The 68,860-nt window shown below is 46.0% G+C and overlaps 7 protein-coding genes across 8 annotated transcripts; all 7 read right to left on the reverse strand.

Annotated features, from left to right (window-relative positions):
* Positions 1–4,674: 4,674 nt before the first annotated feature.
* On the reverse strand, positions 4,675–6,537 carry LOC117191561 (protein ORD-like). The gene is made up of 5 exons (XM_033396390.1): positions 6,515–6,537; positions 6,203–6,452; positions 5,971–6,147; positions 5,825–5,902; positions 4,675–5,761 (listed from the first exon to the last, which is right to left on the reverse strand). Exons 1-5 carry the CDS (start codon positions 6,535–6,537, stop codon positions 5,501–5,503), a joined length of 789 nt encoding a protein of 262 aa, XP_033252281.1. The 3' UTR covers positions 4,675–5,500.
* LOC117191806 (protein ORD-like) lies at positions 6,360–7,301 on the reverse strand. Its single transcript, XM_033396568.1, has 3 exons — positions 7,204–7,301; positions 6,519–7,138; positions 6,360–6,452 (listed from the first exon to the last, which is right to left on the reverse strand). Exons 1-2 carry the CDS (start codon positions 7,243–7,245, stop codon positions 6,593–6,595), a joined length of 588 nt encoding a protein of 195 aa, XP_033252459.1. The 5' UTR covers positions 7,246–7,301; the 3' UTR covers positions 6,360–6,452; positions 6,519–6,592.
* A 2,550-nt stretch (positions 7,302–9,851) lies between these two features.
* LOC117191802 (protein ORD-like) lies at positions 9,852–11,410 on the reverse strand. The gene is made up of 5 exons (XM_033396563.1): positions 11,232–11,410; positions 10,547–11,166; positions 10,231–10,480; positions 9,998–10,175; positions 9,852–9,929 (listed from the first exon to the last, which is right to left on the reverse strand). The coding sequence occupies exons 1-4, from the start codon at positions 11,271–11,273 to the stop codon at positions 9,999–10,001; spliced, it is 1,089 nt and encodes a 362-aa protein (XP_033252454.1). The 5' UTR covers positions 11,274–11,410; the 3' UTR covers positions 9,852–9,929; position 9,998.
* A 2,141-nt stretch (positions 11,411–13,551) lies between these two features.
* On the reverse strand, positions 13,552–19,330 carry LOC117191562 (protein ORD-like). Its single transcript, XM_033396391.1, has 7 exons — positions 19,289–19,330; positions 19,080–19,223; positions 14,674–15,149; positions 14,358–14,607; positions 14,126–14,302; positions 13,980–14,057; positions 13,552–13,916 (listed from the first exon to the last, which is right to left on the reverse strand). The coding sequence occupies exons 1-7, from the start codon at positions 19,328–19,330 to the stop codon at positions 13,656–13,658; spliced, it is 1,428 nt and encodes a 475-aa protein (XP_033252282.1). The 3' UTR covers positions 13,552–13,655.
* Positions 19,331–21,035: 1,705 nt separating this feature from the next.
* LOC117191799 (protein ORD-like) lies at positions 21,036–44,838 on the reverse strand. 2 transcript variants are annotated; one of them, XM_033396560.1, is made up of 7 exons: positions 44,732–44,838; positions 40,547–40,642; positions 22,659–23,182; positions 22,343–22,592; positions 22,111–22,287; positions 21,964–22,041; positions 21,036–21,900 (listed from the first exon to the last, which is right to left on the reverse strand). In XM_033396560.1, exons 1-7 carry the CDS (start codon positions 44,771–44,773, stop codon positions 21,748–21,750), a joined length of 1,320 nt encoding a protein of 439 aa, XP_033252451.1. In that variant the 5' UTR covers positions 44,774–44,838; the 3' UTR covers positions 21,036–21,747. The 2 variants fall into 2 exon arrangements, with proteins under 2 accessions (XP_033252451.1, XP_033252450.1); XM_033396559.1 differs by lacking the exon at positions 44,732–44,838 and adding an exon at positions 40,708–40,865.
* A 2,679-nt stretch (positions 44,839–47,517) lies between these two features.
* LOC117191801 (protein ORD-like) lies at positions 47,518–54,642 on the reverse strand. The gene is made up of 5 exons (XM_033396562.1): positions 54,114–54,642; positions 53,429–54,048; positions 53,113–53,362; positions 52,881–53,057; positions 47,518–47,568 (listed from the first exon to the last, which is right to left on the reverse strand). The coding sequence occupies exons 1-5, from the start codon at positions 54,153–54,155 to the stop codon at positions 47,548–47,550; spliced, it is 1,110 nt and encodes a 369-aa protein (XP_033252453.1). The 5' UTR covers positions 54,156–54,642; the 3' UTR covers positions 47,518–47,547.
* A 3,451-nt stretch (positions 54,643–58,093) lies between these two features.
* LOC117191800 (protein ORD-like) lies at positions 58,094–59,570 on the reverse strand. The gene is made up of 4 exons (XM_033396561.1): positions 59,455–59,570; positions 58,770–59,389; positions 58,454–58,703; positions 58,094–58,398 (listed from the first exon to the last, which is right to left on the reverse strand). The coding sequence occupies exons 1-4, from the start codon at positions 59,494–59,496 to the stop codon at positions 58,150–58,152; spliced, it is 1,161 nt and encodes a 386-aa protein (XP_033252452.1). The 5' UTR covers positions 59,497–59,570; the 3' UTR covers positions 58,094–58,149.
* Between the last annotated feature and the right edge of the window lie 9,290 nt (positions 59,571–68,860).

Below are 68,860 nucleotides of genomic sequence, written 5' to 3' on the forward strand. Positions count from 1 at the left end.
AAGTTTTCGCACGTAGGCAAACCTACGGGTCAACACGGACCCGTGCCTTCTTCCAACGCCGGATAAAATACCTGGGTCACATGATCAGCAAAGAAGGTATCCACACGGACCCCGATAAAATCGCAGCCGTAAAGGATCTGAGGCCACCGACCAACCTGAAGGAGCTACGACAATGCGTAGGCATGGCCGGGTGGTACCGCAGATTTGTCCCAAACTTTGCCACCGTAGTCCCACCAATGTCACTGCTGCTAAAGAAAGGGAAAGCATGGACATGGGGTCAAGAACAGCAAGACGCCTTCGACGAGCAGAAAACACTGCTCACCCGGTGGTACTCGCCTGCCCAGACTTTAACGTCAAATTTTCCCTGCAGACGGACGCAAGCAACCTTGGAGTAGGCGCGGTCCTCACCCAAGAGATCGAAGGGAAAGAGCGGGTCATTGCATACGTCAGTCGACGCCTCAACAAGGCAGAAGAAAACTACACGGCCACCGACAAGGAATGCCTCGCCGTCATCTGGGCGATCGGAAAAATGCGATGCTATCTCGAAGGCTACCGATTCGACGTCATAACCGATCATCTCGCACTAAAGTGGCTGAATACCCTCGAGAGCCCTTACGGTAGAGTAGCAAGATGGGCTCGAACTACAGCAATACCAATACGACGTGCACTATCGGGCCGGCAACCAGAACGTAGTCGCAGACGCACTGTCAAGTCAAGATACCGCTATCTAGGACACGGAGCCGACGACGACGACCACAAACCGTGGAAACTATGCGTGCCCAAAAACGGCCGGACGAGAGTACTCCGCGAAGGCCATGACGAACCAACGGTAGGACACCTCGGCGTCCGGAAAACCATCCTGAGGACAACACATCGATACTACTGGCCAGGACTACACCGAGACGTGCGACGGTACGTGCAGGGCTGCGCAAGCTGTCAGAAGTTCAAAGCCACGCAGCGCAAGGCCGTGGGCAGGATGCTCACACGTAAAGCCGAAGAACCCTTCGCCACCTTGTGTGCCGACTTCGTCTGACCATTACCGCGGTCCAAGCACGGGAACACCATCTTACTGGTATTCTTCGACACTTTCTCCAAGTGGGTCGAACTGGTACCCCTCAAGAAAGCGACAACGGCGAACCTCGAACGAGCCTTCAGAGAACGAATACTGAGCAGCTTCGGCGTGCCGAAACTATTCGACTGCGACAACGGAACCCAGTCCACCAGCCGATCGTTCAGAACATTCATGCGAAGCGCAGGCGTGGAGCTGCAACACACAGGCCCGTATTGCCCCCAAGAAAACCCGACGAAGAGACCCAATCGGACTGTGAAAACGATGATCGCCCAGTTCGTCGACGACCACCAGAATACATGGGACGAGCTCCTACCCGAGATGACATTGGCGATCAACTCCAGCGTCTCCGAGACGACCGGATTCAGCCCGCCGTCCTCCTGCAAGGCAGAGAGCCCCGACTCCCCGGCGATCTCTACGACGAAGTCACGCCCGGGACAGGCAGTACGCCAGAGACGGCCACCAGCAAAGCGACGAGGCTGAAAGAAGTATTCGCCATCGTCCGGAACAACATCCAGAGAGCCAGTCAAGAACAAGGGAGACATTACAACCTCCGCCGGCGACTATGGCGCCCCGCCGTCGGATCACTGGTACTACTACGCCAACACCACCTCTCAAACGCCGCCGAGGGCTTTGCGGCAAAGATAGCCCCGAAGTTCGACGGCCCCTACCGGGCCAAGACTTTTCCATCGCCAAACATCGCCAAATTACAACACTGCAACAAAGACATCAGGTCATGCGAACTTGCCCACTCCGGGCCAAGCCATCGGCCGAGTGCGGTCTTCCGGGTTCATCGACGGAGGAAAGTCGACGCCGTGAAAATCTGCGACGATCACCAAGAACGGCAAAGTGCACCCCGACGCGGAAGTGCATTTGTCAAACCCGCAGACCCAGCAATACGGGCCTATAAAAAGACGGCGACGAGAACCAAAGAGCAACTTACGCAGAGACCCGGTCCGGAGTACAGACGCGGTACCCGGAACTCACAAGAAGACATCGGCGACCAATTAAAATAAGTTCATTTAAACCGCTAAGAATTACAATAAAGTGTCGAATTATCAAAGTAAAAACTCCCGATTGCGTAAGTTCACCCCAATTAGTCGAGGCACCGACGCCACCCCACCCCGAGTCTACGCAGCCGTTTCGTATACACGACGAGCGACGCCCATTCTAGCCCCGATCCACCTCTCTACGACAGGCCGCCCCCTGACGCCGCCCTTAAGGTTCCATCCAACTTCTACAAATTTCTTGTGGATTGACCCCTGGACGGGCCTGAGCTTACCTCAGCCTGAAATAGGTACATCACAGTGTGTGTGTGTGTGTGTGTATCCATAGATACCCGCAGAACCACAATGACAACAACAAATTGCAAGAGCTGCCAGGACGCAGGACAGGCGGGAGCCTGAATCCAGGCGGGGCTTCATAATTAGTTCAAATTTAAATTTCCTTTTGGAAGCACATTTTTGCACGCGCCATTTTACAAAACCAGCGAACAAGAGGCGCGTTTTGGGGCACCAGTGCGGGTGCAGCATGCCACGCCCACATGTGTGTCCCTGTTTGTGTGTGTGGCAGGAACCCCAACCCCCCCAACGCTGTAGAGGTGGTTCCAGCATAATAAACTGTTTAAATATTTAGTTGAAACGAGTTTTAAATACTCGTTGTGTTTTTGTTGTTGTTGTTGCGCTTTTAACAGGCGGAGTGTTAAGGGGAGGGGAGATAAGGTCAAAGGTACCTACATACAAAGATGGCCCAATACGTCCGCTGCAGCAGGTGTCCTGGAGCGCCAATTAATTTATAATTTACTCCATTAAACACTTTCCCCCTTCTTCGGGTTGCTTATCAAAGGAAACTGCACAATCAACATTAAATATTACAAAAATTAAGAGTCTTTATACTTGATGGAGTCTTTTAGCTTTTTCCTGCCTTTGACTGTTCCATCAAAAGATAATTCACGACACAAACCAACTTTCAGTTGATGAAAAATATTATATTCTCTACTCAATATATTACCCTCCATTAAGCTCTTCCATTAGAGACTACCCAAAATAATATTCACAACATTTACACGTACATATTTCATTGCGCAATTAACAGATGACAGGGTCATTTGCCTGAGTGCCGTGGCAAGCAATCTCCTGGCCGGGGTGCGAAATGTGGCACGCATCGTGTGGCTGAAACCTGTCTAGACGGCCTCGGTGTCGCCCCAAGGCTAATGCATTTTCCACACATATTTACTCGTATGATCATCCGCGTAGACGAACAGCTGCCCGATTGACCCTGCGGCCTCAGTTTCCCCACTAATAAATTGCATAAACTGCATGAGCCGTGGAGCCGCTGGCTAAAGAGAAACTAATTTCTCTATCAAAAGGTATCCATCTATCCTTTTCCAAACAAAATGTAGCTTCAAATCAGCTAAATTGATTTGTAAATTGTATCTCTTAAGATAATCATGTGTTAAATATGTTAAATTAAAACTAACTAAAAATTAACTTACTTTTCCGTTAGCATAACATTTGAGAGACGTCTTGCAAGAACAAGAGACCCACCCAGTCGACCTGCCCAACAGAATGATCTAAGAGGACCTCTACCCTAGAAACCTGATCAGATAATTGAACCAAATAATATCCCTCTCCAAATTCTTCAAACTTAATAACACGCTTTTTTTTTTTTTTTTTTTTAGTTCATCATAATTTTTCCTGATTGTTGTATAAGTTGTTCCAAAAGTAATAGCAAACAACGATATGTATTAATAAAAATAGACCTATCCCTAAAGTATAAAAAAAAAAATTAAAAAAACACATTTGAGAGTCGAATTATTTAATGGTTATTTAATCATACGCTTTATTCTTGCATACATTTTTTTTAAATCAAATTTATATTGATATACAACAAAAATTTTAAAAGAATTTTTTCTAATAATCTCGCATTCATTCTTTATTCAATTAATTATAAGTAGATTTGTGTTCAGTAATCAATTTTTTATCAAATACAAAAAAAAAATTATGTATAAAGAATTGTTTCTCATAATCTCACATTATTTCATTCTTCTTGTTGTTCTCTGGTATTTATTTTTCTCGTGTTTTCTTTGTGGAATAAATTCTTAGAACATTGATTTGACTTGAGTTTCGAATTTTGAAATGATTATTTGTTTCATTCGCTTTATTTTTCAATTAATTATAAGTGAATTTTCTCTCAGATATTTTTCCATCATTTTTGTGGATCAATTTTAATTGGTTAAATAAAAAAAATAAAAATTAATATAGAGAGACTTGTTTCCCATAATCTCACATTCATTCATTCTTCTTGTTGTTGTTCTTTGATATTATTTGTGGTTATTATTATTTTTCTTTGTGGATTAAACTCTTGGCACATTGATTTAATTTTAGACTCGAATTTTTAAAGATTATTTGTTTCACTCGCTTTATTTTTCAGTTACTTAACAGTGCATTTTCTTTCTGATATTTTTCCATAATTTTTGTGGATCAATTTTATTTGGATATAAACAAAAAAATGTATTTGTAAAGAAAGAATTTTTTCCAATTTTATTTTTTTTGTTTTCCTTGTGAAATAAATTCTTGGCACATTTTTTTTGATTTCAGATTCTTTTTTTTTAATGATTATTTCCTTCGCTCGCTTTATTTTGTTATCAATTCAATAGTGTATTTTTTTTCCATTTTTTATCAATTCATCTTGATACAATAAAAAAAAATGTGTGTATTTTTTCCAAATAAATGGGATCCATCTCTTGTTGTTCTCTGATATTATTTTTGAATGAATGGAATATGTTATATATGTAAGTTTTGGCCCCACCAAGGCACTTATTGAATGCCAAATCTTGAATATCTTTAATTCTACAAAAAAAAAGTGTTCTGTTTCCTTCGGCTTCGTCTGAAATGTTAACTATTTTATGAAAATATCTTCTGTAGCACATTCGGATATGTTCTTGCGTCGAAAAGTTGCCCCAACAACCGCCAATCAGTCAAGTCAGCCAGACAGACAGTCGCTCCTTCCAAATGCATCTCCAGGCCGTGGTGCCTGTCTTCTAACTGGGTCGATAGCGGTGGGCGTTGGGGTTTAGCTTAAAATGCTTTTAGGTTTACGTAAAATGCATTTCGCCAGCAAATGACGCGTGCCTTTGACTGACAGCCATTGTAGTTGTAGTTGCAGTTGCTGCTGCTGTTGCGGTGGCAGGGATATGGATGAGGATGAGAATGGTGATGGTGATGGCGATGGCTTGCTGGCTGTGTGGCATTCAAACCTACAGCCGGCAAAACCCTAATTGAAATGGAGCTGAAGAATGGTGCTCCTGTTGTTGTTCCGTGAGCGGCAGCGGCGGCGGCGGCTGCGTAATTACAAAACGAGCAATGGAACAATGGAGGAGCAAAGGAAATATTTGTAAAACTAAAATTGGATGAGCGCTTGATAGATGCCTTATTCTTGAGGGGTGGCGGGCGCGACACTGCCTAGCTCCAAATTTATGGCATTCTTAAGGATTTCCAAGCGGGACTCGGACGATTCGGCGGACGCAACTTTAAAGTCCCAGGATTCTTTGTCCGGCTGCTTCTCACACTTGATCACATGCCGCTCGTCGGAGAGAATGCTCAGGAAGCTGGGATACTCGATGAGGACAATGATGCAGTTGGCCTGGGCCATTTCGACGATGCGTTGCAAGTAGCGCATGCAAACCCATTTCTGGAACAGCATCTACATTAAAGGAAACCAAAGTCGGGAATGGGCAACTGCTGGGGATCTTACCGAATCTGTGGGTCCACGGGCATAGATGTCGTTCATGTAGGAAGCCGTGATAAACTGCCAGGTCACGAAATCAGCTATCTATAAGATACAGGACGGGTGGAGGGGGGATCAAGAGAAACGTAGACTCAAATGCACACAGTGCAAACCTTATCCAAATGGCTGATAATCAGCACCGATTGCTTGGCAATGCTGCTCAGGGCCAACTGGAAGGAGACCATCAGCAAGTTCTGGACATTGTGATCGGACTGGCTCCAGAAGATGTTCCTGTTGTCGCCAGCAATACGGATGGAAGTGCGCACAGTACGCAAATCGAAGTCGAGATCCTGCCGGAGGAAAACGCAATGAAAAACATGTGGAAAACAGAGAGGTCGCATATACCTCTTCGGTCAGACTTTGAGGGCCCTGGGCGCCGGGCACCAGGAACCACACCGTATACTGCTTCATGGTGATGTACTCGAATATGCCGCGCACATGGTTGAACACCTGCATCACGAACTGACGCTCCGAGCGGAGTACGGCCTCGTTGACGGTAATACAGGATTCGGCCAATTTGCACACCAAATCCTCCTCATCCAGCTCCTTGCGAACGAAGAGCTTGGCAAAGATCTCAAAAGGATTGCCCGGGGTCCTGTAATGAATCGCGAAATGTAGCAAACCCCTAAAAACAAATGACTTTAGCCGATGCGAGACCCACTGAAAGTTTTTGTAGCCATTGCCGTCCGCCCGGATGATCTGCAGCCAATTGCCGGCGCACTTGTGCTGCAGATCTCACAGATGGATGGACGAGTACTGGGGATCCTCGAAGAACTGAGCGTGGAACTCGTCCAGCTGCCATTTGAGGATCTCGCCACCGTTCACCGTAAAGGTGACCCAGTCCAGACACTGGGGATCGTCGAATCGCCGCTCGACCATCACCTCCTTTTCGACTACGAAGATTTTCTTGCGATTACGTGCCGCCTCGTGGCGTTTCTTCCGCTCCTCGAGTCGCACTCTTGCCTGCGCCGATGTGGACGGCTCCAGGTCCAAGTCGCTGTCGCTGTCCTCCTCCGAGGGTGCGGGCTGCAACACCTGAAAGCGCATGGAAACGCTGCCGCGTCCCACCTCCAGCAGCGGCAGACGCTCCAAGCTCTCGGCGTCCGGAAAGGTCCGAGTGCACAGCAGCTGTATGGCCTGTGCCACAGGCGTCACGGCCACATTGACGGTGTCGCGGGCCTGCTCCTGCCCCATCGGCTTGTACAGCAGCACGTGCACGCTGTTCGATTGGGGGAACGACACCCTCACATCGCTGCAGCCGAGGCAGTCTTTGATGTTCAGCTTCGGGGGCGGCACAGTTGTTAGATTCTATTGATGCTCGAGGGCATACGCCTTTTCCCACTTACCGATAGAAAGCGCATATTTTTATCTCCCTTAGCCTCGTCCATGTTTTTTTTTTTTTGCCGAAATCGAACAATTTTCACCAGAAAAACTTTTTCAGAGAGCTTCACACTCACAGTGTTGCTAATCACCCGCTGGACACCGGCTGGGCAGCGTGTATCGATAGTGCATCGATACTTTCGATACTATCGATCCTGATTTTTAGTGTGGGAAAGCTGAAATTATGCAAGGTGGCCCGCAAATCTCTCTTTTCTGGGCTTATGTTACGCTCAGCACTAGGGAGAGCGCTTTGAGGCCATGTTTAATGAGAGAGAGCTCAAAACAAGACCCGAAAAGAGCGCGAAAAGAGATACTTTCGATACCTTCGACACTGGATTTTAGTGTGGAAAGCGCGGCCCGCAACGAGCTCTCTTTTCGGGGCTTTTTAACGCTTATTACAACAGCACACATCGTTCTTCTCTCTCTCTCTCATAAAATATGAAAGTAGTGCTGAGTAAAATAAGAACCGAAAAGAGAGTTTGTGGACCACCTTGTAAAATTTCAACATGGCCAGCACTACGACTCCCCTTCTCGACTACTTCTGCATCTCATTCTACTTCTACATCTACTACTACTTCTCTTTCTTCTTCTACTTCTCTTTCTACTACTCATCGTTCTCATTTTTCCTTCTGCTTCTGGTTCCGCGTCTATCCTAAAATTTATGAATCAGATCAACATTCGGCCTGATTCAGTTCCGAATTATTTAATGGTTATTTAATCATACGCTTTATTTTTGCATACATTTTTTTTAAATCAAATTTATATTGATATACAAAAAAAATTTTAAAAGAATTTTTTCTAATAATCTCGCATTTATTCTTTATTCTATTAATTATAAGTAGATTTGTGTTCAGTAATCAATTTTTTATCAAATACAAAAAAAAAATTAGGTATAAAGAATTGTTTCTCATAATCTCACATTATTTCATTCTTCTTGTTGTTCTCTGGTATTTATTTTTCTCGTGTTTTCTTTGTGGAATAAATTCTTAGAACATTGATTTGACTTGAGTTTCGAATTTTGAAATGATTATTTGTTTCATTCGCTTTATTTTTCGATTAATTCTAAGTGAATTTTCTCTCAGATATTTTTCCATCATTTTTGTGGATCAATTTTAATTGGTTAAATAAAAAAAATAAAAATTAATATAGAGAGACTTGTTTCCCATAATCTCACATTCATTCATTCTTCTTGTTGTTGTTCTTTGATATTATTTGTGGTTATTATTATTTTTCTTTGTGGATTAAACTCTTGGCACATTGATTTAATTTTAGACTCGAATTTTTATAGATTATTTGTTTCACTCGCTTTATTTTTCAGTTACTTAACAGTGCATTTTCTTTCTGATATTTTTCCATAATTTTTGTGGATCAATTTTATTTGGATATAAACAAAAAAATGTATTTGTAAAGAAAGAATTTTTTCCAATTTTATTTTTTTTTTTTCCTTGTGAAATAAATTCTTGGCACTTTTTTTTGATTTCAGATTCTTATTTTTTAATGATTATTTCCTTCGCTCGCTTTATTTTGTTATCAATTCAATAGTGTATTTTTTTTCCATTTTTTATCAATTCATCTTGATACAATAAAAAAAAAATGTGTGTATTTTTTCCAAATAAATGGGATCCATCTCTTGTTGTTCTCTGATATTATTTTTGAATGAATGGAATATGTTATATATGTAAGTTTTATTAAGGCACTTATTGAATGCCAAATCTTGAATATCTTTAATTCTACAAAAAAAAAAAATGTTCTGTTTCCTTCGGCTTCGTCTGAAATGTTAACTATTTTATGAAAATATCTTCTGTAGCACAAAAGTTGCCCCAACAACCGGTAATCAGTCAAGTCAGCCAGACAGACAGTCGCTCCTTCCAAATGCATCTCCAGGCCGTGGTGCCTGTCTTCTAACTGGGTCGATAGCGGTGGGCGTTGGGGTTTAGCTTAAAATGCTTTTAGGTTTACGTAAAATGCATTTCGCCAGCAAATGACGCGTGCCTTTGACTGACAGCCATTGTAGTTGTAGTTGCAGTTGCTGCTGCTGTTGCGGTGGCAGGGATATGGATGAGGATGAGAATGGTGATGGTGATGGCGATGGCTTGCTGGCTGTGTGGCATTCAAACTGACAGCCGGCAAAACCCTAATTGAAATGGAGCTGAAGAATGGTGCTCCTGTTGTTGTTCCGTGAGAGGCAGCGGCGGCGGCGGCTGCGTAATTACAAAACGAGCAATGGAACAATGGAGGAGCAAAGGAAATATTTGTAAAACTAAAATTGGATGAGCGCTTGATAGATGCCTTATCCTTGAGGGGTGGCGGGCGCGACCCTGCCTAGCTCCAAATTTATGGCATTCTTAAGGATTTCCAAGCGGGACTCGGACGATTCGGCGGACGCAACTTTAACGTCCCAGGATTCTTTGTCCGGCTGCTTCTCACACTTGATCACATGCCGCTCGTCGGAGAGAATGCTCAGGAAGCTGGGATACTCGATGAGGACAATGATGCAGTTGGCCTGGGCCATTTCGACGATGCGTTGCAAGTAGCGCATGCAAACCCATTTCTGGAACAGCATCTACATTAAAGGAAACCAAAGTCGGGAATGGGCAACTGCTGGGGATCTTACCGAATCTGTGGGTCCACGGGCATAGATGTCGTTCATGTAGGAAGCCGTGATAAACTGCCAGGTCACGAAATCAGCTATCTATAAGATACAGGACGGGTGGAGGGGGGATCAAGAGAAACGTAGACTCAAAGGCACACAGTGCAAACCTTATCCAAATGGCTGATAATCAGCACCGATTGCTTGGCAATGCTGCTCAGGGCCAACTGGAAGGAGACCATCAGCAAGTTCTGGACATTGTGATCGGATATGGCTCCAGAAGATGTTCCTGTTGTCGCCAGCAATACGGATGGAAGTGTGCACAGTACGCAAATCGAAGTCGAGATCCTGCCGGAGGAAAACGCAATGAAAAACATGTGGAAAACAGAGAGGTCGCATATACCTCTTCTGTCAGACTTTGAGGGCCCTGGGCGCCGGGCACCAGGAACCACACCGTATACTGCTTCATGGTGATGTACTCGAATATGACGCGCACATGGTTGAACACCTGCATCACGAACTGACGCTCCGAGCGGAGTACGGCCTCGTTGACGGTAATACAGGATTCGGCCAATTTGCACACCAAATCCTCCTCATCCAGCTCCTTGCGAACGAAGAGCTTGGCAAAGATCTCAAAAGGATTGCCCGGGGTCCTGTAATGAATCGCGAAATGTAGCAAACCCCTAAAAACAAATGATTTTAGCCGATGCGAGACCCACTGAAAGTTTTTGTAGCCATTGCCGTCCGCCCGGATGATCTGCAGCCAATTGCCGGCGCACTTGTGCTGCAGATCCCACAGATGGATGGACGAGTACTGGGGATCTTCGAAGAACTGAGCGTGGAACTCGTCCAGCTGCCATTTGAGGATCTCGCCACCGTTCACCGTAAAGGTGACCCAGTCCAGGCTCTGGGGATCGTCGAATCGCCGCTCGACCATCACCTCCTTTTCGACTACGAAGATTTTCTTGCGATTACGTGCCGCCTCGTGGCGTTTCTTCCGCTCCTCGAGACGCACTCTTGCCTGCGCCGATGTGGACGGCTCCAGGTCCAAGTCGCTGTCGCTGTCCTCCTTCGAGGGTGCGGGCTGCAACACCTGAAAGCGCAGGGAAACGCTGCCGCGTCCCACCTCCAGCAGCGGCAGCCGCTCCAAGCTCTCGGCGTCCGGAAAGGTCCGAGTGCACAGCAGCTGTATTGCCTGTGCCACAGGCGTCACGGCCACATTGACGGTGTCGCGGGCCTGCTCCTGCCCCATCGGCTTGTACAGCAGCACGTGCACGCTGTTCGATTGGGGGAACGACACGCTCACATCGCTGCAGCCGAGGCAGTCTTTGATGTTCAGCTTCGGGGGCGGCACAGTTGTTAGATTCTATTCATGCTCGAGGGCATACGCCTTTTCCCACTTACCGATAGAAAGCGCATATTTTTATCTCCCTTAGCCTCGTCCATGTTTTTTTTTTTTGCCGAAATCGAACAATTTTCACCAGAAAAACTTTTTCAGAGAGCTTCACATTCACAGTGTTGCTAATCACCCGCTGGACACCGGCTGGGCAGCGTGTATCGATAGTGCATCGATACTTTCGATACTATCGATCCTGATTTTTAGTGTGGGAAAGCTGAAATTATGCAAGGTGGCCCGCAAATCTCTCTTTTCTGGGCTTATGTTACGCTCAGCACTAGGGAGAGCGCTTTGAGGCCATGTTTAATGAGAGAGAGCTCAAAACAAGACCCGAAAAGAGCGCGAAAAGAGATACTTTCGATACCTTCGACACTGGATTTTAGTGTGGAAAGCGCGGCCCGCAACGAGCTCTCTTTTCGGGGCTTTTTAACGCTTATTACAACAGCACACATCGTTCTTCTCTCTCTCTCTCATAAAATATGAAAGTAGTGCTGAGTAAAATAAGAACCGAAAAGAGAGTTTGTGGACCACCTTGTAAAATTTCAACATGGCCAGCACTACGACTCCCCTTCTCGACTACTTCTGCATCTCATTCTACTTCTACATCTACTACTTTCTCTTTCTTCTTCTACTTCTCTTTCTACTACTCATCGTTCTCATTTTTCCTTCTGCTTCTGGTTCCGCGTCTATCCTAAAATTTATGAATCAGATCAACATTCGGCCTGATTCAGTTCCGAATTATTTAATGGTTATTTAATCATACGCTTTATTTTTGCATTCATTTTTTTTAAATCAAATTTATATTGATATACAAAAAAAATTTTAAAAGAATTTTTTCTAATAATCTCGCATTCATTCTTTATTCAATTAATTATAAGTAGATTTGTGTTCAGTAATCAATTTTTTATCAAATACAAAAAAAAAAAAAATTATGTTTAAGGAATTGTTTCTCATAATCCCACATTATTTCATTCTTCTTGTTGTTCTCTGGTATTTATTTTTCTCGTGTTTTCTTTGTGGAATAAATTCTTAGAACATTGATTTGACTTGAGTTTCGAATTTTGAAATGATTATTTGTTTCATTCGCTTTATTATACCCGATACTCAAAATGAGTATTGGGGTATATTAGATTTGTGGTAAAAGTGGATGTGTGTAACGTCCAGAAGGAATCGTTTCCGACCCCATATCAGCATCAATAGCCGAGTCGATTGAGCCCTGTCTGTCTGTCCGTCTGTCCGTCCGTCCGTCCGTCCGTCCCCTTCAGCGCCTAGTGCTCAAAGACTATAAGAGCTAGAGCAACGATGTTTTGGATCCAGACTTCTGTGATATGTCACTGCTACAAAAATATTTCAAAACTTCGCCCCGCCCACTTCCGCCCCCACAAAGGACGAAAATCTGTGGCATCCACATTTTTAAAGATACGATAAAACCAAAAACGCAGAATCGGTGAGGATGACCATATCTTCTACAGTGCAAAATCTGAACCAGATAGTATTATGATTTTAGCCAGAATCAAGAAAACAATTTCATTTTTTCTCGCTCTGTCTCTCTCTAACACACAGGTTTCATGGTCGGCTTTGCCAATTGCAAAATATGAGTTCAAGGATCTCAGAACCTATAAGATCCAGAGCAACCAAATTTGGTATTCACACTCCTGTGATATCGGACCTTGACCGTTTCGTGTCCAAATTTCGCCACACCCCCTTCCGCCCCCGCAAAGGACGAAAATCTGGGGCATCCACAAATCTCAGAGACTATTAAGGCTAGAGTAACCAAATTTGGTATCCGCACTTCTGTTAGATCTCACTATAAAACGTTTATCTCAGAATTTCGCCCCACCCCCTTCCGCCCCCACAAAAGACGAAAATCTGTTGCATCCACTATATTGCACATTCGAGAAAACTAAAAACGCAGAATCATAGATAATGACCATATCTTTTAGATTGCTGAATCTGGATCAGATCGGATCATTTTTGTAGCCAAAAGCAAGATATCAAATTTCAGTGGCAACGCAGCGCCCGACGTCACGCTCAGACTGATTTTCTGTCTCTCTCGCACGCACTCTTTGTCGTGTGGTTCAATATTAGCGGCGTCTGCCGCAGGAGAGCCATACTGACTTAGTATCGGGTATAACTGTAGAGTTGCGGTGTCCGCAGCAACTCACAACGTTCCACCTCGTTTTTCATGATGAGAATGGTGATGGTGATGGCGATGGCTTGCTGGCTGTGTGGCATTCAAACTGACAGCCGGAAAAACCCTAATTGAAATGGAGCTGAAGAATGGTGCTCCTGTTGTTGTTCCGTGAGCGGCAGTAGCGGCGGCGGCGGCGGCGCCGGCGGCGGCTGCGTAATTACAAAACGAGCAATGGAACAATGGAGGAGCAAAGGAAATATTTGTAAAACTAAAATTGGATGAGCGCTTGATAGATGCCTTATCCTTGAGGGGTGGCGGGCGCGACACTGCCTAGCTCCAAATTTATGGCATTCTTAAGGATTTCCAAGCGGGACTCGGACGATTCGGCGGACGCAACTTTAACGTCCCAGGATTCTTTGTCCGGCTGTTTCTCACACTTGATCACATGCCGCTCGTCGGAGAGAATGCTCAGGAAGCTGGGATACTCGATGAGGACAATGATGCAGTTGGCCTGGGCCATTTCGACGATGCGTTGCAAGTAGCGCATGCAAACCCATTTCTGGAACAGCATCTACATTAAAGGAAACCAAAGTCGGGAATGGGCAACTGCTGGGGATCTTACCGAATCTGTGGGTCCACGGGCATAGATGTCGTTCATGTAGGAAGCCGTGATAAACTGCCAGGTCACGAAATCAGCTATCTATAAGATACAGGACGGGTGGAGGGGGGATCAAGAGAAACGTAGACTCAAAGGCACACAGTGCAAACCTTATCCAAATGGCTGATAATCAGCACCGATTGCTTGGCAATGCTGCTCAGGGCCAACTGGAAGGAGACCATCAGCAAGTTCCGGACATTGTGATTGGACTGGCTCCAGAAGATGTTCCTGTTGTCGCCAGCAATACGGATGGAAGTGCGCACAGTACGCAAATCGAAGTCGAGATCCTGCCGGAGGAAAACGCAATGAAAAACATGTGGAAAACAGAGAGGTCGCATATACCTCTTCGGTCAGACTTTGAGGGCCCTGGGCGCCGGGCACCAGGAACCACACCGTATACTGCTTCATGGTGATGTACTCGAATATGCCGCGCACATGGTTGAACACCTGCATCACGAACTGACGCTCCGAGCGGAGTACGGCCTCGTTGACGGTAATACAGGATTCGGCCAATTTGCACACCAAATCCTCCTCATCCAGCTCCTTGCGAACGAAGAGCTTGGCAAAGATCTCAAAAGGATTGCCCGGGGTCCTGTAATGAATCGCGAAATGTAGCAAACCCCTAAAAACAAATGATTTTAGCAGATGAGAGACCCACTGAAAGTTTTTGTAGCCATTGCCGTCCGCCCGGATGATCTGCAGCCAATTGCCGGCGCACTTGTGCTGCAGATCCCACAGATGGATGGACGAGTACTGGGGATCCTCGAAGAACTGAGCGTGGAACTCGTCCAGCTGCCATTTGAGGATCTCGCCACCGTTCACCGTAAAGGTGACCCAGTCCAGGCTCTGGGGATCGTCGAATCGCCGCTCGACCATCACCTCCTTTTCGACTACGAAGATTTTCTTGCGATTACGTGCCGCCTCGTGGCGTTTCTTCCGCTCCTCGAGACGCACTCTTGCCTGCGCCGATGTGGACGGCTCCAGGTCCAAGTCGCTGTCGCTGTCCTCCTCCGAGGGTGCGGGCTGCAACACCTGAAAGCGCAGGGAAACGCTGCCGCGTCCCACCTCCAGCAGCGGCAGCCGCTCCAAGCTCTCGGCGTCCGGAAAGGTCCGAGTGCACAGCAGCTGTATGGCCTGTGCCACAGGCGTCACGGCCACATTGACGGTGTCGCGGGCCTGCTCCTGTCCCATCGGCTTGTACAGCAGCACGTGCACGCTGTTCGATTGGGGAACGACACGCTCACATCGCTGCAGCCGAGGCAGTCTTTGATGTTCAGCTTCGGGGCGGCACAGTTGTTAGATTCTATTCATGCTCGAGGGCATACGCCTTTTCCCACTTACCGATAGAAAGCGCATATTTGTATCTCCCTTAGCCTCGTACATGTTTTTTGTTTTGCCGAAATCGAACAATTTTCACCAGAAAAACTTTTTCAGAGAGCTTCACATTCACAGTGTTGCTAATCACCCGCTGGACACCGGCTGGGCAGCGTGTATCGATAGTGCATCGATACTTTCGATACTATCGATACTGATTTTTAGTGTGGGAAAGCTGAAATTATGCAAGGTGGCCCGCAAATCTCTCTTTTCGGGGCTTATGTTACGCTCAGCACTAGGGAGAGCGCTTTGAGGACATGTTTAATGAGAGAGAGCTCAAAACAAGACCCGAAAAGAGCGCGAAAAGAGATACTTTCGATACCTTCGACACTGGATTTTAGTGTGGAAAGCGCGGCCCGCAACGAGCTCTCTTTTCGGGGCTTTTTAACGCTTATTACAACAGCACACATCGTTCTTCTCTCTCTCTCATAAAATATGAAAGTATTGCTGAGTAAAATAAGAACCGAAAAGAGAGTTTGTGGACCACCTTGTAAAATTTCAACATGGCCAGCACTACGACTCCCCTTCTCAACTACTTCTGCATCTCATTCTACTTCTACATCTACTACTACTTCTCTTTCTACTACTCATCGTTCTCATTTTTCCTTCTGCTTCTGGTTCCGCGTCTATCCTAAAATTTATGAATCAGATCAACATTCGGCCTGATTCAGTTCCGAATTATTTAATGGTTATTTAATCATACGCTTTATTTTTGCATACATTTTTTTTTAATCAAATTTATATTGATATACAAAAAAAATTTTAAAAGAATTTTTTCTAATAATCTCGCATTCATTCTTTATTCAATTAATTATAAGTAGATTTGTGTTCAGTAATCAATTTTTTATCAAATACAAAAAAAAAATTATGTATAAAGAATTGTTTCTCATAATCTCACATTATTTCATTCTTCTTGTTGTTCTCTGGTATTTATTTTTCTCGTGTTTTCTTTGTGGAATAAATTCTTAGAACATTGATTTGACTTGAGTTTCGAATTTTGAAATGATTATTTGTTTCATTCGCTTTATTTTTCAATTAATTATAAGTGAATTTTCTCTCAGATATTTTTCCATAATTTTTGTGGATCAATTTTAATTGGTTAAATAAAAAAAATAAAAATTAATATAGAGAGACTTGTTTCCCATAATCTCACATTCATTCATTCTTCTTGTTGTTGTTCTTTGATATTATTTGTGGTTATTATTATTTTTCTTTGTGGATTAAACTCTTGGCACATTGATTTAATTTTAGACTCGAATTTTTAAAGATTATTTGTTTCACTCGCTTTATTTTTCAGTTACTTAACAGTGCATTTTCTTTCTGATATTTTTCCATAATTTTTGTGGATCAATTTTATTTGGATATAAACAAAAAAATGTATTTGTAAAGAAAGAATTTGTTCCAATTTTATTTTTTTTTGTTTTCCTTGTGAAATAAATTCTTGGCACATTTTTTTTGATTTCAGATTCTTATTTTTTAATGATTATTTCCTTCGCTCGCATTATTTTGTTATGAATTCAATAGTGTATTTTTTTTCCATTTTTTATCAATTCATCTTGGTACAATAAAAAAAAAATGTGTGTATTTTTTCCAAATAAATGGGATCCATCTCTTGTTGTTCTCTGATATTATTTTTGAACGAATGGAATATGTTATATATGTAAGTTTTGGCCCCACCAAGGCACTTATTGAATCCCAAAGCTTAAATATCTTTAATTCTACAACAAAAAAAAAAGTGTTCTGTTTCCTTCGGCTTCGTCTGAAATGTTAACTATTTTATGCAAATATCTTCTGTAGCACATTCGGATATGTTCTTGCGTCGAAAAGTTGCCCCAACAACCGCCAATCAGTCAAGTCAGCCAGACAGACAGTCGCTCCTTCCAAATGCATCTCCAGGCCGTGGTGCCTGTCTTCTAACTGGGTCGATAGCGGTGGCCGTTGGGGTTTAGATTAAAATGCTTTTAGGTTTACGTAAAATGCATTTCGCCAGCAAATGACGCGTGCCTTTGACTGACAGCCATTGTAGTTGTAGTTGCAGTTGCTGCTGCTGTTGCGGTGGCAGGGATATGGATGAGGATGAGAATGGTGATGGTGATGGCGATGGCTTGCTGGCTGTGTGGCATTCAAACTGACAGCCGGCAAAACCCTAATTGAAATGGAGCTGAAGAATGGTGCTCCTGTTGTTGTTCCGTGAGCGGCAGCGGCGGCGGCGGCGGCGGCGGCTGCGTAATTACAAAACGAGCAATGGAACAATGGAGGAGCAAAGGAAATATTTGTAAAACTAAAATTGGATGAGCGCTTGATAGATGCCTTATTCTTGAGGGGTGGCGGGCGCGACACTGCCTAGCTCCAAATTTATGGCATTCTTAAGGATTTCCAAGCGGGACTCGGACGATTCGGCGGACGCAACTTTAACGTCCCAGGATTCTTTGCCCGGCTGCTTCTCACACTTGATCACATGCCGCTCGTCGGAGAGAATGCTCAGGAAGCTGGGATACTCGATGAGGACAATGATGCAGTTGGCCTGGGCCATTTCGACGATGCGTTGCAAGTAGCGCATGCAAACCCATTTCTGGAACAGCATCTACATTAAAGGAAACCAAAGTCGGGAATGGGCAACTGCTGGGGATCTTACCGAATCTGTGGGTCCACGGGCATAGATGTCGTTCATGTAGGAAGCCGTGATAAGCTGCCAGGTCACGAAATCAGCTATCTATAAGATACAGGACGGGTGGAGGGGGGATCAAGAGAAACGTAGACTCAAAGGCACACAGTGAAAACCTTATCCAAATGGCTGATAATCAGCACCGATTGCTTGGCAATGCTGCTCAGGGCCAACTGGAAGGAGACCATCAGCAAGTTCTGGACATTGTGATCGGACTGGCTCCAGAAGATGTTCCTGTTGTCGCCAGCAATACGGATGGAAGTGCGCACAGTACGCAAATCGAAGTCGAGATCCTGCCGGAGGAAAACGCAATGAAAAACATGTGAAAAACAGAGAGGTAGCATATACCTCTTCGGTCAGACTTTGAGGGCCCTGGGCGCCGGGCACCAGGAACCACACCGTATACTGCTTCATGGTGATGTACTCGAATATGCCGCGCACATGGTTGAACACCTGCATCACGAACTGACGCTCCGAGCGGAGTACGGCCTCGTTGACGGTAATACAGGATTCGGCCAATTTGCACACCAAATCCTCCTCATCCAGCTCCTTGCGAACGAAGAGCTTGGCAAAGATCTCAAAAGGATTGCCCGGGGTCCTGTAATGAATCGCGAAATGTAGCAAACCCCTAAAAACAAATGATTTATCCGATGCGAGACCCACTGAAAGTTTTGTAGCCATTGCCGTCCGCCCGGATGATCTGCAGCCAATTGCCGGCGCACTTGTGCTGCAGATCACACAGATGGATGGACGAGTACTGGGGATCCTCGAAGAACTGAGCGTGGAACTCGTCCAGCTGCCATTTGAGGATCTCGCCACCGTTCACCGTAAAGGTGACCCAGTCCAGACTCTGGGGATCGTCGAATCGCCGCTCGACCATCACCTCCTTTTCGACTACGAAGATTTTCTTGCGATTACGTGCCGCCTCGTGGCGTTTCTTCCGCTCCTCGAGACGCACTCTTGCCTGCGCCGATGTGGACGGCTCCAGGTCCAAGTCGCTGTCGCTGTCGCAGCAGCTGTATGGCCTGTGCCACAGGCGTCACGGCCACATTGACGGTGTCGCGGGCCTGCTCCTGCCCCATCGGCTTGTACAGCAGCACGTGCACGCTGTTCGATTGGGGGAACGACACGCTCACATCGCTGCAGCCGAGGCAGTCTTTGATGTTCGGCTTCGGGGGCGGCACAGTTGTTAGATTCTATTCATGCTCGAGGGCATACGCCTTTTCCCACTTACCGATAGAAAGCGCATATTTGTATCTCCCTTAGCCTCGTCCATGTTTTTTTTTTTTCCGAAATGGAACAATTTTCACCAGAAAAACTTTTTCAGAGAGCTTCACATTTACAGTGCTGCTAATCACCCGCTGGACACCGGCTGGGCAGCGTGTATCGATAGTGCATCGATACTTTCGATACTATCGATACTGATTTTTAGTGTGGGAAAGCTGAAATTATGCAAGGTGGCCCGCAAATCTTTCTTTTCGGGGCTAATGTTACGCTCAGCACTAGGGAGAGCGCTTTGAGGCCATGTTTAATGAGAGAGAGCTCAAAACAAGACCCGAAAAGAGCGCGAAAAGAGATACTTTCGATACCTTCGACACTGGACTTTAGTGTGGAAAGCGCGGCCCGCAACGAGCTCTCTTTTCGGGGCTTTTTAACGCTTATTACAACAGCACACATCGTTCTTCTCTCTCTCTCATAAAATATGAAAGTAGTGCTGAGTAAAATAAGAACAGAAAAGAGAGTTTGTGGACCACCTTGTAAAATTTCAACATGGCCAGCACTACGACTCCCCTTCTCGACTACTTCTGCATCTCATTCTACTTCTACATCTACTACTACTTCTCTTTCTTCTTCTACTTCTCTTTCTACTACTCATCGTTCTCATTTTTCCTTCTGCTTCTGGTTCCGCGTCTATCCTAAAATTTATGAATCAGATCAACATTCGGCCTGATTCAGTTCCGAATTATTTAATGGTTATTTAATCATACGCTTTATTTTTGCATACATTTTTTTTAAATCAAATTTATATTGATATACAAAAAAAATTTTTAAAGAATTTTTTCTAATAATCTCGCATTCATTCTTTATTCAATTAATTATAAGTAGATTTGTGTTCAATAATCAATTTTTTATCAAATACAAAAAAAAAAATTATGTATAAAGAATTGTTTCTCATAATCTCACATTATTTCATTCTTCTTGTTGTTCAATGGTATTTATTTTTCTCGTGTTTTCTTTGTGGAATAAATTCTTAGAACATTGATTTGACTTGAGTTTCGAATTTTGAAATGATTATTTGTTTCATTCGCTTTATTTTTCAATTAATTATAAGTGAATTTTCTCTCAGATATTTTTCCATAATTTTTGTGGATCAATTTTAATTGGTTAAATAAAAAAAATAAAAATTAATATAGAGAGACTTGTTTCCCATAATCTCACATTCATTCATTCTTCTTGTTGTTGTTCTTTGATATTATTTGTGGTTATTATTATTTTTCTTTGTGGATTAAACTCTTGGCACATTGATTTAATTTTAGACTCGAATTTTTAAAGATTATTTGTTTCACTCGCTTTATTTTTCAGTTACTTAACAGTGCATTTTCTTTCTGATATTTTTCCATAATTTTTGTGGATCAATTTTATTTGGATATAAACAAAAAAATGTATTTGTAAAGAAAGAATTTTTTCCAATTTTATTTTTTTTGTTTTCCTTGTGAAATAAATTCTTGGCACATTTTTTTTGATTTCAGATTCTTTTTTTTTAATGATTATTTCCTTCGCTCGCTTTATTTTGTTATCAATTCAATAGTGTATTTTTTTTCCATTTTTTATCAATTCATCTTGATACAATAAAAAAAAATGTGTGTATTTTTTCCAAATAAATGGGATCCATCTCTTGTTGTTCTCTGATATTATTTTTGAATGAATGGAATATGTTATATATGTAAGTTTTATTAAGGCACTTATTGAATGCCAAATCTTGAATATCTTTAATTCTACAAAAAAAAAGTGTTCTGTTTCCTTCGGCTTCGTCTGAAATGTTAACTATTTTATGAAAATATCTTCTGTAGCACATTCGGATATGTTCTTGCGTCGAAAAGTTGCCCCAACAACCGCCAATCAGTCAAGTCAGCCAGACAGACAGTCGCTCCTTCCAAATGCATCTCCAGGCCGTGGTGCCTGTCTTCTAACTGGGTCGATAGCGGTGGGCGTTGGGGTTTAGCTTAAAATGCTTTTAGGTTTACGTAAAATGCATTTCGCCAGCAAATGACGCGTGCCTTTGACTGACAGCCATTGTAGTTGTAGTTGCAGTTGCTGCTGCTGTTGCGGTGGCAGGGATATGGATGAGGATGAGAATGGTGATGGTGATGGCGATGGCTTGCTGGCTGTGTGGCATTCAAACTGACAGCCGGCAAAACTCTAATTGAAATGGAGCTGAAGAATGGTGCTCCTGTTGTTGTTCCGTGAGCGGCAGCGGCGGCGGCGGCGGCGGCGGCTGCGTAATTACAAAACGAGCAATGGAACAATGGAGGAGCAAAGGAAATATTTGTAAAACTAAAATTGGATGAGCGCTTGATAGATGCCTTATTCTTGAGGGGTGGCGGGCGCGACACTGCCTAGCTCCAAATTTATGGCATTCTTAAGGATTTCCAAGCGGGACTCGGACGATTCGGCGGACGCAACTTTAACGTCTCAGGATTCTTTGCCCGGCTGCTTCTCACACTTGATCACATGCCGCTCGTCGGAGAGAATGCTCAGGAAGCTGGGATACTCGATGAGGACAATGATGCAGTTGGCCTGGGCCATTTCGACGATGCGTTGCAAGTAGCGCATGCAAACCCATTTCTGGAACAGCATCTACATTAAAGGAAACCAAAGTCGGGAATGGGCAACTGCTGGGGATCTTACCGAATCTGTGGGTCCACGGGCATAGATGTCGTTCATGTAGGAAGCCGTGATAAACTGCCAGGTCACGAAATCAGCTATCTATAAGATACAGGACGGGTGGAGGGGGGGATCAAGAGAAACGTAGACTCAAAGGCACACAGTGCAAACCTTATCCAAATGGCTGATAATCAGCACCGATTGCTTGGCAATGCTGCTCAGGGCCAACTGGAAGGAGACCATCAGCAAGTTCTGGACATTGTGATCGGACTGGCTCCAGAAGATGTTCCTGTTGTCGCCAGCAATACGGATGGAAGTGCGCACAGTACGCAAATCGAAGTCGAGATCCTGCCGGAGGAAAACACAATGAAAAACATGTGGGAAACAGAGAGGTCGCATATACCTCTTCGGTCAGACTTTGAGGGCCCTGGGCGCCGGGCACCAGGAACCACACCGTATACTGCTTCATGGTGATGTACTCGAATATGCCGCGCACATGGTTGAACACCTGCATCACGAACTGACGCTCCGAGCGGAGTACGGCCTCGTTGACGGTAATACAGGATTCGGCCAATTTGCACACCAAATCCTCCTCATCCAGCTCCTTGCGAACGAAGAGCTTGGCAAAGATCTCAAAAGGATTGCCCGGGGTCCTGTAATGAATCGCGAAATGTAGCAAACCCCTAAAAACAAATGATTTTAGCCGATGCGAGACCCACTGAAAGTTTTTGTAGCCATTGCCGTCCGCCCGGATGATCTGCAGCCAATTGCCGGCGCACTTGTGCTGCAGATCCCACAGATGGATGGACGAGTACTGGGGATCCTCGAAGAACTGAGCGTGGAACTCGTCCAGCTGCCATTTGAGGATCTCGCCACCGTTCACCGTAAAGGTGACCCAGTCCAGACTCTGGGGATCGTCGAATCGCCGCTCGACCATCACCTGCTTTTCGACTACGAAGATTTTCTTGCGATTACGTGCCGCCTCGTGGCGTTTCTTCCGCTCCTCGAGACGCACTCTTGCCTGCGCCGATGTGGACGGCTCCAGGTCCAAGTCGCTGTCGCTGTCCTCCTCCGAGGGTGCGGGCTGCAACACCTGAAAGCGCAGGGAAACGCTGCCGCGTCCCACCTCCAGCAGCGGCAGCCGCTCCAAGCTCTCGGCGTCCGGAAAGGTCCGAGTGCACAGCAGCTGTATGGCCTGTGCCACAGGCGTCACGGCCACATTGACGGTGTCGCGGGCCTGCTCCTGCCCCATCGGCTTGTACAGCAGCACGTGCACGCTGTTCGATGGCCGAGGCAGTCTTTGATGTTCAGCTTCGGGGGCGGCACAGTTGTTAGATTCTATTCATGCTCGAGGGCATACGCCTTTTCCCACTTACCGATAGAAAGCGCATATTTTTATCTCCCTTAGCCTCGTCCATGTTTTTTTTTTTTTGCCGAAATCGAACAATTTTCACCAGAAAAACTTTTTCAGAGAGCTTCACATTCACAGTGTTGCTAATCACCCGCTGGACACCGGCTGGGCAGCGTGTATCGATAGTGCATCGATACTTTCGATACTATCGATACTGATTTTTAGTGTGGGAAAGCTGAAATTATGCAAGGTGGCCCGCAAATCTCTCTTTTCGGGGCTTATGTTACGCTCAGCACTAGGGAGAGCGCTTTGAAGCCATGTTTAATGAGAGAGAGCTCAAAACAAGACCCGAAAAGAGCGCGAAAAGAGATACTTTCGATACCTTCGACACTGGATTTTAGTGTGGAAAGCGCGGCCCGCAACGAGCTCTCTTTTCGGGGCTTTTTAACGCTTATTACAACAGCACACATCGTTCTTCTCTCTCTCTCATAAAATATGAAAGTAGTGCTGAGTAAAATAAGAACCGAAAAGAGAGTTTGTGGACCACCTTGTAAAATTTCAACATGGCCAGCACTACGACTCCCCTTCTCGACTACTTCTGCATCTCATTCTACTTCTACATCTACTACTACTTCTCTTTCTTCTTCTACTTCTCTTTCTACTACTCATCGTTCTCATTTTTCCTTCTGCTTCTGGTTCCGCGTCTATCCTAAAATTTATGAATCAGATCAACATTCGGCCTGATTCAGTTCCGAATTATTTAATGGTTATTTAATCATACGCTGTTACGAACCTTCTACTCGACAAACAACATTACAGTCTTCCCTCAACACAGACTTGGACCAGGTCGAGGTGTCGATGTTTTACCCCCCGACGCACCCACCCTACCTGAGATCTGAATCACACGTTCCGGATCTCCCTGCCATTGGCAAAAGCCTTACCCTCTCGTTGCTGTGGCTCCTCTTCCCCCATACGAAACGCTTAACAATTCATTTCTTCGTTATAATCTTCACTTCATTTCCTATTTTCACACGATATCATTTCTAAACTAGGCCTGCCTATTCATCCCCCCCTCATCTTAGTACTACTGGCGGTTAATAAATAATTAGATTAATAGGAATAAATAATATAATAAATATAAATAAATAGGTTACATATATATAATAAATATGGACGGACTTAAATTACATATACTTATAACTAGAGACGTCTAACAAAAATAATTAATGGGAGTAAATAAGTTGATGTGCTTTTTTTTCTTCTCCCTAAGCGGGCGAGGGTCCCGCACTACGTGGCCCGGTCTGATCCTTCGAGACCAGCAGGAACAACAGGCCAGGGTGGCGGAGCTGTGACCTATTCCCTACGGCCAACAAAAAAATAAATTTGGGGTTTCTTTACTCCCCCTTTGGAGCGGACTCACTCTTATGCTTCCTGGTCCTGGTTCCTGGTCTTTCCCTGATCTGGATCCCCTGGAATCACATTTATTTATCTTTTATTCATTTTTTTGCAGGGTGATGGCCACTACTCCATCCTCATCCCACTCACTTTTTCTTTCAGAACAAAAAAAATCGCTAAGTCACTAGGTCCGGCGCGCATGCTCCTCCGTTGCGGGAACTTTTTTTTCTGAACCCCCTCTTGGCTGTTCTGTTTAATGCTCCCGGCTGCCGATCCCCATCGCTCTCTGTTCTATCGCCCTTGAACTAGGTTCAAGGGCATGGCCTGATTCGGGCTGCTGTCGGCTCTCTTTTCTTTTGGGTGTGGGTGAGTTGGCTTCGGGACTCCGTTATGGGATGAGATCGGAAATCCTCTCACAACGGCTCCGGAGAGCGCGCGGAACTCTAACTCTCCAGGACCAGGTGGCCACTCTTCGCTAACCTTTCCCCTTAAATTTTGGCCCTGCCACCCTGTTCAAAAAAATACCTTCCTCTCAGCGCTTCTAGGGTCTCGCCTATCGATATCTTCGCATGCAACACCTAGCGAAAATTCGAGCGACCATGGCCGCGGAGAATTATTCGCAAACATCGAAGAGCTTCACCAAAAATGCTGGCATTCTCGGATTTTACAGTGCCTAGGAGGATCTTGCAGCGCCCAACGTAGGCTTACACCCACGTATCTGATAATCCTTAAGTGAGTGTTTTTAACTCTGAAGTCCCCACAGTGCAATTTTCGCTACAATTTTAGGTCTTTGGCGTGAAAAATCCCCACCGGCCTCCCCGACAGATCCTCCAGCTCGTAGGCGTTATTCCCTACTGGACGTACGACTCTGCATTTTAGAAATTTCCGGGCGAACTTGGCGTTGTAGCTTTTGCCAAAGTCGCTGAGGGTGAAGTTGCGCCTGTAGACTTCTTGGCCAGGTCTGGCGAAAAAGACTCGGGCCCGTTTGTTATAACGCTGGCTGCTCCGCTCATACGCTTGGTGTAGGCTGCGTTTAATTTGCTCGCGAATGAGGTGTCGCTTATCCGCGGGATCTAATGCGTGCACTTCGTGTTCCGTCAAAGACTGCAGCTTCCTCGCCAGCTTATAGCAGTTCCCATTCAGGAACATCTGCTGTCCAAATACAGCGAAGAACGGCGTGACGCCTGTGGCTTCGTGCACGGAGTCACGGATTGACACTTCGATCTCCGGTAGGTAGATGTCCCAGTCCCTGTGATCCTTCTCCAGATACGTCCTTATTGCAGCGAGTATCGTCCGATTTACTCTCTCGGCTGCATTGCTTTGCGGCGAGTATACTGCTGTGCGCATGTGTCGGATCCCGAAGCCGCTGACCATGTCCATGAAAGTCTTCGACAGGAACTGCTTTCCGTTGTCGGAGTGGATCACCTCTGGCACCCCGAATTTGTAAAAGACCTCTTGCACCAGGAATTGAATGACGTTCGCCGCGGTCGCCTCTCTCATCGCCTTCAAGAAGGTGAATTTCGAAAAGTGGTCTACGACGACGAAAATCCAAGCCTGTCCCCTTTTCGACCTGGGATACTTTCCAAGGAAGTCTATGTAGAGCTTTTGGAATGGCCTCTCCGTGGTTACTTCCTGACCGATCCCGACTTGGCTCCGGTAATTGGGTGCTTTGGATTCCTTGCATTCGGTGCAGCTTCGGACGTATTCCCGCACTTGTGCCGTCATCGCCGGCCAGTAGTAGTGCCTTTTTAATCTATGCAAGGTCTTCTTCATTCCACCGTGTCCAGCTGTGTGGTCTTCGTGGGCCTTTGCGATGAGGGTTTTCGTCAATGCCGCGGGAATCCATAATTTCCACATGGAACCTTCCACTTGGTCGTCGATTTGCGCGAAGGCCATTCGCTTGAATACTAGGTCCCCGTCTATTCGCAGGTCAGGCAATACTTCTTTGTTCCTGCAGATTTCTTCTTTCAGCTCCTGGTATTCCGTTGACTTGAATTCCGTCGTCTGGAATCCGAGGATTTCCGTTGGGTCTAGAACCACCTCCTCGATGCAGCGTGATAGTGTATCCGCCACTATATTTTCGACTCCCTTGCGGTGTTCGATCTCAAAGTCGAACCTCTGCAGCCGCAATGACCATCTCGCTAGACGCCCATTCAGGTCCTTGAGTGACATTAGCCACTTGAGGCTGGCGTGATCAGTAATTACCGTGAACGGCATCAATTCCACATATGGCCTGAATCTCTCTATCGCCAATACCGCAGCTAAACATTCTTTCTCCGTTACAGAATAATTTATTTGGTGTTTGTTCAGCTTGGAAGAAAAGAATGCCACTGGACGCTCTGCTTTGTCGTCATCCAGCTGGAAAAGCACTGCTCCCACTCCAAAATTTGAGGCGTCGCACTGGATGTAAAAATGGCGTTTGAAGTCGGCATGGACTAATACAGGAGCCGTGGTGAGGGCCTTTTTCAGGGATTCTATGGCCGCCCTCGCTTCCGTTGGCAAGGAAAACTTCCCGCGCGCATGCTTCTTCAGAGCATCTGTTAACGGTACAGCGACGGTTGCGAAGTCCTTGATGAAGCGCCTATACCATCCTGCGGTTCCTATGAAGCTCCGTAGCTCCTTCACTGAACTTGGGTTCGGGATCTTTTGTATAGCCACAACCCTATCGGGATCCATTTGCAGCGTGCCACCTCCGATGATAAACCCTAGGTATTTTAGCGACTTAAAGCAGAATTTGGATTTTTTTAAGCCTATCGTCAAATTCGCTCTTTTCAGGCACTGGGCCACCAATCGCAGATACCGCAGATGCGTCTGGAAGTCCGGGGCTATCACCAAAAGATCGTCCAAATAAACGAAAACGTTTGATCGGAGCTGAGTTGGAATTACCTTATCCATCACTCTGCATAACCTCTGGGCAGCGTTACACAGACCGAAGGGCATCATCACGAATTGATACAGCGGACGGCCTGCGACGGTAAATGCGGTGCACTTCCGGCTTTCTGGGTCCAGTTTAATCTGCCAGAATGCGAATTTGAGGTCGACGCTAGAAATGTAGTATGTCTGGTCAATCCTGGATAGTATACCCTCGATACTAGGAAGAGGGTAAGCATCTTTTACGGTGAGTTGGTTCAGTTTCCGCGCGTCCAAACAGAATCTATTTTTGTTTGGCTTTCGCACCACCGTCGTCCGATTGCTCCATGGACTATCGCTAACTTCGATCACTCCTAGCTCCAGCATTTTATCCACCTCGGTCCAGATCACCTCCTGCATCGCTGGGGATTGAGGGTAATGCCGATCTTTAAATGGTTCTGCGCCCTCGATCAACTGGATCCGATGCTGCTCTACCGTCGTTGTTCCCAATCCGGCATCCTCATAGGTCAGAAACTCCTTCTTTACCTTCTCCAGCTCTTCGGTTTCCGTGTCTTCCAGGGCCCAAGCTTCCACTTCCACGTCCTCCGGGCGATGTTCGGCGTACTGGCTGATTTGTGACATTTGGATCTCGCCTACTTGGACCTCGCTGGATCTACTGGACTCTTCTCCGAGGACTGTGGGAGCCAGCGCGAAGGATCTCCAGAAATCTATGCCCAAGTACATGGCTTGCTCTAGGTACGGGCATACGTAAAACAAGATCTCTTTGTTCATTCCGTTATATCTTACGCAGAGTTTGGTTTTGCCGATTATGGACCTGTCTTCTCCAGAGGCTGTCTTGATGATCGAGACATAATTGTCCATTTCCACCTCAAGGTCGGCAAGGAGTTCACGGCTGCCCTTTCCTAAGACACTAACGGATGCCCCAGTATCTAGGAGTCCAGCAATCCGATGTCCTCTTATCTGCACTTCGGCAAACACTCTGGGATCGCGTCCTGCTCCTCGTCTGACTGCCTCGGCCACCTCTTTGCGAGTCTGTCGCCTTTCCTTAAATCTGGAACGGGCCTTTTGGAGTCTACGACTGACACCGCGCATCCCCTCCAGCTGCCTGTCATCAAAGATTTGGTTTCGAATTTGTATGTATCTCCTCATCCTTTCTTCGGCCGGTACAAACTTCAAACTATTTTTATTTAATTTATTCGGGCTATTATTCTTAAATTCTATATTAATTAGTGGACCATCGTTCATTTCTTCGCGGGCTTCTGTCCCGAGCGCTGATCTCCCGCTTTCATCATGCCCGCTCGTGCGTTTCCCGAGCAATTGGGACACGTTGGAGTAAACATTTCTGGTTTCCCGCAGCGGTAACAAAATATTTTGCGTTCCTTCGCCACGCAGTCTCGGAATCCGTGGTCGAACTGGCCGCAATTCCAGCAACACAGCCTGGGTTTGTTCGCCAGGTGAGTTTCTTCCACCATCCTTGCTTCGTCTTCATCCAGAAACTCCGTTTCCGGCTCTAGCTCCTCCACTCGCTTCCCGGCTGATTGGAATTTCGGCACAGGACGGAACGTCGACTTCTGCTCGCGTCCGCGAAAGTGGTACTCCACTTCCAGGCACTCTTCCCTCAGCTGCTCCACGTTCCGGACTCGGATCGCGTAAACGTAGCGGGCGATCTCATCATCGAGCCCCTTCTTCAAGACTCGCACCATTTCGGACTCAACCAAAGGAGGGGTGAGTCTAGCCGCCAGTCTGCGCATCGCTCTAAAATATTCTTCCACAGATTCGCCAGATTGTTGCCTTCGCTCATGCAAGGTGCGTAGCCGCTCGAACTCGCCACCCACTGCTCGGAACCGGGACACCAACTCGTCCTTCAAATCCTCCCATCCTTCCGGAGGCCGTTCTCGGACAAATTGCCAATACCACTCCGCCGCTTGTCCTTTGACGAGATGGTGAAAGTTGTCAAGGACCTCGTCCCACGACCGTCGGTTCTGCCTACGGAGGAACTCGACCCTGAACACGAAGTCCTGCACCGTCATCTTATTTGGATCTCCATCTCCGTCGAAGTGGATTTCCCATTTGTCGACGCGCCCCCATCTCGCTCCTCTCCAATCATCTCTCCTTTCATATGGTGGCAGATCTGTTGGACCTCCGCCGTCTCCTGATGTCTCCCGTCTCTGCCTTCCAGCACCTGGATCCAGGTCCGCATCGGCTATTCCTCGGCGCCAGTTCTGGCTCAACCTCGCCGGCTTCCTTGGAGGCGACTGTGAATTCCATGCGTCATCGTCCTTGGGTCTTTTGGGCATGGTCCCTGTGTTCGGCTTCTGCCTGAGGTGAGCTAGAGGCTGCTGATCGCCATTATTATTATCGCTGTTTTCACCCTGGTCTCTTTCCAATCTCAGATCTTGGATCAATTCCCCGTTCTGGCGAAGAGGCGCCATCACCTCTGTTATGGCCCCCATCAGCTCCATAAAGCCGCGACGGATCTCCTCCTGCAACGTCCTACTCAGAGTATCTGCCATGCTGCCTCTCCACGTCTCCTGTGCTTGCGCTATGGCGACATTTACTCCTGAGAGAATCTCGGAGGGCAGTGCGTTCGATTGGCCTGGCAAATTCCAGCTGTCGTCTTCACGCCCCTCAGCGCCCTGTGTGTCCCCGCCTTGCATCTGTCCTTGGAGGTTACCTGGTGGAGGAGTCCTGCGAGTCATTTTCTGCTTAGACCGCAAGTTGTACGCGCTCATCAACCTAGCCCTGTATTTCCCTACCTCGAACTATCCTACTTATCTTTTTATTCAATACAATTAATTATCTACTCTTCTTTCAGAACAATCGCATAAACACTACCTATAACGCCAACTCACTGATCTTCAGCACAAAAACGTTTAATACGGCAAAAACACTAATAAGGGGGAAAGGAACCACAGCTACTACTAGGGCCAACTCTGCACATGGTGTTCTACGTCTTTTCCTGTCCAACGTCTAAAATTTGGCGAGCGCTGTTGACTGATCTTATCTTCCTTGAAAGATTAAGAGTCAAGGGCGCTCACTTCCCTACAGTCGCTGTTTCCGCCTACTTCCCTACTGAATGTTCGTTGCGGGATGTTGTAGCTGCTCCGAGTGCAACGCGTGGCCGACATCTGTCCCCACGGGCCACTCAGAACAAAAAATCTCCTTGAGAATCTACTCTCCCGACTCCATCCAGCGGTAAGCAGGGGAAGCGAAAAACAGAAATCTTTCTGACCATTCCTAACTTCGGGTATTTCTTTTTCTTCAGGTTCTCCTTTTGCACACCAGGCACCGGGCCGGTTGCTAACTGGCTTTTGGATTCTCCTCTGCCAGTGCCAAACCAAATCCCCTCTTGAGATTGCCTGCTTCCCGTTGTCAGATAAGTGCCGAAACATCCAACATCAAAAAAAACTATTTACTTTGTGGATTTTTTTCTTGCATCCTCAGGTCCCTCCGCGCCGTGCTTCTGTGAGCCAACTCGTCGAGTCCCTCACAGGCCACCGGAACACCGATGGACCCCAGATTGCAGAATACCACTCGAGATCTATCTTCTCTGCTGGATATTTATAATTTCTTCGACGTCCGTATGACTCGCATCCGTACTCTCCCTCTTTGATGGTCGAGCCAGGACTGCGAGTCCACTTCCCTGTCTCAGATTGGGCGCCATTATTGTTACGAACCTTTGTTTTTCTTTGGGGCAAGGCCGGCTAGCCAGTCATCCCAGGGCTGGATACTTCCCAAGCCCTCAGGTCGCACAACAACCAACTGATTGGACATCTCGAACAAAATGAAACAAGAAAAATAACCGACAAAAAAAAAACTGAAAAAAACGGACTCTACTCGACAAACAACATTACAGTCTTCCCTCAACACAGACTTGGACCAGGTCGAGGTGTCGATGTTTTACCCCCCGACGCACCCACCCTACCTGAGATCTGAATCACACGTTCCGGATCTCCCTGCCATTGGCAAAAGCCTTACCCTCTCGTTGCTGTGGCTCCTCTTCCCCCATACGAAACGCTTAACAATTCATTTCTTCGTTATAATCTTCACTTCATTTCCTATTTTCACACGATATCATTTCTAAACTAGGCCTGCCTATTCATCCCCCCCTCATCTTAGTACTACTGGCGGTTAATAAATAATTAGATTAATAGGAATAAATAATATAATAAATATAAATAAATAGGTTACATATATATAATAAATATGGACGGACTTAAATTACATATACTTATAACTAGAGACGTCTAACAAAAATAATTAATGGGAGTAAATAAGTTGATGTGCTTTTTTTTCTTCTCCCTAAGTGGGCGAGGGTCCCGCACTACGTGGCCAGGTCTGATCCTTCGAGACCAGCAGGAACAACAGGCCAGGGTGGCGGAGCTGTGACCTATTCCCTACGGCCAACAAAAAAATAAATTTGGGGTTTCTTTACTCCCCCTTTGGAGCGGACTCACTCTTATGCTTCCTGGTCCTGGTTCCTGGTCTTTCCCTGATCTGGATCCCCTGGAATCACATTTATTTATCTTTTATTCATTTTTTTGCAGGGTGATGGCCACTACTCCATCCTCATCCCACTCACTTTTTCTTTCAGAACAAAAAAAATCGCTAAGTCACTAGGTCCGGCGCGCATGCTCCTCCGTTGCGGGAACTTTTTTTTCTGAACCCCCTCTTGGCTGTTCTGTTTAATGCTCCCGGCTGCCGATCCCCATCGCTCTCTGTTCTATCGCCCTTGAACTAGGTTCAAGGGCATGGCCTGATTCGGGCTGCTGTCGGCTCTCTTTTCTTTTGGGTGTGGGTGAGTTGGCTTCGGGACTCCGTTATGGGATGAGATCGGAAATCCTCTCACAACGGCTCCGGAGAGCGCGCGGAACTCTAACTCTCCAGGACCAGGTGGCCACTCTTCGCTAACCTTTCCCCTTAAATTTTGGCCCTGCCACCCTGTTCAAAAAAATACCTTCCTCTCAGCGCTTCTAGGGTCTCGCCTATCGATATCTTCGCATGCAACAACGCTTTATTTTTGCATACATTTTTTTTAAATCAAATTTATATTGATATGCAAAAAAATTTTTAATAGAATTTTTTCTAATAATCTCGCATTCATTCTTTATTCAATTAATTATAAGTAGATTTGTGTTCAGTAATCAATTTTTTATCAAATACAAAAAAAAAAATTATGTATAAAGAATTGTTTCTCATAATCTCACATTATTTCATTCTTCTTGTTGTTCTCTAATATATTTTTTTTTCTCGTGTTTTCTTTGTGGAATAAATTCTTAGAACATTGATTTGACTTGAGTTTCGAATTTTGAAATGATTATTTGTTTCATTCGCTTTATTTTTCAATTAATTATAAGTGAATTTTCTCTCAGATATTTTTCCATCATTTTTGTGGATCAATTTTAATTGGTTAAATAAAAAAAAAAAAAAATTAATATAGAGAGACTTGTTTCCCATAATCTCACATTCATTCATTCTTCTTGTTGTTGTTCTTTGATATTATTTGTGGTTATTATTATTTTTCTTTGTGGATTAAACTCTTGGCACATTGATTTAATTTTAGACTCGAATTTTTAAAGATTATTTGTTTCACTCGCTTTATTTTTCAGTTACTTAACAGTGCATTTTCTTTCTGATATTTTTCCATAATTTTTGTGGATCAATTTTATTTGGATATAAACAAAAAAATGTATTTGTAAAGAAAGAATTTTTTCCAATTTTATTTTTTTTGTTTTCCTTGTGAAATAAATTCTTGGCACATTTTTTTTGATTTCAGATTCTTTTTTTTTAATGATTATTTCCTTCGCTCGCTTTATTTTGTTATCAATTCAATAGTGTATTTTTTTTCCATTTTTTATCAATTCATCTTGATACAATAAAAAAAAATGTGTGTATTTTTTCCAAATAAATGGGATCCATCTCTTGTTGTTCTCTGATATTATTTTTGAATGAATGGAATATGTTATATATGTAAGTTTTGGCCCCACCAAGGCACTTATTGAATGCCAAATCTTGAATATCTTTAATTCTACAAAAAAAAAGTGTTCTGTTTCCTTCGGCTTCGTCTGAAATGTTAACTATTTTATGAAAATATCTTCTGTAGCACATTCGGATATGTTCTTGCGTCGAAAAGTTGCCCCAACAACCGCCAATCAGTCAAGTCAGCCAGACAGACAGTCGCTCCTTCCAAATGCATCTCCAGGCCGTGGTGCCTGTCTTCTAACTGGGTCGATAGCGGTGGGCGTTGGGGTTTAGCTTAAAATGCTTTTAGGTTTACGTAAAATGCATTTCGCCAGCAAATGACGCGTGCCTTTGACTGACAGCCATTGTAGTTGTAGTTGCAGTTGCTGCTGCTGTTGCGGTGGCAGGGATATGGATGAGGATGAGAATGGTGATGGTGATGGCGATGGCTTGCTGGCTGTGTGGCATTCAAACTGACAGCCGGCAAAACTCTAATTGAAATGGAGCTGAAGAATGGTGCTCCTGTTGTTGTTCCGTGAGCGGCAGCGGCGGCGGCGGCGGCGGCGGCTGCGTAATTACAAAACGAGCAATGGAACAATGGAGGAGCAAAGGAAATATTTGTAAAACTAAAATTGGATGAGCGCTTGATAGATGCCTTATTCTTGAGGGGTGGCGGGCGCGACACTGCCTAGCTCCAAATTTATGGCATTCTTAAGGATTTCCAAGCGGGACTCGGACGATTCGGCGGACGCAACTTTAACGTCTCAGGATTCTTTGTCCGGCTGCTTCTCACACTTGATCACATGCCGCTCGTCGGAGAGAATGCTCAGGAAGCTGGGATACTCGATGAGGACAATGATGCAGTTGGCCTGGGCCATTTCGACGATGCGTTGCAAGTAGCGCATACAAACCCATTTCTGGAACAGCATCTACATTAAAGGAAACCAAAGTCGGGAATGGGCAACTGCTGGGGATCTTACCGAATCTGTGGGTCCACGGGCATAGATGTCGTTAATGTAGGAAGCCGTGATAAACTGCCAGGTCACGAAATCAGCTATCTATAAGATACAGGACGGGTGGAGGGGGGGATCAAGAGAAACGTAGACTCAAAGGCACACAGTGCAAACATTATCCAAATGGCTGATAATCAGCACCGATTGCTTGGCAATGCTGCTCAGGGCCAACTGGAAGGAGACCATCAGCAAGTTCTGGACACTGTGATCGGACTGGCTCCAGAAGATGTTCCTGTTGTCGCCAGCAATACGGATGGAAGTGCGAACAGTACGCAAATCGAAGTCGAGATCCTGCCGGAGGAAAACGCAATGAAAAACATGTGGAAAACAGAGAGGTCGCATATACCTCTTCGGTCAGACTTTGAGGGCCCTGGGCGCCGGGCACCAGGAACCACACCGTATACTGCTTCATGGTGATGTACTCGAATATGCCGCGCACATGGTTGAACACCTGCATCACGAACTGACGCTCCGAGCGGAGTACGGCCTCGTTGACGGTAATACAGGATTTGGCCAATTTGCACACCAAATCCTCCTCATCCAGATCCTTGCGAACGAAGAGCTTGGCAAAGATCTCAAAAGGATTGTGTTCCAGTCCCACCTGAACGATAGGTGGCCAGGGCTGAGGGCGACGCGCCATCTAGCGGAAGTCCAGGGAGGCTCGATGGTGTATGGGGACATCGTGGGGAGCTGGAGCCGTTACTGGGGATATAAGGAAGAGAATAGGATTAGTTATATGTATTAGTAAGGGAAAAAGGGATAAATAAGAGTGAAAATATTAGAAAACGTGGATTGGATTATGGAAATCGTGGAGCGTGGACGGAGTAACGTCGAAATTTGAAATTTTGTGCTTAAAACAGAAAGTTTGAAGTGAGTACAGAAAAGGCGGGCGATAAGATAGGTTGTAATGCAGAAAATTTTACTAACAGCCGGCAAGGAATATAGCCACCAGAACCGGGCCAGAAGGTTTCCTGGAGAGGGACACTGGAGTTCGAGAAAGTCGACTGCAGAGAAGAAGACTGCCCAACGGAACCTGAGTGAGTTCGTTCCAGTTGCGCGTGTGTGAGCCAAGTAGCGCGGGACGTGTGAAGGGGGAGGGTGAAAGAGAACGAGTTAGCTGCCAGGGCGATTCTAGCCACACCGCACGATCGTTGCATCGCCTTCCAGTGCGTGCCACACGTTTGGTCTCATTCACCAAGTAAAAACCCCGAAACCCTATTCACACACACACACACGCGCACACGTGTACACGGACCTATATAAATTTAGGGCTGACCGGCCACGGCCAGCGATCGCCCACGTCGTTTGAACTTAAAGAAAAAAAACATAATCCGCACTCCAAATACCGTTCCACATTAAATGTTATTTTGTTCCGTGTGTTGTCCTTTATTTAGTAATTAGTATTAGCTTAAACCGTTTAACGTAAAATCTTGGCCATTGAAAAAAAATATGTAAAAACACCAACACCTTTCAAGAACCTAAATCTGCGATCAGCTGTTCAGTGCCAGAAGATTAACCCTTAGTGGGTGACGCGGGGGTCCCATCAGTCCACCGTATTTGGTCGAGCGATTTGTGGCAAAATATTGTTTATTGTTTATGTCCCGGGGACCCTTAACAAGAGCTCTTGGTAGGTTAAGTCTCCGTAGGGGCCCGAGTTAAATTAACTCCCGTAAAACTGGATCCACTCATCTACACATATTCCATTACGTATGGGTGAGGGAGGGTATCCCTGTTGGTTGAACGAAATTTCAGCAGTTATTTCCTTGTTTGTTCCAGTCCCACCTGAACGATAGGTGGCCAGGGCTGAGGGCGACGCGCCATCTAGCGGAAGTCCAGGGAGGCTCGATGGTGTATGGGGACATCGGGGGGAGCTGGAGCCGTTACTGGGGATATAAGGAAGAGAATAGGATTAGATATATGTATTAGTAAGGGAAAAAGGGATAAATAGGAGTGAAAATATTAGAAAACGTGGATTGGATTATAGAAATCGTGGAGCGTGGACGGAGTAACGTCGAAATTGGAAATTTTGTGCTTAAAACAGAAAGTTTGAAGTGAGTACAGAAAAGGCGGGCGATAAAATAGGTTGTAATGCAGAAAATTTTACAAACAGCCGGCAAGGAATATAGCCACCAGAACCGGGCCAGAAGGTTTCCTGGAGAGGGACACTGGAGTTCGAGAAAGTCGACTGCAGAGAAGAAGACTGCCCAACGGAACCTGAGTGAGTTCGTTCCAGTTGCGCGTGTGTGAGCCAAGTAGCGCGGGACGTGTGAAGGGGGAGGGTGAAAGAGAACGATTTAGCTGCCAGGGCGATTCTAGCCACACCGCACGATCGTTGCATCGCCTTCCAGTGCGTGCCACACGTTTGGTCTCATTCACCAGGTAACAACCCCGAAACCCTATTCACACACACACACACGCACACACGTATACTCGGACCTATATAAATTTAGGGCTGACCGGCCACGGCCAGCGATCGCCCACGTCGTTTGAATTTAAAGAAAAAAAACATAATCCGCACTCCAAACACCGTTCCACATTAAATGTTATTTTGTTCCGTGTGTTGTCCTTTATTTAGTAATTAGTATTAGCTTAAACCGTTTAACGTACATTGAAAAAAAATATGTAAAAACACCAACACCTTTCACGAACCTAAATCTGCGATCAGCTGTTCAGTGCCAGAAGATTAACCCTTAGTGGGTGACGCGGGGGTCCCATCAGTCCACCGTATTTGGTCGAGCGATTTGTGAAAAAAATATTGTTTATTGCTTATGTCCCGGGGACCCTTAACAAGAGCTCTTGGTAGGTTAAGTCTCCGTAGGGGCCCGAGTTAAATTAACTCCCGTAAAACTGGATCCACTCATCTACACATATTCCATTACGTATGGGTGAGGGTATCCCTGTTGGTTGAACGAAATTTCAGCAGTTATTTCCTTGTTTGCCTGTGTGTCGAACGTTTTGGTGTTTCTTAGTGGTTAGTGATAATTTTGAGTATAGCTATTTATTAATGAGCAAGATAAAATTGTCAATTTACGATTATTAAAGCTTGGATATATATTGAAGCATGATGCCTTAAATTTAAAATAGAGGGATGACGTGTGGCGTAAGCCATGGATTAGGCCAGCCGTTACCGTGCCAGCAGAGGGTGGCCAAAAATGAACGTGGTGTTTGGTCACAGGTAGGGCGGGCGCGCGAAGTGATAACACCCAAGCTTCACCCACTTGATAGCCGTCTGTTTATGATTTTCTTTGTTGTTGTTAGGTTGTTGTTAGTTTTGATGTCCCGAGAAGTAGTATGTCTCCTTTTTTGTCTACATTTGGCGGGCAAGGGGAACTACCCAGCCCTGGGGTCGACAGCTAGCCGGCATTGCCCTCTGGGAAACAAGCCAAGTGTAACAATTGCCCGGGGTCCTGTAATGAATCGCGAAATGTAGCAAACCCCTAAAAACAAATGATTTTAGCCGATGCGAGACCCACTGAAAGTTTTTGTAGCCATTGCCGTCCGCCCGGATGATCTGCAGCCAATTGCCGGCGCACTTGTGCTGCAGATCCCACAGATGGATGGACGAGTACTGGGGATCCTCGAAGAACTGAGCGTGGAACTCGTCCAGCTGCCATTTGAGGATCTCGCCACCGTTCACCGTAAAGGTGACCCAGTCCAGACTCTGGGGATCGTCGAATCGCCGCTCGACCATCACCTCCTTTTCGACTACGAAGATTTTCTTGCGATTACGTGCCGCCTCGTGGCGTTTCTTCCGCTCCTCGAGACGCACTCTTGCCTGCGCCGATGTGGACGGCTCCAGGTCCAAGTCGCTGTCGCTGTCCTCCTCCGAGGGTGCGGGCTGCAACACCTGAAAGCGCAGGGAAATGCTGCCGCGTCCCACCTCCAGCAGCGGCAGCCGCTCCAAGCTCTCGGCGTCCGGAAAGGTCAGAGTGAACAGCAGCTGTATGGCCTGTGCCACAGGCGTCACGGCCACATTGACGGTGTCGCGGGCCTGCTCCTGCCCCATCGGCTTGTACAGCAGCACGTGCACGCTGTTCGATTGGGGGAACGACACGCTCACATCGCTGCAGCCGAGTCTGTCATAGATGTTCAGCTTCGGGGGCGGCACAGTTGTTAGATTCTATTCATGCTCGAGGGCATACGCCTTTTCCGACTTACCGATAGAAAGCGCATATTTGTATCTCCCTTAGCCTCGTCCATGTGTTTTTTTTTTCCGAAATCGAACAATTTTCACCAGAAAAACTTTTTCAGAGAGCTTCACATTCACAGTGTTGCTAATCACCCGCTGGACACCGGCTGGGCAGCGTGTATCGATAGTGCATCGATACTTTCGATACTATCGATACTGATTTTTAGTGTGGGAAAGCTGAAATTATGCAAGGTGGCCCGCAAATCTCTCTTTTCGGGGCTTATGTTACGCTCAGCACTAGGGAGAGCGCTTTGAGGCCATGTTTAATGAGAGAGAGCTCAAAACAAGACCCGAAAAGAGCGCGAAAAGAGATACTTTCGATACCTTCGACACTGGATTTTAGTGTGGAAAGCGCGGCCCGGGTCTTTTCAACGCTTATTACAACAGCACACATCGTTCTTCTCTCTCTCTCATAAAATATGAAAGTATTGCTGAGTAAAATAAGAACCGAAAAGAGAGTTTGTGGACCACCTTGTAAAATTTCAACATGGCCAGCACTACGACTCCCCTTCTCGACTACTTCTGCATCTCATTCTACTTCTACATCTACTACTACTTCTCTTTCTCCTACTCATCGTTCTCATTTTTCCTTCTGCTTCTGGTTCCGCTTCTATCCTAAAATTTATGAATCAGATCAACATTCGGCCTGATTCAGTTCCGAATTATTTCATGGTTATTTAATCATACGCTTTATTTTTGCATACATTTTTTTAAAATCAAATTTATATTGATATACAAAAAAAATTTTAAAAGAATTTTTTCTAATAATCTCGCATTCATTCTTTATTCAATTAATTATAATTCGATTTGTGTTCAGTAATCAATTTTTTATCAAATACAAAAAAAAAAATTATGTATAAAGAATTGTTTCTCATAATCTCACATTATTTCATTCTTCTTGTTGTTCTCTGGTATTTATTTTTCTCGTGTTTTCTTTGTGGAATAAATTCTTAAAACATTGATTTGACTTGAGTTTCGAATTTTGAAATGATTATTTGTTTCATTCGCTTTATTTTTCAATTAATTATAAGTGAATTTTCTCTCAGGTATTTTTCCATCATTTTTGTGGATCAATTTTAATTGGTTAAATAAAAAAAATAAAAATTAATATAGAGAGACTTGTTTCCCATAATCTCACATTCATTCATTCTTCTTGTTGTTGTTCTTTGATATTATTTGTGGTTATTATTATTTTTCTTTGTGGATTAAACTCTTGGCACATTGATTTAATTTTAGACTCGAATTTTTAAAGATTATTTGTTTCACTCGCTTTATTTTTCAGTTACTTAACAGTGCATTTTCTTTCTGATATTTTTCCATAATTTTTGTGGATCAATTTTATTTGGATATAAACAAAAAAAAGGATTTGTAAGGAAAGAATTTTTTCCAATTTTATTTTTTTTTGTTTTCCCTGTGAAATAAATTCTTGGCACATTTTTTTTGATTTCAGATTCTTATTTTTTAATGATTATTTCCTTTGCTCGCTTTATTTTGTTATCAATTCAATAGTGTATTTTTTTTCCATTTTTTATCAATTCATCTTGATACAATAAAAAAAAATGTGTAAATTTTTTCCAAAGTAATGGGATCCATCTCTTGTTGTTCTCTGATATTATTTTTGAATGAATGGAATATGTTATATATGTAAGTTTTGGCCCCACCAAGGCACTTATTGAATGCCAAATCTTGAATATCTTTAATTCTACAAAAAAAAAGAAGCGGCAGCCGCTCCAAGCTCTCGGCGTCCGGAAAGGTCCGAGTGCACAGCAGCTGTATGGCCTGTGCCACAGGCGGCACGGCCACATTGACGGTGTCGCGGGCCTGCTCCTGCCCCATCGGCTTGTACAGCAGCACGTGCACGCTGTTCGATTGGGGGAACGACACGCTCACATCGCTGCAGCCGAGGCAGTCTTTGATGTTCAGCTTCGGGGGCGGCACAGTTGTTAGATTCTATTCATGCTCGAGGGCATACGCCTTTTCCGACTTACCGATAGAAAGCGCATATTTATATCTCCCTTAGCCTCGTCCATGTGTTTTTTTTTTTCCGAAATCGAACAATTTTCACCAGAAAAACTTTTTCAGAGAGCTTCACATTCACAGTGTTGCTAATCACCCGCTGGACACCGGCTGGGCAGCGTGTATCGATAGTGCATCGATACTTTCGATACTATCGATACTGATTTTTAGTGTGGGAAAGCTGAAATTATGCAAGGTGGCCCGCAAATCTTTTTTTTCGGGGCTTATGTTACGCTCAGCACTAGGGAGAGCGCTTTGAGGCCATGTTTAATGAGAGAGAGCTCAAAACAAGACCCGAAAAGAGCGCGAAAAGAGATACTTTCGATACCTTCGACACTGGATTTTAGTGTGTAAGCGCGGCCCGGGTCTTTTCAACGCTTATTACAACAGCACACATCTTTCTTCTCTCTCTCTCATAAAATATGAAAGTAGTGCTGAGTAAAATAAGAACCGAAAAGAGAGTTTGTGGACCACCTTGTAAAATTTCAACATGGCCAGCACTACGACTCCCCTTCTCGACTACTTCTGCATCTCATTCTACTTCTACATCTACTACTACTTCTCTTTCTCCTACTCATCGTTCTCATTTTTCCTTCTGCTTCCGGTTCCGCGTCTATCCTAAAATTTATGAATCAGATCAACATTCGGCCTGATTCAGTTCCGAATTATTTCATGGTTATTTAATCATACGCTTTATTTTTGCATACATTTTTTTTAAATCAAATTTATATTGATATACAAAAAAAATTTTAAAAGAATTTTTTCTAATAATCTCGCATTCATTCTTTATTCAATTAATTATAATTCGATTTGTGTTCAGTAATCAATTTTTTATCAAATACAAAAAAAAAAATTATGTATAAAGAATTGTTTCTCAAAATCTCCCAATATTTCATTCTTCTTGTTGTTCTCTGGTATTTATTTTTCTCGTGTTTTCTTTGTGGAATAAATTCTTAAAACATTGATTTGACTTGAGTTTCGAATTTTGAAATGATTATTTGTTTCATTCGCTTTATTTTTCAATTAATTATAAGTGAATTTTCTCTCAGGTATTTTTCCATCATTTTTGTGGATCAATTATAATTGGTTAAATAAAAAAAATAAAAATTAATATAGAGAGACTTGTTTCCCATAATCTCACATTCATTCATTCTTCTTGTTGTTGTTCTTTGATATTATTTGTGGTTATTATTATTTTTCTTTGTGGATTAAACTCTTGGCACATTGATTTAATTTTAGACTCGAATTTTTAAAGATTATTTGTTTCACTCGCTTTATTTTTCAGTTACTTAACAGTGCATTTTCTTTCTGATATTTTTCCATAATTTTTGTGGATCAATTTTATTTGGATATAAACAAAAAAATGTATTTGTAAAGAAAGAATTTTTTCCAATTTTATTTTTTTTGTTTTCCTTGTGAAATAAATTCTTGGCACATTTTTTTTGATTTCAGATTCTTTTTTTTTAATGATTATTTCCTTCGCTCGCTTTATTTTGTTATCAATTCAATAGTGTATTTTTTTTCCATTTTTTATCAATTCATCTTGATACAATAAAAAAAAATGTGTGTATTTTTTCCAAATAAATGGGATCCATCTCTTGTTGTTCTCTGATATTATTTTTGAATGAATGGAATATGTTATATATGTAACTTTTGGCCCCACCAAGGCACTTATTGAATGCCAAATCTTGAATATCTTTAATTCTACAAAAAAAAAGTGTTCTGTTTCCTTCGGCTTCGTCTGAAATGTTAACTATTTTATGAAAATATCTTCTGTAGCACATTCGGATATGTTCTTGCGTCGAAAAGTTGCCCCAACAACCGCCAATCAGTCAAGTCAGCCAGACAGACAGTCGCTCCTTCCAAATGCATCTCCAGGCCGTGGTGCCTGTCTTCTAACTGGGTCGATAGCGGTGGGCGTTGGGGTTTAGCTTAAAATGCTTTTAGGTTTACGTAAAATGCATTTCGCCAGCAAATGACGCGTGCCTTTGACTGACAGCCATTGTAGTTGTAGTTGCAGTTGCTGCTGCTGTTGCGGTGGCAGGGATATGGATGAGGATGAGAATGGTGATGGTGATGGCGATGGCTTGCTGGCTGTCTGGCATTCAAACTGACAGCCGGCAAAACCCTAATTGAAATTGAGCTGAAGAATGGTGCTCCTGTTGTTGTTCCGTGAGCGGCAGCGGCGGCGGCGGCGGCGGCGGCTGCGTAATTACAAAACGAGCAATGGAACAATGGAGGAGCAAAGGAAATATTTGTAAAACTAAAATTGGATGAGCGCTTGATAGATGCCTTATTCTTGAGGGGTGGCGGGCGCGACACTGCCTAGCTCCAAATTTATGGCATTCTTAAGGATTTCCAAGCGGGACTCGGACGATTCGGCGGACGCAACTTTAACGTCCCAGGATTCTTTGTCCGGCTGCTTCTCACACTTGATCACATGCCGCTCGTCGGAGAGAATGCTCAGGAAGCTGGGATACTCGATGAGGACAATGATGCAGTTGGCCTGGGCCATTTCGACGATGCGTTGCAAGTAGCGCATGCAAACCCATTTCTGGAACAGCATCTACATTAAAGGAAACCAAAGTCGGGAATGGGCAACTGCTGGGGATCTTACCGAATCTGTGGGTCCACGGGCATAGATGTCGTTAATGTAGGAAGCCGTGATAAACTGCCAGGTCACGAAATCAGCTATCTATAAGATACAGGACGGGTGGAGGGGGGGATCAAGAGAAACGTAGACTCAACGGCACACAGTGCAAACCTTATCCAAATGGCTGATAATCAGCACCGATTGCTTGGCAATGCTGCTCAGGGCCAACTGGAAGGAGACCATCATCAAGTTCTGGACATTGTGATCGGACTGGCTCCAGAAGATGTTCCTGTTGTCGCCAGCAATACGGATGGAAGTGCGCACAGTACGCAAATCGAAGTCGAGATCCTGCCGGAGGAAAACGTAATGAAAAACATGTGGAAAACAGAGTGGTCGCATATACCTCTTCGGTCAGACTTTGAGGGCCCTGGGCGCCGGGCACCAGGAACCACACCGTATACTGCTTCATGGTGATGTACTCGAATATGCCGCGCACATGGTTGAACACCTGCATCACGAACTGACGCTCCGAGCGGAGTACGGCCTCGTTGACGGTAATACAGGATTCGGCCAATTTGCACACCAAATCCTCCTCATCCAGCTCCTTGCGAACGAAGAGCTTGGCAAAGATCTCAAAAGGATTGCCCGGGGTCCTGTAATGAATCGCGAAATGTAGCAAACCCCTAAAAACAAATGATTTTAGCCGATGCGAGACCCACTGAAAGTTTTTGTAGCCATTGCCGTCCGCCCGGATGATCTGCAGCCAATTGCCGGCGCACTTGTGCTGCAGATCCCACAGATGGATGGACGAGTACTGGGGATCCTCGAAGAACTGAGCGTGGAACTCGTCCAGCTGCCATTTGAGGATCTCGCCACCGTTCACCGTAAAGGTGACCCAGTCCAGACTCTGGGGATCGTCGAATCGCCGCTCGACCATCACCTCCTTTTCGACTACGAAGATTTTCTTGCGATTACGTGCCGCCTCGTGGCGTTTCTTCCGCTCCTCGAGACGCACTCTTGCCTGCGCCGATGTGGACGGCTCCAGGTCCAAGTCGCTGTCGCTGTCCTCCTCCGAGGGTGCGGGCTGCAACACCTGAAAGCGCAGGGAAACCTGCCGCGTCCCACCTCCAGCAGCGGCAGCCGCTCCAAGCTCTCGGCGTCCGGAAAGGTCCGAGTGCACAGCAGCTGTATGGCCTGTGCCACAGGCGTCACGGCCACATTGACGGTGTCGCGGGCCTGCTCCTGCCCCATCGGCTTGTACAGCAGCACGTGCACGCTGTTTGATTGGGGGAACGACTCGCTCACATCGCTGCAGCCGAGGCAGTCTTTGATGTTCATCTTCGGGGGCGGCACAGTTGTTAGATTCTATTCATGCTCGAGGGCATACGCCTTTTCCCACTTACCGATAGAAAGCGCATAGTTTTATCGCCCTTAGCCTCGTCCATGTTTTTTTTTTTTTTTCCGAAATCGAACAATTTTCACCAGAAAAACTTTTTCAGAGAGCTTCACATTCACAGTGTTGCTAATCACCCGCTGGACACCGGCTGGGCAGCGTGTATCGATAGTGCATCGATACTTTCGATACTATCGATACTGATTTTTAGTGTGGGAAAGCTGAAATTATGCAAGGTGGCCCGCAAATCTCTCTTTTCTGGGCTTATGTTACGCTCAGCACTAGGGAGAGCGCTTTGAGGCCATGTTTAATGAGAGAGAGCTCAAAACAAGACCCGAAAAGAGCGCGAAAAGAGATACTTTCGATACCTTCGACACTGGATTTTAGTGTGGAAAGCGCGGCCCGCAACGAGCTCTCTTTTCGTGGCTTTTTAACGCTTATTACAACAGCACACATCGTTCTTCTCTCTTTCTCATAAAATATGAAAGTATTGCTGAGTAAAATAAGAACCGAAAAGAGAGTTTGTGGACCACCTTGTAAAATTTCAACATGGCCAGCACTACGACTCCCCTTCTCGACTACTTCTGCATCTCATTCTACTTCTACATCTACTACTACTTCTCTTTCTTCTTCTACTTCTCTTTCTACTACTCATCGTTCTCATTTTTCCTTCTGCTTCTGGTTCCGCGTCTATCCTAAAATTTATGAATCAGATCAACATTCGGCCTGATTCAGTTCCGAATTATTTAATGGTTATTTAATTATACGCTTTATTTTTGCATACATTTTTTTAAAATCAAATTTATATTGATATACAAAAAAAATTTTAAAAAATTGTTTCTAATAATCTCGCATTCATTCTTTATTCAATTAATTATAAGTAGATTTGTGTTCAGTAATCAATTTTTTATCAAATACAAAAAAAAAAAATTATGTATAAAGAATTGTTTCTCATAATCTCACATTATTTCATTCTTCTTGTTGTTCTCTGGTATTTATTTTTCTCGTGTTTTCTTTGTGAAAAAAATTCTTAGAACATTGATTTGACTTGATTTCGAATTTTGAAATGATTATTTGTTTCATTCGCTTTATTTTTCAATTAATTATAAGTGAATTTTCTCTCAGATATTTTTCCATCATTTTTGTAGATCAATTTTAATTGTTTAAATAAAAAAAATTAAAATTAATATAGAGAGACTTGTTTCCCATAATCTCACATTCATTCATTCTTCTTGTTGTTGTTCTTTGATATTATTTGTGGTTATTATTATTTTTCTTTGTGGATTAAACTATTGGCACATTGATTTAATTTTAGACTCGAATTTTTAAAGATTATTTGTTTCACTCGCTTTATTTTTCAGTTACTTAACAGTGCATTTTCTTTCTGATATTTTTCCATAATTTTTGTGGATCAATTTTATTTGGATATAAACAAAAAAATGTATTTGTAAAGAAAGAATTTTTTCCAATTTTATTTTTTTTGTTTTCCTTGTGAAATAAATTCTTGGCACATTTTTTTTGATTTCAGATTCTTATTTTTTAATGATTATTTGCTTCGCTCGCTTTATTTTGTTATCAATTCAATAGTGTATTTTTTTTTTTCATTTTTTATCAATTCATCTTGATACAATAAAAAAAAAATGTGTGTATTTTTTCCAAATAAATGGGATCCATCTCTTGTTGTTCTCTGATATTATTTTTGAATGAATGGAATATGTTATATATGTAAGTTTTGGCCCCACCAAGGCACTTATTGAATGCCAAATCTTGAATATCTTTAATTCTACAAAAAAAAAAGAAGTGTTCTGTTTCCTTCGGCTTCGTCTGAAATGTTAACTATTTTATGAAAATATCTTCTGTAGCACATTCGGATATGTTCTTGCGTCGAAAAGTTGCCCCAACAACCGCCAATCAGTCAAGTCAGCCAGACAGACAGACGCTCCTTCCAAATGCATCTCCAGGCCGTGGTGCCTGTCTTCTAACTGGGTCGATAGCGGTGGGCGTTGGGGTTTAGCTTAAAATGCTTTTAGGTTTACGTAAAATGCATTTCGCCAGCAAATGACGCGTGCCGTTGACTGACAGCCATTGTAGTTGTAGTTGCAGTTGCTGCTGCTGTTGCGGTGGCAGGGATATGGATGAGGATGAGAATGGTGATGGTGATGGCGATGGCTTGCTGGCTGTGTGGCATTCAAACTGACAGCCGGCAAAACCCTAATTGAAATGGAGCTGAAGAATGGTGCTCCTGTTGTTGTTCCGTGAGCGGCAGCGGCGGCGGCGGCGTCGGCGGCTGCGTAATTACAAAACGAGCAATGGAACAATGGAGGAGCAAAGGAAATATTTGTAAAACTAAAATTGGATGAGCGCTTGATAGATGCCTTATTCTTGAGGGGTGGCGGGCGCGACACTGCCTAGCTCCAAATTTATGGCATTCTTAAGGATTTCCAAGCGGGACTCGGACGATTCGGCGGACGCAACTTTAACGTCCCAGGATTCTTTGTCCGGCTGCTTCTCACACTTGATCACATGCCGCTCGTCGGAGAGAATGCTCAGGAAGCTGGGATACTCGATGAGGACAATGATGCAGTTGGCCTGGGCCATTTCGACGATGCGTTGCAAGTAGCGCATACAAACCCATTTCTGGAACAGCATCTACATTAAAGGAAACCAAAGTCGGGAATGGGCAACTGCTGGGGATCTTACCGAATCTGTGGGTCCACGGGCATAGATGTCGTTAATGTAGGAAGCCGTGATAAACTGCCAGGTCACGAAATCAGCTATCTATAAGATACAGGACGGGTGGAGGGGGGGATCAAGAGAAACGTAGACTCAAAGGCACACAGTGCAAACCTTATCCAAATGGCTGATAATCAGCACCGATTGCTTGGCAATGCTGCTCAGGGCCAACTGGAAGGAGACCATCAGCAAGTTCTGGACATTGTGATCGGACTGGCTCCAGAAGATGTTCCTGTTGTCGCCAGCAATACGGATGGAAGTGCGCACAGTACGCAAATCGAAGTCGAGATCCTGCCGGAGGAAAACGCAATGAAAAACATGTGGAAAACAGAGAGGTCGCATATACCTCTTCGGTCAGACTTTGAGGGCCCTGGGCGCCGGTCACCAGGAACCACACCGTATACTGCTTCATGGTGATGTACTCGAATATGCCGCGCACATAGTTGAACACCTGCATCACAAACTGACGCTCCGAGCGGAGTACGGCCTCGTTGACGGTAATACAGGATTCGGTCAATTTGCACACCAAATTCTCCTCATCCAGCTCCTTGCGAACGAAGAGCTTGGCAAAGATCTCAAAAGGATTGCCCGGGGTCCTGTAATGAATCGCGAAATGTAGCAAACCCCTAAAAACAAATGATTTTAGCCGATGCGAGACCCACTGAAAGTTTTTGTAGCCATTGCCGTCCGCCCGGATGATCTGCAGCCAATTGCCGGCGCACTTGTGCTGCAGATCCCACAGATGGATGGACGAGTACTGGGGATCCTCGAAGAACTGAGCGTGGAACTCGTCCAGCTGCCATTTGAGGATCTCGCCACCGTTCACCGTAAAGGTGACCCAGTCCAGACTCTGGGGATCGTCGAATCGCCGCTCGACCATCACCTCCTTTTCGACTACGAAGATTTTCTTGCGATTACGTGCCGCCTCGTGGCGTTTCTTCCGCTCCTCGAGACGCACTCTTGCCTGCGCCGATGTGGACGGCTCCAGGTCCAAGTCGCTGTCGCTGTCCTCCTCCGAGGGTGCGGGCTGCAACACCTGAAAGCGCAGGGAAACGCTGCCGCGTCCCACCTTCAGCAGCGGCAGCCGCTCCAAGCTCTCGGCGTCCGGAAAGGTCCGAGTGCACAGCAGCTGTATGGCCTGTGCCACAGGCGTAACGGACACATTGACGGTGTCGCGGGCCTGCTCCTGCCCCATCGGGTTGTACAGCAGCACGTGCACGCTGTTCGATTGGGGGAACGACACGCTCACATCGCTGCAGCCGAGGCAGTCTTTGATGTTCAGCTTCGGGGGCGGCACAGTTGTTAGATTCTATTCATGCTCGAGGGCATACGCCTTTTCCCACTTACCGATAGAAAGCGCATAGTTTTATCGCCCTTAGCCTCGTCCATGTTTTTTTTTTTTGCCGAAATCGAACAATTTTCACCAGAAAAACTTTTTCAGAGAGCTTCACATTCACAGTGTTGCTAATCACCCGCTGGACACCGGCTGGGCAGCGTGTATCGATAGTGCATCGATACTTTCGATACTATCGATACTGGCAAAGCTGAAATTATGCAAGGTGGCCCGCAAATCTCTCTTTTCGGGGCTTATGTTACGCTCAGCACTAGGGAGAGCGCTTTGAGGCCATGTTTAATGAGAGAGAGCTCAAAACAAGACCCGAAAAGAGCGCGAAAAGAGATACTTTCGATACCTTCGACACTGGATTTTAGTGTGGAAAGCGCGGCCCGGGTCTTTTCAACGCTTATTACAACAGCACACATCGTTCTTCTCTCTCTCTCATAAAATATGAAAGTATTGCTGAGTAAAATAAGAACCGAAAAGAGAGTTTGTGGACCACCTTGTAAAATTTCAACATGGCCAGCACTACGACTCCCCTTCTCAACTACTTCTGCATCTCATTCTACTTCTACATCTACTACTACTTCTCTTTCTTTTTCTACTTCACTTTCTACTACTCATCGTTCTCATTTTTCCTTCTGCTTCTGGTTCCGCGTCTATCCTAAAATTTATGAATCAGATCAACATTCGGCCTGATTCAGTTCCATGAACCACTAAATTGGTTTTTCGGGATTAACGGCTTTCGAAGTGCCATCAAAACGGGTACCCCTCCCCCCCCACAGGCAATCCTTTCCACAGAAACATGGAAAAAAAGCAACAATTAGCTCAAAATTTGCCATCAAAATTGAGACCAGAAAATTGTGATTTTCTTTTAATTTTTACGACAGACCTGTGAGCAGACTTTTTCCTCCCAGTGTCTTTATGACTCGTCGAAAAGGGCAGCGAAAAGAAGAGGGATTGAAAGAGAGCGATGGATGGGTAGAAGAAAAGGAGAACAGAACATTTGCTTATCGCTGCGTAGCTCCCCCTACCCCTCTTTCCTTCCACCTTACGCTTTGCCGGTGCCTTTTTCTCTTTTCTTTACTGTTTTTTTATGCTCTCTTTGCATTTTTTAATGATGATTGCCATTTTTTTGGCGGTTCTTTCTGGGGGATTTATGATCTTTCTGGTTGTTAAGCTATTAAGCGTTTTTAACAACTGTTGCAATTTGAAGTTAATGAAAGTCGAGAGGCTGTTTATAATTCACAATTTATTTGCATATGTAAACCAACTTATCGCGTATGTACATATGGGGATGATTGGGGCGAACGATTGATGCGAGGATGTTAGTCTAATAGCTGCGACGATTAGCTCAAGACTGCCCATGCAAGGGCTGACGGGCCAAATTGCCGGGCCCTATGCAGCAAACTTAGACGCGAGCGAGAGCGTATGATAGCCCGAGAGCGTTAGAGCTGCTCGGGGACGCTGTTAAGCCGAGTCCGAGAGATTGCGACATAAGGAGACGAAAGAATTCCGCTGCATGCGCATATGCGGTAGCAAATGATCTTTGCAGTGGGCGCATTGGAAACGACAACACCAAAATGCATTTCCTTTGGGCCGCACCACTGGCAATAATTTAAAATATTTAAGCTGCTTGACCCGACATACTCCCCCCGTTGGAAGCCTGACTTTCAACAGCATCTTTAAGGGGCAGCAGGCACAGCTTGTTGACGGCGCGCTTGGTGATTCCAGATGACGTCTTCAGCACAGCAACTCGGGCAACGCCATCTCGTCCAGGCAAAAGCTCGACCACTCTCGCCAGTGGCCACTTCATGGGAGGAAGATTCTCATCCTTGACAAGAACCAAATCTGCGACTGCTAAACTAGGCTTCGCAGTGCGCCACTTTGAGCGCTGCTGCAGTGACGTTATGTACTCCTCCTTCCACCGGGACCAAAAGAGCTGCTGCAGGTACGAAACGCGCTGCCAGCCGTCCAGGCGATCGAAGTTTAGCTGCGTGACGTCAAGTTCAGCGAACGAAGCAGGAGGGCCACCATTCAAGAAATGCGCTGGAGTTAGAACATCTAGATCGGCAGGGCTCTCTGAAATTGAAACTAAAGGTCTTGAATTAATCACTGCTGTGATGTGGCACAACAGCGTCCGCAGCTCGTCAAATCCAAGAACCGAGTTGCCTATCGCACGGTAGAAGTGGTACTTGGCCGTCTTCACTGCAGCCTCCCATAGACCACCAAAATGAGGGGAGCGCGGAGGAATGAAATGCCAGTCTATAGCCTCGACCAAGCAAAAATCCAGCAGCGCCTTCTGATGGTCATCGCTGAGGACCAGGCGCTTTAATTCCATCAGCTTATTCTTAGCGCCGACAAAATTGGTTGCGTTGTCTGACCAAATTTGCCGCGGCTTCCGTCTGGTACATATGAAGCGCTTTAGTCCATGTAGAAAAGCAACTGTGGATAAGTCCTTTATAAGCTCCAGATGAACAGCCTTGGTAGCGAAACAAATGAAGACGCAGACGTAGCACTTGATTGGAGCCTTGTTGCGTGCCTCCGGTTTGTAGAAAAACGGCCCACAGAAGTCCACGCCTGTGATCTCAAAGGCATGAGAACCATCGAGCCGCTCTGAAATTTTATAATAGTTTTTCTAAATAACGATACCGAAACAACTTGGGCGACTGCAATTTTGTATTTTAATACGACGAAAAAAAAAGGAGTGCGTGCGTTCGATTTCATGGATTTTTCTCGATTTCTCTTCATATATTAAAACAATTTCTTCTGTGCCTACCTTACCTACGGTGGCAAAGCGGGGCGAATTCGCCAAGAGCGAGAGAGCGAGCTTTTATTGCGCTCCCGCTTTGCCCTATCCTAACTTACACTAGACTTCATGAGATACTATCCTAATAACAATTATTATTATCCAAATGGTGCTACACCGGCCCCGTTGAAGGCCTGGAAGGCTTCAAACCATTGGCAGAAGCGCCAATTTGTGGATTGGCTTCCTGAACGTGGCTCCGCTGCTCGTCCTTAGGTCGACCACTCTGACCCTTCCGTCCTGCCCGGCGGTTGTTCCGACCACCCTTCCGAGGAGCCACTGTTGAGGGGGCAGGTTGTCCTCGGCGACGATTACGAGGTCGCCTTCCTTTATGTTTGGCTCCTCCTGGTGCCACTTGCATCTTATTTGCAATCCCAGCACATACTCCCGGGACCATCGCTGCCAGAACATTTGCCTGGCTGACGAGACAAGCCGCCATCGCTTTAAGCAGCTCAGACCCTCCTGGTCCGGGGTCCTGGGTGCTGGGGGTGCGATGAGCGGCCCGCCTGTCAGCAGGTGCCCGGGAGTCAGCGCGTCTCCGTCGCTTGGGTCTGGGCTTAGGGGTCCTAGCGGGCGCGAGTTGAGTACCGCCTCGATCCCGACCAGCACGGTCTCCAGCTCCTCTGCGGTGAGGAGAGCGCTTCCGACTGCCCGTAGGAGTAGGCCCTTGGCAGACTTCACACCGGCCTCCCAAAGTCCGCCCATGTGCGGTGCTCGAGGCGGTATGAAGGCAAGCTCGCACCCGCTTCTTGAAGCAAATTCGCGTATCGCGTCCGCTTCCGCCTCTATCTTCCTCCGCAGTTCGCTGAAGTGGCGACTTGCTCCGACGAAATTTGTCGCGTTCTCGCAGTTCACGCGTTGCGGACATCCTCGACGACCGACGAACCTTTGGAATGAACCTTTGGAAGGAATTAGTCGTCAAATCGGAGACAATTTCTAAATGAACCGCCTTGGACGCAAAACAGACAAATAACGCTATGTAGGACTTATAAGGGGGCCTTCGACGAATTTTCAGAGTCGTATAGACTGGGCCACAAAAATCAACGCCACATACTGAAAATGGGCGGAGAGCACGGAGCCGGTCTGCGGGTAAGTTGCCCATCATTTGGGTCTGGAGTAGCGGCTTGCATTTAAAGCAACGAATACACGACCTAACTGTCGCCCTGCAGACCGCCTGAGCATTCACTATCCAAATGCGCTGTCTAAGGATACTCACGAGTGCTCGTGGGCCGGCATGAAAATTCGTTTGATGCAGATAGCGAACGTATGTCGAACAGTGCAAACCTTATCCAAATGGCTGATAATCAGCACCGATTGCTTGGCAATGCTGCTCAGGGCCAACTGGAAGGAGACCATCAGCAAGTTCTGGACATTGTGATCGGACTGGCTCCAGAAGATGTTCCTGTTGTCGCCAGCAATACGGATGGAAGTGCGCACAGTACGCAAATCGAAGTCGAGATCCTGCCGGAGGAAAACGCAATGAAAAACATGTGGAAAACAGAGAGGTCGCATATACCTCTTCGGTCAGACTTTGAGGGCCCTGGGCGCCGGGCACCAGGAACCACACCGTATACTGCTTCATGGTGATGTACTCGAATATGCCGCGCACATAGTTGAACACCTGCATCACAAACTGACGCTCCGAGCGGAGTACGGCCTCGTTGACGGTAATACAGGATTCGGCCAATTTGCACACCAAATTCTCCTCATCCAGCTCCTTGCGAACGAAGAGCTTGGCAAAGATCTCAAAAGGATTGCCCGGGGTCCTGTAATGAATCGCGAAATGTAGCAAACCCCTAAAAACAAATGATTTTAGCCGATGCGAGACCCACTGAAAGTTTTTGTAGCCATTGCCGTCCGGCCGGATGATCTGCAGCCAATTGCCGGCGCACTTGTGCTGCAGATCCCACAGATGGATGGACGAGTACTGGGGATCCTCGAAGAACTGAGCGTGGAACTCGTCCAGCTGCCATTTGAGGATATCGCCACCGTTCACCGTAAAGGTGACCCAGTCCAGACTCTGGGGATCGTCGAATCGCCGCTCGACCATCACCTCCTTTTCGACTACGAAGATTTTCTTGCGATTACGTGCCGCCTCGTGGCGTTTCTTCCGCTCCTCGAGACGCACTCTTGCCTGCGCCGATGTGGACGGCTCCAGGTCCAAGTCGCTGTCGCTGTCCTCCTCCGAGGGTGCGGGCTGCAACACCTGAAAGCGCAGGGAAACGCTGCCGCGTCCCACCTCCAGCAGCGGCAGCCGCTCCAAGCTCTCGGCGTCCGGAAAGGTCCGAGTGCACAGCAGCTGTATGGCCTGTGCCACAGGCGTCACGGCCACATTGACGGTGTCGCGGGCCTGCTCCTGCCCCATCGGCTTGTACAGCAGCACGTGCACGCTGTTCGATTGGGGGAACGACACGCTCACATCGCTGCAGCCGAGGCAGTCTTTGATGTTCATCTTCGGGGGCGGCACAGTTGTTAGATTCTATTCATGCTCGAGGGCATACGCCTTTTCCCACTTACCGATAGAAAGCGCATAGTTTTATCGCCCTTAGCCTCGTCCATGTTTTTTTTTTTTTTGCCGAAATCGAACAATTTTCACCAGAAAAACTTTTTCAGAGAGCTTCACATTCACAGTGTTGCTAATCACCCGCTGGACACCGGCTGGGCAGCGTGTATCGATAGTGCATCGATACTTTCGATACTATCGATACTGGCAAAGCTGAAATTATGCAAGGTGGCCCGCAAATCTCTCTTTTCGGGGCTTATGTTACGCTCAGCACTAGGGAGAGCGCTTTGAGGCCATGTTTAATGAGAGAGAGCTCAAAACAAGACCCGAAAAGAGCGCGAAAAGAGATACTTTCGATACCTTCGACACTGGATTTTAGTGTGGAAAGCGCGGCCCGCAACGAGCTCTCTTTTCGGGGCTTTTTAACGCTTATTACAACAGCACACATCGTTCTTCTCTCTCTCTCATAAAATATGAAAGTATTGCTGAGTAAAATAAGAACCGAAAAGAGAGTTTGTGGACCACCTTGTAAAATTTCAACATGGCCAGCACTACGACTCCCCCTCTCAACTTCTTCTGCATCTCATTCTCCTTCTACATCTACTACTACTTCTCTTTCTTTTTCTACTTCACTTTCTACTACTCATCGTTCTCATTTTTCCTTCTGCTTCTGGTTCCGCGTCTATCCTAAAATTTATGAATCAGATCAACATTCGGCCTGATTCAGTTCCATGAACCACTAAATTAGTTTTTCGGGATTAACGGCTTTCGAAGTGCCATCAAACCGGATACCCCTCCCCCCCCCCACAGTCAATCCTTTCCACAGAAACATGGAAAAAAAGCAACAATTAGCTCAAAATTTGCCATCAAAATTGAGACCAGAAAATTGTGATTTTCTTTTAATTTTTACGACAGACCTGTGAGCAGACTTTTTCCTCCCAGTGTCTTTATGACTCGTCGAAAAGGGCAGCGAAAAGAAGAGGGAGTGAAAGAGAGCGATGGATGGGTAGAAGAAAAGGAGAACAGAACATTTGCTTATCGCTGCGTAGCTCCCCCTACCCCTCTTTCCTTCCACCTTACGCTTTGCCGGTGCCTTTTTCTCTTCTCTTTACAGTTTTTTTATGCTCTCTTTGCATTTTTTAATGATGATTGCCATTTTTTTGGCGGTTCTTTCTGGGGGATTTATGATCTTTCTGGTTGTTAAGCTATTAAGCGTTTTTAACAACTGTTGCAATTTGAAGTTAATGAAAGTCGAGAGGCTGTTTATAATTCACAATTTATTTGCATATGTAAACCAACTTATCGCGTATGTACATATGGGGATGATTGGGGCGAACGATTGATGCGAGGATGTTAGTCTAATAGCTGCGACGATTAGCTCAAGACTGCCCATGCAAGGGCTGACGGGCCAAATTGCCGGGCCCTATGCAGCAAACTTAGACGCGAGCGAGAGCGTATGATAGCCCGAGAGCGTTAGAGCTGCTCGGGGACGCTGTTAAGCCGAGTCCGAGAGATTGCGACATAAGGAGACGAAAGAATTCCGCTGCATGCGCATATGCGGTAGCAAATGATCTTTGCAGTGGGGGCATTGGAAACGACAACACCAAAATGCATTTCCTTTGGGCCGCACCACTGGCAATAATTTAAAATATTTAAGCTGCTTGACCCGACATACTCCCCCCGTTGGAAGCCTGACTTTCAACAGCATCTTTAAGGGGCAGCAGGCACAGCTTGTTGACGGCGCGCTTGGTGATTCCAGATGACGTCTTCAGCACAGCAACTCGGGCAACGCCATCTCGTCCAGGCAAAAGCTCGACCACTCTCGCCAGTGGCCACTTCATGGGAGGAAGATTCTCATCCTTGACAAGAACCAAATCTGCGACTGCTAAACTAGGCTTCGCAGTGCGCCACTTTGAGCGCTGCTGCAGTGACGTTATGTACTCCTCCTTCCACCGGGACCAAAAGAGCTGCTGCAGGTACGAAACGCGCTGCCAGCCGTCCAGGCGATCGAAGTTTAGCTGCGTGACGTCAAGTTCAGCGAACGAAGCAGGAGGGCCAGCATTCAAGAAATGCGCTGGAGTTAGAACATCTAGATCGGCAGGGCTCTCTGAAATTGAAACTAAAGGTCTTGAATTAATCACTGCCGTGATGTGGCACAACAGCGTCCGCAGCTCGTCAAATCCAAGAACCGAGTTGCCTATCGCACGGTAGAAGTGGTACTTGGCCGTCTTCACTGCAGCCTCCCATAGACCACCAAAATGAGGGGAGCGCGGAGGAATGAAATGCCAGTCTATAGCCTCGACCAAGCAAAAATCCAGCAGCGCCTTCTGATGGTCATCGCTGAGGACCAGGCGCTTTAATTCCATCAGCTTATTCTTAGCGCCGACAAAATTGGTTGCGTTGTCTGACCAAATTTGCCGCGGCTTCCGTCTGGTACATATGAAGCGCTTTAGTCCATGTAGAAAAGCAACTGTGGATAAGTCCTTTATAAGCTCCAGATGAACAGCCTTGGTAGCGAAACAAATGAAGACGCAGACGTAGCACTTGATTGGAGCCTTGTTGCGTGCCTCCGGTTTGTAGAAAAACGGCCCACAGAAGTCCACGCCTGTGATCTCAAAGGCATGAGAACCATCGAGCCGCTCTGAAATTTTATAATAGTTTTTCTAAATAACGATACCGAAACAACTTGGGCGACTGCAATTTTGTATTTTAATACGACGAAAAAAAAGGAGTGCGTGCGTTCGATTTCATGGATTTTTCTCGATTTCTCTTCATATATTAAAACAATTTCTTCTGTGCCTACCTTACCTACGGTGGCAAAGCGGGGCGAATTCGCCAAGAGCGAGAGAGCGAGCTTTTATTGCGCTCCCGCTTTGCCCTATCCTAACTTACACTAGACTTCATGAGATACTATCCTAATAACAATTATTATTATCCAAATGGTGCTACACCGGCCCCGTTGAAGGCCTGGAAGGCTTCAAACCATTGGCAGAAGCGCCAATTTGTGGATTGGCTTCCTGAACGTGGCTCCGCTGCTCGTCCTTAGGTCGACCACTCTGACCCTTCCGTCCTGCCCGGCGGTTGTTCCGACCACCCTTCCGAGGAGCCACTGTTGAGGGGGCAGGTTGTCCTCGGCGACGATTACGAGGTCGCCTTCCTTTATGTTTGGCTCCTCCTGGTGCCACTTGCATCTTATTTGCAATCCCAGCACATACTCCCGGGACCATCGCTGCCAGAACATTTGCCTGGCTGACGAGACAAGCCGCCATCACTTTAAGCAGCTCAGACCCTCCTGGACCTGGGGTCCGGGGTCTTGGGTGCTGGGGGTGCGATGAGCGGCCCGCCTGTCAGCAGGTGCCCGGGAGTCAGCGCGTCTCCGTCGCTTGGGTCTGGGCTTAGGGGTCCTAGCGGGCGCGAGTTGAGTACCGCCTCGATCCCGACCAGCACGGTCTCCAGCTCCTCTGCGGTGAGGAGAGCGCTTCCGACTGCCCGTAGGAGTAGGCCCTTGGCAGACTTCACACCGGCCTCCCAAAGTCCGCCCATGTGCGGTGCTCGAGGCGGTATGAAGGCAAGCTCGCACCCGCTTCTTGAAGCAAATTCGCGTATCGCGTCCGCTTCCGCCTCTATCTTCCTCCGCAGTTCGCTGAAGTGGCGACTTGCTCCGACGAAATTTGTCGCGTTCTCGCAGTTCACGCGTTGCGGACATCCTCGACGACCGACGAACCTTTGGAATGAACCTTTGGAAGGAATTAGTCGTCAAATCGGAGACAATTTCTAAATGAACCGCCTTGGACGCAAAACAGACAAATAACGCTATGTAGGACTTATAAGGGGGCCTTCGACGAATTTTCAGAGTCGTATAGACTGGGCCACAAAAATCAACGCCACATACTGAAAATGGGCGGAGAGCACGGAGCCGGTCTGCGGGTAAGTTGCCCATCATTTGGGTCTGGAGTAGCGGCTTGCATTTAAAGCAACGAATACACGACCTAACTGTCGCCCTGCAGACCGCCTGAGCATTCACTATCCAAATGCGCTGTCTAAGGATACTCACGAGTGCTCGTGGGCCGGCATGAAAATTCGTTTGATGCAGATAGCGAACGTATGTCGAACAGTGCAAACCTTATCCAAATGGCTGATAATCAGCACCGATTGCTTGGCAATGCTGCTCAGGGCCAACTGGAAGGAGACCATCAGCAAGTTCTGGACATTGTGATCGGACTGGCTCCAGAAGATGTTCCTGTTGTCGCCAGCAATACGGATGGAAGTGCGCACAGTACGCAAATCGAAGTCGAGATCCTGCCGGAGGAAAACGCAATGAAAAACATGTGGAAAACAGAGAGGTCGCATATACCTCTTCGGTCAGACTTTGAGGGCCCTGGGCGCCGGGCACCAGGAACCACACCGTATACTGCTTCATGGTGATGTACTCGAATATGCCGCGCACATAGTTGAACACCTGCATCACAAACTGACGCTCCGAGCGGAGTACGGCCTCGTTGACGGTAATACAGGATTCGGCCAATTTGCACACCAAATTCTCCTCATCCAGCTCCTTGCGAACGAAGAGCTTGGCAAAGATCTCAAAAGGATTGCCCGGGGTCCTGTAATGAATCGCGAAATGTAGCAAACCCCTAAAAACAAATGATTTTAGCCGATGCGAGACCCACTGAAAGTTTTTGTAGCCATTGCCGTCCGGCCGGATGATCTGCAGCCAATTGCCGGCGCACTTGTGCTGCAGATCCCACAGATGGATGGACGAGTACTGGGGATCCTCGAAGAACTGAGCGTGGAACTCGTCCAGCTGCCATTTGAGGATATCGCCACCGTTCACCGTAAAGGTGACCCAGTCCAGACTCTGGGGATCGTCGAATCGCCGCTCGACCATCACCTCCTTTTCGACTACGAAGATTTTCTTGCGATTACGTGCCGCCTCGTGGCGTTTCTTCCGCTCCTCGAGACGCACTCTTGCCTGCGCCGATGTGGACGGCTCCAGGTCCAAGTCGCTGTCGCTGTCCTCCTCCGAGGGTGCGGGCTGCAACACCTGAAAGCGCAGGGAAACGCTGCCGCGTCCCACCTCCAGCAGCGGCAGCCGCTCCAAGCTCTCGGCGTCCGGAAAGGTCCGAGTGCACAGCAGCTGTATGGCCTGTGCCACAGGCGTCACGGCCACATTGACGGTGTCGCGGGCCTGCTCCTGCCCCATCGGCTTGTACAGCAGCACGTGCACGCTGTTCGATTGGGGGAACGACACGCTTACATCGCTGCAGCCGAGGCAGTCTTTGATGTTCATCTTCGGGGGCGGCACAGTTGTTAGATTCTATTCATGCTCGAGGGCATACGCCTTTTCCCACTTACCGATAGAAAGCGCATAGTTTTATCGCCCTTAGCCTCGTCCATGTTTTTTTTTTTTTTGCCGAAATCGAACAATTTTCACCAGAAAAACTTTTTCAGAGAGCTTCACATTCACAGTGTTGCTAATCACCCGCTGGACACCGGCTGGGCAGCGTGTATCGATAGTGCATCGAAACTTTCGATACTATCGATACTGGCAAAGCTGAAATTATGCAAGGTGGCCCGCAAATCTCTCTTTTCGGGGCTTATGTTACGCTCAGCACTAGGGAGAGCGCTTTGAGGCCATGTTTAATGAGAGAGAGCTCAAAACAAGACCCGAAAAGAGCGCGAAAAGAGATACTTTCGATACCTTCGACACTGGATTTTAGTGTGGAAAGCGCGGCCCGCAACGAGCTCTCTTTTCGGGGCTTTTTAACGCTTATTACAACAGCACACATCGTTCTTCTCTCTCTCTCATAAAATATGAAAGTATTGCTGAGTAAAATAAGAACCGAAAAGAGAGTTTGTGGACCACCTTGTAAAATTTCAACATGGCCAGCACTACGACTCCCCTTCTCAACTACTTCTGCATCTCATTCTACTTCTACATCTACTACTACTTCTCTTTCTTTTTCTACTTCACTTTCTACTACTCATCGTTCTCATTTTTCCTTCTGCTTCTGGTTCCGCGTCTATCCTAAAATTTATGAATCAGATCAACATTCGGCCTGATTCAGTTCCATGAACCACTAAATTAGTTTTTCGGGATTAACGGCTTTCGAAGTGCCATCAAAACGGGTACCCCTCCCCCCCCCACAGTCAATCCTTTCCACAGAAACATGGAAAAAAAGCAACAATTAGCTCAAAATTTGCCATCAAAATTGAGACCAGAAAATTGTGATTTTCTTTTAATTTTTACGACAGACCTGTGAGCAGACTTTTTCCTCCCAGTGTCTTTATGACTCGTCGAAAAGGGCAGCGAAAAGAAGAGGGAGTGAAAGAGAGCGATGGATGGGTAGAAGAAAAGGAGAACAGAACATTTGCTTATCGCTGCGTAGCTCCCCCTACCCCTCTTTCCTTCCACCTTACGCTTTGCCGGTGCCTTTTTCTCTTCTCTTTACTGTTTTTTTATGCTCTCTTTGCATTTTTTAATGATGATTGCCATTTTTTTGGCGGTTCTTTCTGGGGGATTTATGATCTTTCTGGTTGTTAAGCTATTAAGCGTTTTTAACAACTGTTGCAATTTGAAGTTAATGAAAGTCGAGAGGCTGTTTATAATTCACAATTTATTTGCATATGTAAACCAACTTATCGCGTATGTACATATGGGGATGATTGGGGCGAACGATTGATGCGAGGATGTTAGTCTAATAGCTGCGACGATTAGCTCAAGCCTGCCCATGCAAGGGCTGACGGGCCAAATTGCCGGGCCCTATGCAGCAAACTTAGACGCGAGCGAGAGCGTATGATAGCCCGAGAGCGTTAGAGCTGCTCGGGGACGCTGTTAAGCCGAGTCCGAGAGATTGCGACATAAGGAGACGAAAGAATTCCGCTGCATGCGCATATGCGGTAGCAAATGATCTTTGCAGTTGGCGCATTGGAAACGACAACACCAAAATGCATTTCCTTTGGGCCGCACCACTGGCAATAATTTAAAATATTTAAGCTGCTTGACCCGACATACTCCCCCCGTTGGAAGCCTGACTTTCAACAGCATCTTTAAGGGGCAGCAGGCACAGCTTGTTGACGGCGCGCTTGGTGATTCCAGATGACGTCTTCAGCACAGCAACTCGGGCAACGCCATCTCGTCCAGGCAAAAGCTCGACCACTCTCGCCAGTGGCCACTTCATGGGAGGAAGATTCTCATCCTTGACAAGAACCAAATCTGCGACTGCTAAACTAGGCTTCGCAGTGCGCCACTTTGAGCGCTGCTGCAGTGACGTTATGTACTCCTCCTTCCACCGGGACCAAAAGAGCTGCTGCAGGTACGAAACGCGCTGCCAGCCGTCCAGGCGATCGAAGTTTAGCTGCGTGACGTCAAGTTCAGCGAACGAAGCAGGAGGGCCACCATTCAAGAAATGCGCTGGAGTTAGAACATCTAGATCGGCAGGGCTCTCTGAAATTGAAACTAAAGGTCTTGAATTAATCACTGCCGTGATGTGGCACAACAGCGTCCGCAGCTCGTCAAATCCAAGAACCGAGTTGCCTATCGCACGGTAGAAGTGGTACTTGGCCGTCTTCACTGCAGCCTCCCATAGACCACCAAAATGAGGGGAGCGCGGAGGAATGAAATGCCAGTCTATAGCCTCGACCAAGCAAAAATCCAGCAGCGCCTTCTGATGGTCATCGCTGAGGACCAGGCGCTTTAATTCCATCAGCTTATTCTTAGCGCCGACAAAATTGGTTGCGTTGTCTGACCAAATTTGCCGCGGCTTCCGTCTGGTACATATGAAGCGCTTTAGTCCATGTAGAAAAGCAACTGTGGATAAGTCCTTTATAAGCTCCAGATGAACAGCCTTGGTAGCGAAACAAATGAAGACGCAGACGTAGCACTTGATTGGAGCCTTGTTGCGTGCCTCTGGTTTGTAGAAAAACGGCCCACAGAAGTCCACGCCTGTGATGTCGAAGGCATGAGAACCATCGAGCCGCTCTGAAATTTTATAATAGTTTTTCTAAATAACGATACCGAAACAACTTGGGCGACTGCAATTTTGTATTTTAATACGACGAAAAAAAAGGAGTGCGTGCGTTCGATTTCATGGATTTTTCTCGATTTCTTTTCCTATATTAAAACAATTTCTTCTGTGCCTACCTTACCTACGGTGGCAAAGCGGGGCGAATTCGCCAAGAGCGAGAGAGCGAGCTTTTATTGCGCTCCCGCTTTGCCCTATCCTAACTTACACTAGACTTCATGAGATACTATCCTAATAACAATTATTATTATCCAAATGGTGCTACACCGGCCCCGTTGAAGGCCTGGAAGGCCATTGGCAGAAGCGCCAATTTGTGGATTGGCTTCCTGAACGTGGCTCCGCTGCTCGTCCTTAGGTCGACCACTCTGACCCTTCCGTCCTGCCCGGCGGTTGTTCCGACCACCATTCCGAGGAGCCACTGTTGAGGGGGCAGGTTGTCCTCGGCGACGATTACGAGGTCGCCTTCCTTTATGTTTGGCTCCTCCTGGTGCCACTTGCATCTTATTTGCAATCCCAGCACATACTCCCGGGACCATCGCTGCCAGAACATTTGCCTGGCTGACGAGACAAGCCGCCATCACTTTAAGCAGCTCAGACCCTCCTGGACCTGGGCTCCGGGGTCTTGGGTGCTGGGGGTGCGATGAGCGGCCCACCTGTCAGCAGGTGCCCGGGAGTCAGCGCGTCTCCGTCGCTTGGGTCTGGGCTTAGGGGTCCTAGCGGGCGCGAGTTGAGTACCGCCTCGATCCCGACCAGCACGGTCTCCAGCTCCTCTGCGGTGAGGAGAGCGCTTCCGACTGCCCGTAGGAGTAGGCCCTTGGCAGACTTCACACCGGCCTCCCAAAGTCCGCCCATGTGCGGTGCTCGAGGCGGTATGAAGGCAAGCTCGCACCCGCTTCTTGAAGCAAATTCGCGTATCGCGTCCGCTTCCGCCTCTATCTTCCTCCGCAGTTCGCTGAAGTGGCGACTTGCTCTGACGAAATTTGTCGCGTTGTCGCAGTTCACGCGTTGCGGACATCCTCGACGACCGACGAACCTTTGGAATGAACCTTTGGAAGGAATTAGTCGTCAAATCGGAGACAATTTCTAAATGAACCGCCTTGGACGCAGAACAGACAAATAACGCTATGTAGGACTTATAAGGGGGCCTTCCACGAATTTTCAGAGTCGTATAGACTGGGCCACAAAAATCAACGCCACATACTGAAAATGGGCGGAGAGCACGGAGCCGGTCTGCGGGTAAGTTGCCCATCATTTGGGTCTGGAGTAGCGGCTTGCATTTAAAGCAACGAATACACGACCTAACTGTCGCCCTGCAGACCGCCTGAGCATTCACTATCCAAATGCGCTGTCTAAGGATACTCACGAGTGCTCGTGGGCCAGCCGGATAATTCGTTTGATGCAGATAGCGAACGTATGTCTGCACAAACTGCGAGCGTTTTGTCAATAACAAAGGAAACTTGGCATTATATGACATAGGAGCGTTAACTAGTCGCCCCCAACTCGCAACAACGAAAAAGAGCACCATGTCCCAGCCTCTTCATGGATGAAGGGATTCAAGCGCTGAAGACTGGGGCCTAACTTGGTGCCTTTACGAACCCTTTCAATATCTTCTTGAGACTCATTTTTCTGTGTTATTTTGACTATTTTTAGAAACGCCTCGTCGTATTCTACGGATGACGGAATTTTTCCAAAGTTGAGACTTTTGTCTTTGCATTTTCGGATGAAGCGGAACACGAAAACGAACACTCTTAGCAGTTTGAGGTGTGACGAGTATCCCTCGATTACATCCACTAAGTAATTTGGCTTGGCCGCGACGGTCAGTCCGACCGATTTCTTCCGACTTTCCATCTGTATCTCTTCTTCGGAAAGCTCGAAGTGTGGATTTATGGGCCAGCTCTCTTCTTCAAACTTTAAGATCTCTGGTCCACCAAACCAGATCGACTGCACGATTTCCTCTACGTCACAACCTCTCGAAACTATGTCTGCTGGGTTCTGTTTTGTTGGCAAATGCCGCCACGTAGCTTCACTTGACCACTCTTGAATCTCCGCTACTCGGTTCGCAACGAATGTTGACAACGACGAAGGGTGGGATCTGATCCAATGAAGAGTAACTTCTGAATCTGACCAGAATATCATTTTATCAATTGGAACCTTGAGCAGTGATTTGATTCGGTGACAAAGGTCTGCTAGAAGGTGAGCGGCACATAACTCAAGCCTTGGGAGCGTTTTCGTCTTGAGTGGCGCTACTTTCGACTTTGCACTCAACAAGGAGACCTTGAAACCTTCTGCAGTCTTTCTACGGATATAGACGCAGGCTCCATAAGCTCTCATGGATGCGTCGGCAAAGGCATGTACTTGAATCGGTGACATGGGATCAGTATGCACAAATCGAGGTATGGTAATCTTCTCCAACTGACCCAAGGATTCTTTTAATAAGTTCCATGCTGTTTCCAAGTTCATTGGAATTGACTCATCCCAATCTAGCTTGTTGATCCAAAGCTCCTGCAGTAGGATCTTTCCCTTAATTACTAAAGGACTTAACAAGCCAAGGGGGTCAAACAGCTTTGATGTCACCGATAATATGTTCCGTTTTGTCGCTCGGAGACCCATAACTGACGTGTCAATTTGGAACTTAAAGACGTCTTCGTGTGGCAGCCACGATATTCCTAACGCCTTAGTTGACTCTGAGTCCGAGATCGTTATCGGTTTAACTGTGCTCTCGGATGCGGTGACCTCAGGTGAGTTCGAAAACCATTTAGTCAATTCAAACCCAGCGGTTTGAAGAACCTGAGCCACATCAGACTTAATTGTCTTTAACTCCTCTACGCAACCAGCACCAGTAAACATGTCATCGACATAGAAGTCGGAGTCAATAACTTCAGCAGCTTTAGGGAGTGAGAGTTTTGCAGACTCACTCAACCTCTTCAAACACCGAATAGCCAAAAATGGGGCTGGTCCAGTCCCATATGTTACGGTGTTGAGCTGGTATATTCTCAAGGACTCAGACGGGTCTCTTCTCCACACTATGAGCTGGAATTGTCTATCCGCAACAGCGACCAAGACTTGGCGATACATCTTTTTGACATCGGCTGTCAAGGCGTACCTGTGTAGTCTGAATCGGAGCAATGTCGAATACAGCTCATCCTGTATCGTAGGACCGACCATCAATATGTCGTTCAAGGCCACCTGAGAGGACGTTTTACAAGACGCATCGAAAACGACGCGGAGCTTGGTCGACGTGCTTTGAGGCCTCAACACACACTGAAGTGGAATGAAATAATGTGGAGTTTTGGGGATTGTGTTGTCTGTGGTAGACATGTGACCCAAGGAGAGGTACTCTTCCATGAACTCCAAGTACATTTTCTTCAACTCGGGGTCACGAGACAATCTTTTTTCAAGCGATAAAAACCGCCGTTTAGCCACTTCAAAGGAGTTGCCTAAGATACTGGGATCTGATTTGAACGGCAGTCTTACTTCAAACCGACCTGAAGGCACGACCTGAGTAGTCCTTCTATAATGCTTTTCACATAACTTGTGTTCAGGAGATAAAGACTTTTTAGAAGACGGCAATTCTTCCAGTGACCAAAACTTTTGTAATGTATTGTCGATGTGGATCACTGACTCTTCTCGACAACTCAAACAATTCCTAGCTTCTTGGGTGGCAGTCACCTTTGGAGTGTATCTGCCCGACACAATCCAGCCGAGAAGCGTTTTCTGCAGAGTTGGATAGTCAGGACCTTGTCGAATCTGACCAACAGATAAATGTTCGAAAAATGTTTCTGCACCTATCAACATATCTATCTTCTGTGGCTTGAAGAAATATGGGTCTGCAAGTGGTAAGTTCTTCGGGATTTTCCAGTCACTCACGTTAAGTGTCTGATCAGGGTGATACCCCGAAATGGACTTTAGAATCCAGAAATCAACCGAAAACTCACTACCAGTAATTCGCGACTTCACCACCGTGTGTATCTTTTTCTTGACTTGTGAATTGGATTCACCAATACCAAGCAAGTTGATACACGACTCCTCCCTACGGATCTGTAAGCGCTGTGCTAAGTCCTCAGTTATAAAATTGGTTTGAGACCCCGAGTCAAGCAGAGCTCGGGCCAAAACATGTTCACCATTATTTGTTCGGACGCTTACGATCGACGTAGCCAGAATAACTCTATCCATAGCTGTCGCATGGAGAGCATGCGAAGTGGAAGGTTGATTCTGATTGGGAGGAGGAGAAGAATTCTCTGGGGGTGATGGTAACGCTAGACTTTTATTCGCCACTGTGTATCTATGCAATAAGGTATGGTGTGAGCAGCCACACACTCGACACTTCTTAGCTTTGCATCGTACTACAGAGTGGCCTGGCTGCAGACAATTGATGCACAAGGATGCAGTTTTTGCGAATTCGAACCTTTGCATTACTGCCAGCCGACCAAATGGACCGCAATCTGTCAACAAATGGCCTTTCGCATTGCAGTAGCTGCATTGTTGGTTTTTGGTATTCGCGGTGGAACACGCGAATGAGCTCCGATTATGCGGCTTGCTTGGCACAGCTTTCTGCTCCTGCTTTGGTTTGTCCGAATTTTCGGCCGAAAGATGCTGATGTCTGCGATTAAGCAACTTTTCACAGTCCGTCCAAAGTGGCAGTTTGTCATAATCGAGCTGTTCTTCCCATTTCTCTTTGGTCACCGGATCGACTCTGCTCAAGACGAGATGAATAATCATCGCATTCGAGATCTTTTTATCATCGCCTATCGACAACAACGAACCATATATGGATGAGGCGGTATCGATAAGGTTTCTTAAGGACGATGCTGATTGCTGGGTCATTTTGGGAAGACTAAATAGGGCATCAATGTGATTTTTAAAGATCAGACAATCATTATCGTAGACCCGTTTTAAGCTAGCCATTGCTTTCTCGTAGTTGGTCTCGGTTACTTGGAAAGCCCTAACTGTTCCCAACGCTTCACCGGAGAGACACGAAAGCAAATGGTTGAACTTTTCGATAATTGGAATGCTTTGGTCATTGTGAACTAGAGTCTCAAATAAACCTATGAAGTTTTTAAAGTCCGAAAAGTTGCCGCTGAACTGCGGCAGAGCTAACTTCGGAAGGCGAGCACGAGTTGGGCCACCATAAGCTGGTACTGCCGGTATTGTCTCATCAGCTGTCTTTAATGCGCAAATGAGAGACATTAATTTTGCCTTTGTGACAATTGAGAGTTCTTCCAACTCGACTCCAAATTCATCGTCAATGTCTATATCTTCAATCTTCTCTTGAAGTTCGCGTGCCGTGTCAATGCTACGCATCAGCGTTTCGAGTCTGCACTCGAGCTCCGTCAATACCAGCGGAATATCCCCCGCTTCTAAGCGGTCCGCTAATAAACGAATGACTTTGACACGGCAACTGCGCTTTTTCTTCAGCTCTTCAAGGGCAATATTGTTGGCTTTTGAGGTCATATTGATTCTCAATACAAGCAACTGAAGGCGAAAGATCGTTTCTAATAATCGTATTTAATGCCGAGGCATGAAATAATGGGTATTTGTACCCACACGAGGTGAAAAACCAATATACCCGAAAAATTTAGGGTAGAGCGTCGCTTGGCTGGCGCGTACACAAAAACCACACAAGAATAGCAACGAACTGCACTGGTGACAAGCGAAAACGAAAAATTTCACCGCTGCAGTTCTGAAGAATGGATGTTGTGTATATGTACGTATGCACCGACAACGATCGACGCTAAATTGATTTGCGAGGCACGACTTTGTCTTAAGTGATAGTTGGATCCTACTGACACCAAACGAATATACCCGACGAAAACAGGGTAGCGCGTCACTTGGTGTTTGGTTTGGATCAAGCGCGCCAAACAAAAGCAACGATAAGCAACGGTGAAGAGCGAAAGCGAGACGAAAAAATTCACCGCTGCAGCTGCGTATTGGTATGCGTGCTTGGCCAACGACCCAACTATACATATATTTGACACAACGAAAACGAGAAAGGGAAAGGGGTGACAGCGATTGCAGTTAAAATGAGTTATGTGTAGTTATTGCGTCCAAGAGGGTTCGATGTACATATGTATATATGTATTAAGCTAGCCATTGCTTTCTCGTAGTTGGTCTCGGTTACTTGGAAAGCCCTAACTGTTCCCAACGCTTCACCGGAGAGACACGAAAGCAAATGGTTGAACTTTTCGATAATTGGAATGCTTTGGTCATTGTGAATATCCTAATATGCTCAACTCTAACTACAGCATGCAATCTAGCTCTACTATGTCATACGTATGTGCCAAGAATTGAAAGCTAGGTGCAATTGTTTCAGCACAAGACAATAATTGCGAGTTTTTAATCTTTTCGTCTTCACTCGAGCTTTCAATTTTTTGCACAAATACCTCTTGAGAAGATTGGAAATTCCAGGTGCTGTACTCTCCTCTTCTTATACTGGATGCTCCACTTGGATCTTCTTGGGTAGATGGTATATGTGTATCTCCTTTTGTATATACATAGCTGCAGACAGGGTATTGCACGACCGACGCAGTGATTTTTAGTTTTGTTTGTTGAATTATTTGCACACACGTCGCGGTCAATTTGGCAATTTAGCTGCAGCACATATGCATGTACATGTAGGTATAATAGATTTTGGCTATTTATCTTTTCTCCACTGTGTCACTGTCACTTTTGCCTTCCACTTGAATTAATACGTTTAAATTGCAAGTCCACCCGGGGGCGCCATGAAATTTTAGAATAGT

Source organism: Drosophila miranda (genome assembly GCF_003369915.1).
Source record: "Drosophila miranda strain MSH22 chromosome Y unlocalized genomic scaffold, D.miranda_PacBio2.1 Contig_Y1_pilon, whole genome shotgun sequence".
Taxonomy (NCBI): Eukaryota; Metazoa; Arthropoda; class Insecta; order Diptera; family Drosophilidae; genus Drosophila; species Drosophila miranda.

What these genes read in the sequence shown, in the direction of transcription:
- LOC117191561 (XM_033396390.1), bottom strand. Translation starts at nt 6,537, where the DNA reads ATGGCTACAAAAACTTTCAGTGG. An exon ending in GCTACAAAAACTTTCAGTGG is followed by an intron (nt 6,453 to 6,514) that starts GTCTCGCATCGG and finishes GATTCATTACAG; the next exon opens with GACCCCGGGCAATCCTTTTG. An exon ending in CTCAAAGTCTGACCGAAGAG is followed by an intron (nt 6,148 to 6,202) that starts GTATATGCGACC and finishes TTCCTCCGGCAG; the next exon opens with GATCTCGACTTCGATTTGCG.
- LOC117191806 (XM_033396568.1), bottom strand. Translation starts at nt 7,245, where the DNA reads ATGGACGAGGCTAAGGGAGATAAAAATATGCGCTTTCTATCG. An exon ending in AAAATATGCGCTTTCTATCG is followed by an intron (nt 7,139 to 7,203) that starts GTAAGTGGGAAA and finishes CCGCCCCCGAAG; the next exon opens with CTGAACATCAAAGACTGCCT.
- LOC117191802 (XM_033396563.1), bottom strand. Translation starts at nt 11,273, where the DNA reads ATGGACGAGGCTAAGGGAGATAAAAATATGCGCTTTCTATCG. An exon ending in AATGGCTACAAAAACTTTCA is followed by an intron (nt 10,481 to 10,546) that starts GTGGGTCTCGCA and finishes GATTCATTACAG; the next exon opens with GACCCCGGGCAATCCTTTTG. An exon ending in CTCAAAGTCTGACAGAAGAG is followed by an intron (nt 10,176 to 10,230) that starts GTATATGCGACC and finishes TTCCTCCGGCAG; the next exon opens with GATCTCGACTTCGATTTGCG.
- LOC117191562 (XM_033396391.1), bottom strand. Translation starts at nt 19,330, where the DNA reads ATGGACGAGGCTAAGGGAGATACAAATATGCGCTTTCTATCG. An exon ending in AATGGCTACAAAAACTTTCA is followed by an intron (nt 14,608 to 14,673) that starts GTGGGTCTCTCA and finishes GATTCATTACAG; the next exon opens with GACCCCGGGCAATCCTTTTG. An exon ending in CTCAAAGTCTGACCGAAGAG is followed by an intron (nt 14,303 to 14,357) that starts GTATATGCGACC and finishes TTCCTCCGGCAG; the next exon opens with GATCTCGACTTCGATTTGCG.
- LOC117191799 (XM_033396560.1), bottom strand. Translation starts at nt 44,773, where the DNA reads ATGGACGAGGCTAAGGGCGATAAAACTATGCGCTTTCTATCG. An exon ending in AAACTATGCGCTTTCTATCG is followed by an intron (nt 40,643 to 44,731) that starts GTAAGTGGGAAA and finishes CCGCCCCCGAAG; the next exon opens with CTGAACATCAAAGACTGCCT. An exon ending in CCCGTGGACCCACAGATTCG is followed by an intron (nt 21,901 to 21,963) that starts GTAAGATCCCCA and finishes ATGCTGTTCCAG; the next exon opens with AAATGGGTTTGCATGCGCTA.
- LOC117191801 (XM_033396562.1), bottom strand. Translation starts at nt 54,155, where the DNA reads ATGGACGAGGCTAAGGGCGATAAAACTATGCGCTTTCTATCG. An exon ending in AAACTATGCGCTTTCTATCG is followed by an intron (nt 54,049 to 54,113) that starts GTAAGTGGGAAA and finishes CCGCCCCCGAAG; the next exon opens with ATGAACATCAAAGACTGCCT. An exon ending in CTCAAAGTCTGACCGAAGAG is followed by an intron (nt 53,058 to 53,112) that starts GTATATGCGACC and finishes TTCCTCCGGCAG; the next exon opens with GATCTCGACTTCGATTTGCG.
- LOC117191800 (XM_033396561.1), bottom strand. Translation starts at nt 59,496, where the DNA reads ATGGACGAGGCTAAGGGCGATAAAACTATGCGCTTTCTATCG. An exon ending in AAACTATGCGCTTTCTATCG is followed by an intron (nt 59,390 to 59,454) that starts GTAAGTGGGAAA and finishes CCGCCCCCGAAG; the next exon opens with ATGAACATCAAAGACTGCCT. An exon ending in AATGGCTACAAAAACTTTCA is followed by an intron (nt 58,704 to 58,769) that starts GTGGGTCTCGCA and finishes GATTCATTACAG; the next exon opens with GACCCCGGGCAATCCTTTTG.